At 44.0% G+C, this 72,089-nt stretch overlaps 2 protein-coding genes and 1 long non-coding RNA gene across 3 annotated transcripts; 1 reads left to right on the top strand and 2 right to left on the bottom strand.

Annotated features, from left to right (window-relative positions):
- The first annotated feature begins 18,567 nt into the window (after positions 1 to 18,567).
- Positions 18,568 to 20,509, top strand: LOC121556268. Its single transcript, XR_006657994.1, has 3 exons — positions 18,568 to 18,582; positions 18,715 to 18,774; positions 20,431 to 20,509. It is a non-coding gene; the product is annotated as an uncharacterized LOC121556268 (long non-coding RNA).
- A 21,333-nt stretch (positions 20,510 to 41,842) lies between these two features.
- On the bottom strand, positions 41,843 to 43,301 carry LOC121556252 (kelch-like protein 33). Its single transcript, XM_045211759.1, has 3 exons — positions 42,956 to 43,301; positions 42,661 to 42,831; positions 41,843 to 42,511 (listed from the first exon to the last, which is right to left on the bottom strand). Exons 1-3 carry the CDS (start codon positions 43,294 to 43,296, stop codon positions 41,989 to 41,991), a joined length of 1,035 nt encoding a protein of 344 aa, XP_045067694.1. The 5' UTR covers positions 43,297 to 43,301; the 3' UTR covers positions 41,843 to 41,988.
- Positions 43,302 to 43,330: 29 nt separating this feature from the next.
- On the bottom strand, positions 43,331 to 46,667 carry LOC121564541 (kelch-like protein 26). Its single transcript, XM_045211792.1, has 3 exons — positions 46,139 to 46,667; positions 43,407 to 43,895; positions 43,331 to 43,338 (listed from the first exon to the last, which is right to left on the bottom strand). The coding sequence occupies exons 1-3, from the start codon at positions 46,665 to 46,667 to the stop codon at positions 43,331 to 43,333; spliced, it is 1,026 nt and encodes a 341-aa protein (XP_045067727.1).
- Positions 46,668 to 72,089: the final 25,422 nt, after the last annotated feature.

Genomic DNA, 72,089 nt, shown 5'->3' with positions numbered 1-72,089 from the left:
CTAGTTGTTTTCTAGATTTCTCCTGGTTCTGTATGTTTATAGTGTTCTGTGTGTGTTTTCTTTCTTCCTGCTTCTCGGCTGTATTGCTCTCTTTGAGAGTATGGGTTCCTTATACTAACACTTCCTTTGATCATTTTTTACATGGCTTTTGTTCTATTAGAAATACATCTATATGTATTGTACTATCTAGTATTTGTATTCCTATCTGATTGTATGACATTTAGTGGCCTTTTTGGGTACTTGAGATAACTACACCAGGGGCCTCATTTATCAATATTGCGTAGAAACTATTCTAAAATACTACTTACGAACTGAATTTAGAATGTTTGTACACATAGAAAAAGTGTGATTTATCAAACAATCGTAAGAGCATCATACTCACACCTGTAAGAGATAACCATTGATACCACAGGAGGTTGGTGGCACCTTAATTGGGGAGGACAGGCTTGTGGTAATGACTGGAGCGGAATTAGTGGAAAGGTATCAAATACTCTGTTCCAGCCATTATAATGAGCCGTCCTCCCCTCAGCAGCCTCCACTGATGATAAATACCAATTGTTTTCAGCCTCAGTGCTCGTGCAAGACTTTGGCTATTTGCATTTCGAAACACCCCTAATTAACCATGTATGGTAAAAATCATCCCGTTAAAGCCCATGAGAATATACAACACCGTACCATGAAACACAGTGGCGCAACTCAAAAGATCTATGATTTTTTTGTGAGACTGAGAGGTGCTAGTGTCAGAGATTGAGTACAGCCAAAAGCTGTGCTGAGGAGTATTTCTGTCTGTAATAAAGCCATTTTGTGGGGGAAAGCTAATTCTGATTGGCTGGGCCTGGCTCCCCAGTGGGTGGGCCTGGCTGCCAAGTGGGTGGGCATATGTCCTCCAAGACCCACCCATGGCTTCACACCTGCCCAGTCATGTGAAATCCATAGATTAGGGTCTAAATATTTTATTTCAATTGACTGATTTCCTTATATGAACTTGTAGCTCAGTAAAATCTTTGAAATTGTTGCATGATGAGTTAATATTTTGGTTCAGTATAATTTGTTGTCATTATATCTAGAATAAAGATGCACCATGCAGAAATCTCTCCGCCATTTCCTGGTTGCAAAAATGCTAATAGTTTGCCTAATTTCAGTTTATGTGACAAAACAAGCAAGTATAGTGTAGAGAATAATTGTACCATCTAATCCGCTGTGAAATACATTTTCCATAACCCAAAATATTGTTTTTTCAGCTGTTTGAAGCTGGTGTACAAAACAAAGTAAAATATGCAAAAACGAAATAACACACATACAACAGATCTACCGCTTCTTACATTTACATTGACATTTTAGTAATTTAGAAGAGGCTCTTATACAGAGTGACTTACAGTAGTGAGTTCATAAATTTTCTCATACTTTTTTCTTAGACATGCATTCAATGAGAATGACAGATCTATAACTCCCATTTCTATGTGAATTTCATCGGGTCGCTCAAAAAGTTACATATTGCAGCTTTATTAGGAAGAGCTTTGGGTGTTTAGCAAAAGTCTATCCTATACAATTGCGCACAACAGACTAGGTGTCCAATCCGAGGCACAAAAACATATGAAAACATGAATTCATTAACTTGATGCTTTGTTTGTTAAATCTAATGAGACCTTGCTGTAAATCAATCAGACAACAACAGATGATCAACATCAATTCGCAAAGGGATATTTGATCCAACATGGATCCAGGCACAACTGTCTTCACCAGCATAACGAATGAGACACCAAAATATTCTCGACTTTTCTGGCAAACACCTTTTTTTCCAGTACTTGGGCTGTTGTTGTATCACATGCACTATCCCAACAGCTGTTGGTCACTTGACTGTCATTCGGAAAATTCCTTCCTGGATCAGATGATGATGTGTAAAAATATCACGGTGTAACTAATCAGCTGGACACTAAATGCCATCCAACAAGTATAATGCTTAATTATTGAAGAACCATGTAAATGACAGTATCGATTTAGGTTTTAAGTATCAAGGTAAGGTGACTCTTTTGGTTAGAAGCATTCTATTTTGCAATCGCCTACATCATTTTGGATTTGTGTGCCCATGAAAACTGTTTTCACCCTGTTACATAAGGAGACACGAAATGTTACATAGTTACCTTGCATTTCTGATATCTTTATACAAAAAACTGTCCAACAGCTAGATCCAGGATTCATACAGGGTTCAAGTTAAATGTCTTATTGATATATGATGTAATGACAACTTACACTGCCATAAATGCAAGGACAGAAAAGTCACAAGTTTTTGGAGAAATGTAGACAAATGTAGCTAGTTTGATCATATGTCAATGTTAAGCAAGCTAGCTAACTTTATTATTAGCAATGTTGATAAGCTAGCTAAAATCTTATTGGTTGAGTAATTTTTCAGACTTCAAAGGCAAGTGAACACATTCATGTTAGACTTATGACTTCCCACTTCCCAGTTGCTAATTTCCCAAGAGGACATGAAGCCACCCTGAAATTGTAATGCCCTTCCTGTTTTTTTATAATAATTCACTTATAGCCTGCACATGGAGAGAAATAAACATGTTTAAGTTGCTTAACTGGTGTCCTTGTGAATATAGTGATTAAAGTATGGCACATGCTACATAAAGTGTTAAAACAGTGTTAAAACAATATTAACATCCTCATCCATTGAAATAAATGCTTGTAAGATCAATGTTACATTACATAAGTTGGCTATGGCAATTGATTATACATTTGGAACTAGCTAATGATAGTTAATTTATTACCCAAGCCCTAGAATGTGACACTAAAGCAGATGCCAAAAGTAGCTAGCTGGCTAGCTAAATAGCTTGATTTTCACCATGAACTTGTACATCTACCTTGAATTTACCTATTGAAAATAAGCAATTCCGCCAGCTGGTTCAGTTAGCTGTTGAACAGTAGAGAACATGTATATATCATTTTATTATTGATTTGAAATGGTGTGAGCTAAATATATACAAAATAAATGATTTGCAAAACTGAAAATATAGCTTGGTGTTAGCTAGATGGATGGTATACTCAGTATTCATAATTTATAAGAGTTGGGTGGAGTAAGGTGTAGGTCATGTAGTGGCATAATATTTAGTGTGGTGTGTTATGGGATGTATAGTGATTTTTCATTGTCTCAAGTGTTTGGGCAGGTGGAGCAAACAGGCTCTTATGTCAGTGTTAGGTCCGGGTATCTCGCCGATATTCTCCCAAAGTTGGTTGGTGGGATCATACCGATGCACCAGTCTGGTCTCCCTGTAGTCCTCTTGGCAGTATCCTCCCAGCACATAGATCTTCCCCTCCAGAACCACAGAGGCTGCTCTAACATGGGAGACGGCCAGGGGCATGAGGGCACTCCAGGAGTCACTAACAGGGTCGTAGACCTCACAGGCCAGCTGGTCGATAGACGTCATGTTTTCATCAACAGTGACTCCTCCAGCCACATAAAGATGATTGTTTAAAGTCTCCATGCAGTGATGGGCTCGAGGTTGGCTCATCTCTGCCAGGTAGGTTGTTCCTCTCTCAGGATGGTACAGGAACATGGACACCAGACACCGAGTGCCTGCAGTCGAACCCCCTGAGATGAAGATCTCTCCATCCAACAATGTGGCAGCATGGCAACTCAAGGTCATGTCCAAGGGTTGGGCAAAGCTAACAGGGAATGCCACAGTTTGGTAAAGATAGCAACAAAGAAACAAAAGTTGTACTTAATAAGGTTACATACCATTTCCAATGGAACAATTAACTACCGCAAGCGATTCTGTGATACCATTCCTTTTTTGAGTTACCAAAGAAAAACCTTACCTCCAAGAATCTGTATTTGGACAGTGGCACTCCACACTATCCAGGTTAGTTTCTGGATCAATGTACCCTCAATGGCATATATAATCTCGTCCAGAACAACCACAGAAAAATTACACCTTTTCTCCTGCAAGTCGGCCAATCTCTCCCCAGCGGTCCTGAAGCGGATTATATCTGAAAGAACATAAAGAATGAGAGATGAAGGAAGAAAATAATGTAAAAACATAAATATATAAAAATATTAATACCTAAAGGACTCATTCGTTAGTAGATACAAACCCCAAAGTTCTTATCTCACCTGTAGACTGAGTTTAAAACGGCAAGCATTCCTTTATAATTCTGTCCCCCGAGCACGTACAACTTCCCTGCGAGCACAGCCACCTCGTGACTTAACCTTGGTGGCTTTGGCATCTCTCCCAGCAACCTCCACTCAACTGTCTTCACAATGCCTGTGTAATTCCTCAGAGAGTTTCGAACCACAGTTCTCGGCTGGGGGATCGGGATAAAGTCGGCAGAGATCTGGTCTCCACCCACCAAGACTAGACTGTCCTTGGGCTGGTAGACCCTGCACAGGCTCCAAGGTGTAACGTGATAGGAGCGAAAGTCCTCCAGTATAGTCAGGTAGAGATGTTTCATGTTGCATTCAGTCCACAGTTTTGCGGTTTTTAACTTCACTGAACTCCGTGAAGGTCATGAGGGGAAAGTGGATGTTCTTCACCAGCTCTTTGGTGAATTTAAGCCTTGACTGGGACAGGCCTCGATCCAGACCACTACTGCCTTGAAGACCACAAGCTCTGAGGGTACAAAGAGGGAGTTGCTTTTCAGGTATTTTCTAAGCTTCTAACTGGCAGGTCTTGGAATTTAGGGGTGGCTGCCACATTTTGGAAGTGTCTCAGGACAAAGTCGTTGGCCACTTCGAGGAGTTCCGTTATCCCATAAGCCTCAGCGAAAGATGCCACGTCCAGGCAGGAGTGGGCGTCCATTTCCTGTTCCAGGAAGTCAAGGCACAGCAAGAGGGCGGGCTGGGAACTGGAGCTGGAAGGCAATGCAGGTGATCTCAAAGACACGTCCCCAGCAGAGGGGAGGGACCCGCTGTAAGAGCAGTCAATCAGGGCCTCCAGCTCAGAGGCCTCCAGGAAGGGAAGGGCCACACAGGGCTGCTGGGATTCCTTCATCCCGCTGGTGAACATTCCCCGGAAGTAGTCACTACTGGCAGACAGGAGCACTCTGTGGACTTGAGTCAGGAGAGAGAAGAGGAAATTGATTATTGTTGTTATCTCATAAATAGACTACTTCCACATCTGGTTTATCATGACTCTTATGAATTCAGATGTAAGACAAAAGGCATAATATTACAATTTGTTTTGATCCCAGATGAGTCCCCAACAATTAACAAAAAAATATACAATTCATATTTAATATTATTATTTTGTTATTATATATTAATATACTAATAATATTAATATATATCATCCTATTATTCTTTTTACAGTGTTTTCTGTAAGGATACATGGAGTAGCCAGCCAAAGAAAAGCCAGCCAATGAGTTCCAGGCTGGGGGGGGGGGGTTGTGGTCCTGGTGTGATTTTATTTTGCAGCACAAGCTCTATTTTGGTGGCCTCTGGTACATTCTAATGCATTGATTCCATTCAAACTACACAGCTAAATGATTGAATGACTTTACAATGATGGCTTTAAAATGACTTTGCAATAAAATTTTACTGAAAATATATGACTTCAGTGTGTTGTTAATTGTTTTGGATAACGTCAAAGCCTAGACCTATATGATCAGACCTACTTTCTAAGTAAGATAACCTTTTTTACATTAAACCTTTCTTCTATTGAGATTTAAGTCATATTTACTGCAAGATATGAATTGCCACAATTATTTTTGTTCTTCAAATTATGTATTTTATTGGCTCTGCTGCTGTGGATACTTAGGGTAAGACAACCATTGTGTAATTTTGTAATTTGAGTGAACTATCCCTTTAACAGTTCGGCCTGTCAATCAATCACTGTGGGTGGGACTGAGGGAAGGCGGTAGATTAGTAATCTAGTCAGAAAAACAAGTGTAGTCTGCCCTTTAAATTACATTTATTGGGGCAAAAACTAAATCTAGTCTACTCTTTCAATGTAGTTTATTTTGGCAAAAGCCTAAGAAAAAAACAATTTCCCTGTTTGACTGTTAGGTTGTATGGGTATTATGACTCATACTGTGGTACTCTATATACAGACTTTTCTGACTAGCGAATTGAAACTTTAAATGAAACGAAGCCTTGTTAATGAAGTGGAAAATGAAACCGGCTGACAATGAATCTGTTATTGGCTGATTAGTCGACAGCCGGTGCTTAGGGAAAACACTGCATTTAAAGGCCCAGTGCAGTAAAAACGTGATTTTCTAGTGTTTTATACACACTGAGTGTATAAAACATTAGGAACACCTTCCTAATATTGAGTTGTCCTCAGAACAGCCTCTACAAGGTGTCGAAAGCGTTCCACAGGGATGTTGGCCCATGTTGACTCCAATGCTTCCCACAGTTGTGTCAAGTTGGCTGGATGTCCTTTGGGTGGTGGACCATTCTTGATACACACGGGAAACTGTTGTGCATGAAAAACCCAGTAGTGTGGCAATTCTTGACACAATCTAACCGGTGCGCCTTGCACCTACTTACTACCATACCCCTTTTAAAGGCACTTAAATCTTTTGTCTTGCCCATTCACCCTCTGATTGGCACAATCCATGTCTCAATTGTGCCAAAATCCTTCTTTAACCTGTCTCCTCCCCTTCATCTACACTATTTGAAGGGGATTTAACAAGTGCCATCAATAAGGGATCATAGCTTTCATCTGGATTCACCTGGTCAGTCTATGTCATGGAAAGAGTTACTAACATTTTGTACACTCAGTGTGTAATTCTACACTATGAGGTTCGATTAATACTGTGAAATTGTGAAAATTATGATAATGCCATTTTTAGTGTAAGAGCTGTTTGAAAAGACCACCTGAAATTTCTGTCTGTTTTGGTGTGATGGGGTTTTGTCCTGCCTGGTGACATCACCGGGTGGTAAATTAGTTAATAAATCCAATGAAAGTGAATTCAAAGCTCTCTGTCAATAACAGCTAATTTTCTTTTTTCCCCTCCCCACTCAGACCACTCCAAATAGTCCAGCTAAATTCTTGCTTGAGAAATTTTTCTTTGCTAAGATAATATATTTTTGTTTCTTGTTGACCATTTTAATTTAAACCAAATACAGTTAGGTTCTTAATTGTTACCCAGAAATGATTTGATATTAAGATAAAAGAAAACATGCTGCATTGGACCTTTAACATCACATTTAACATCACATGCTCAAAATCAATATTATTACCATCATAAGCATGCATGGGTTATTTAGCTTGATCCTGGACGAGCCCCCATGAATAAATTGTCTCCACTATCATTCAACAGTACATAGTTGTGATGTATTTTTACTTCAGTCTACTCACCATGAAATGATGTCCCACCAACCTCCAGCTCCACATCACAGCCCACTCTCTCTGCCCACAACTGTCTGATGGACTGAAGACTGACCTTCATCTGTTCTTCAGCAGATCTCTTCTTTTCGTCTGCCCTCTTCTTCTCTCCCCTCTTCATCTTCTCCTCCTCTTCACTGCAGAGTTCTAGAACTCTGGGGACCCCTAGTGTTGTAGCTGCAGTCTGTATCTGGGCCAGTGTTTCTCTGTTCAGAGCTGCTATGGTCCCAGTGTAGGCAAACTCCAGCACCCCTGCCAGCCCCACACACCCCACTTCAGGACCCAGACTGATGGATATCACTGTCTTTATATACATGTCAATATCTCTCCTCTCCCTCCTCTTCTCCATCTCCTCATCCCTCTCCTGCAGTCTCTGGTGTATGAGGGAGCTGACAGCAGCCAGGACAGGGGAGTGCACGTGGTGACGCTGCCCATCCTCAGTGCTCAGAGTCAGGTCAGTGAGGAGAGAGGAGTCCCTGAGCTGCTGCAGGGTTTGGAACATTTCTCTTGTATAGGAATCTCTGCCGTATACCCTTATTGAATCCACATCCTCTATTCCACCTTTCTGCCCTCTAACAACTGTCCACTCTTCTTTTAGTTCTTTCACTTCTTGAACGTCATCCTCCTCTTCTTCAGTTGTCTCTCTCTCTAGATCTATCTTGCTGTTTTCCTCCCTTCTAAATGCTTCATCATCTTTCTCTTCTTCTTCTGTGTTCACCTTACCCCCACAATCCTTTTCTTTCACATCCCCTGCACGCTCTTCTCCCTCTCCATCTATATTGTGTTTATCCCCTCTAAATGCTTCATCTTGTCTCAGTAGAGATTCCAAACCCCTCTGGAAGCATGGTCCAGATAAAGCCATCGCTTCCAACAACAACAGTCTTTATCTCTACAAATGTCCAACAGTGTCTCCCTACAAACACAGCTTACTATTAAATCAAACAAATAAAATAAAAAAACACTACACAAATGTGTTGCCACACTAAAAAAGCCTCAAGTCACTTACCTGACACAGGTTTTTGTGGATAAATACAACAGAAAATCATACAGTGGTATCCGTGTCCCAGCATATGTTGTGGCTCTCAGCTGTAGCTGTCCTATTGACTGTGTGTGATCTTAGTGCAGTTTTCTCTTCCCCACTCTCTACAGGGTCAGGTATCTCCTTCCTTTCCCTTCTGACTCCTGTTTGACAGACCCTTTTATAAATCCACTCAACCAACCAAGCTGCTATGTATAGATATACTCCTGAAGTCAGACAGGTCAGACCTCACAGTAAACTATGAATAATAGTTTCTATTTCTGGTCCAGGTTCTCATCCCTCAAAGTTTTTCCATGGTAGGGACTAATAATAACAATTTTAAAAGAGTTTTGGTTTCCCCAATTGTACCATGCGATACCTAGATGGTTGTGTTAGTGATGGAGATATGTCCTACAGTGACCTCCACTGACTGCATCTTGACATTCTCCCATATTCTCTTTATTGTATGCCCATAACATTTTCTCATCATTCATTATTTCCTGACTTGTTTTCTCAAATAATTCCTCTATGTTTATATTCATTTCTCTGTAGTTTGTACTGTGTATTACACTTGAAGCAGAGAAGGTCAGGAACCTGGAACCGTAAAAAAGGGGAATGTTCTAGGCTTGGAGCCTGTTCGAACACCTCCAATCCCAAGGCTTCTTTCTCCAAGACCTTGGCTGCCACCTCCCAGGGCATGTGACCAGGGGATCAGTTGGGTTATGTTATGCTTAGAGGGTCAGAGGGGTTGTGTTGCTCCTCCACAGCCAAACACTGGGGAATCTGGGAAAGGAAAGGGGATACCTAGTCAGCTGCACAACTGAATGCATTCACCCAAAATGTGTTTTCCACATTTAACCCAACCCCTCTGAATCAGAGAGGTGCAGGGGGCTGCCTTAATTGACGTCCATGTCATCGGTGCCCGGGGAGCAGGTTTTTTGTTGGGGGGTATACTGCTGAAGGGCAGAATGGCAATACCACTGTATTATGACATTACCACTATATATTATGACATTACCTTTATATATTATTACATTACCACTATATATTATTACATTACTACTATAAATTATTACATTGCCACTATGTGTTATTTCATTACCACTATGTATTATTACATTACCACTATATAATATTACATTACTACTATATATTATTACATTACCACTATATATTATTACATTACCACTATGTGTTATTACATTACCACTATATATTATTACATTACCACTATATACTATTACAATACCACTATATACATTATTATTTCATTAGCACTATATATGTGGTTCATATTGCTTTGGTCTTATGATGGCTCTTGGTTTGATTCTGGGGATATAATTTCCATAACCTTATCTTGGTGTCATTATCTTGGTTACACTTTACATTAATGGGCCATCTCTCTTTTTAAATACTGTACCTATTTCCTTTATAAATCATGATTGAACATGAATTAATTAATGTCCGAAGTCATTGGAACATTGTTTGTCCAAAGTTGGTCAAACAGTGGGATTCTGTATATGGCTAATACTAAGTGCTTATAAGTTACACCCTAATATGCTATGATAAAGACATTTTTAGATGAGACTGTATGTCTGTCTCAGAGATAACAGCATCCATGTTGCAAAGAAAGTCTCCATTCATTTATCCTTGCATGTTTTAAGTACTGTATATAATAAAGTGTTGCGTCCTTAATGAACTGTAAAAGGGGACTGTTTGGGGCATTTTGGTGCCTCACTTGGAGCCTGTTTGAGCTGCTTCAATCCAAGGCCTCTCTCATGTCAAGACATCCCAAAGCCTTGGCACCTCTCCTCCATTATGCATTCTGGAGCAAGAGAAAGGGAGAACACATTCTTTAAGAGTCAGAAGGATCACACACACACAGCACAGAGTGCAAACACACACACATAACACACATATACACACAGAGAGCGCAAACACACACACGCACACACACATGGGCTTTTTGACCATAATGTAGGCCTACCAACAAAACCAATGAAGCAAATCCCATAACATTTTCACATGGAAATAGATGTTGATTTCTATGATATAGCCTAGTGTAACCTGTATGAGGTGTTCAATGCAGGCCTCCATTGCATTCAACTTTTTAAAACATTTTTACATTTTGAACGGCTTGACATGAATTTATGATTTTTTACGTGGGGCCAAATAGGTGGCTTTAAATTGCATTGCATTATGTTGTATGATGCAAGAAACCACTTTACAAAATGCAATTTATTATTATTACCATACAGAAAATTAGACAATGTAGGCTACCCCTCTGCATATTGGCTTTTTTGCGTATTCTAGCCTGTCTCAAAATACACTGCCCCTTTAATTAAGACATAAGCTTTTTACCTGACTGGCGTTTCAAAGACAACTTTAATTGTAGCCTACACGTTTTGTGCTCTTGTAGGGAGCAGTAACTCCCCATTGCTGACATATATTTATCTATAACTGATCTATAACTGGGCTAATAACTCGCTAACTAGCAAAGAATATCACCAAACGTGCAAACGGGCGCTTCTGCGCTCTGATCTGAACTGATCTGAAAAGCGCATTCACTCGCGGGTGATTGAAAGACCGCTGGTGGGCCACCCTCTCTCGGTTGCGCTCTGGCTCTCCCTACAACAAAATCATAGACTCAATCTTGAAAAGTTAGATTTGTTTTGTTTTGTTGCATTGAAAAGGGGCTGCAATAATTTTGATTCGATCACAGAAAAAGTATTGATCTTTATAGTGCAAACTAATGGGGCGAACTCAGTGAAGTTCAATCTCTTGTGTCTGTGCGGCATAGCATTTCTTCTGCGTGGCACTCCTGGAGGAGGTGCGCGGTCGCGGACACGCGCAGTTTAGACGGAACATTGCAACTCACTGGCATCAAGACAAAGAGCTGGGGAAATCCTGGGAATGTCTACAAAGGAAATATTCCGACATTTGCATATGCTACAGTCCCTTGTCGTGAACGTTTCCTGTTTTGAAGACTGCACGAGCAACGTACTAACAGATAAGGAAGGGTAAGGAACGCATTTGGATGGGCACGTGGAGGTTCAGTCTGCCTCTTCATGTCAAGGTACCATCAATTGTTGTTTTCAAGACAAAGAGGAAAGCACCATCATGGAACAAGTGTGGAGGTATCAAGGAACAAGGAAGACATTTTGGACAGTCCTTGCTCATCTTTGCTAGGTATCTCTACCCCTAGATGAACACCTGCCCCACCCTACAATGCAGTAGCATAGCCACTGGATTTAACATTCAAGAGAGCATAATAATCAATGAAATAAACATATTTTATTTAAACAATACATCCATTAAATAAGAGTCAAAGCCCTGTCTAAACTGGGGGAGGGGTTCTACTAAGCTATATGGAATTGTTTTTAGAAGGTAATACCAAGGATCATTTTGCAATTTGATTTTTAATTTTAAGACACCTTGAAGTATAATATATGCAAAATGATCCTTGGTATTACCTTCTAAAAACAATATATATAAATATATATATATAATTGATGAACAATTGTATTTGGCCTTACTGCTATTAGCCCATACAAACACATTGAATAACATATTCACTACATGGAACAACAGATGGTCCCCAAATCTAAAGGAAGTTTGTTCTGAAGTGTCTCTCCTATACCTGAGAGATTCACTATATATACAAAAGTATGTGGACACCCCTTCAAATTAGTGGATTTGGCTATTTCAGCCACACCCGTTGCTGACAGGTGTATAAAATTGAGAACACAGCCATGCAATTTCCATAGACAAACATTGGCAGCAGAATAGCATACTGAAGAGCTCAGTGACTTTCAACGTGGCACCGTCATAGGATGCTACCTTTCCAACAAGTCAGTTTGTCAAATTTCTGCCCTGCTAGAGCTGCCCTGGTCAACTGTAAGTGCTGTTATTGTGAAGTGAAGTGGAGCATCTGGCAGTCCGACGGACAAATCTGGGTTTGACGGATGCCAGCAGAACGCTACCTGCCCCAATGCATAGTGCCAACTGTAAAGTTTGGTGGAGGAGGGATATTGGTCTGGGGCTGTTTTCCATGGTTCTTGCTAGGACCCTCAGTTCCAGTGAAGGGAAATCTTAATGTTACAGCATACAATGACATTCTAGACGATTCTGTGCTTCCGACTTTGTGGCAACAGTTTGGGTAAGGCCCTTTCCTGTTTCAGCATGACAGTGCCTCCATGCACAAAGCGAGGTCCATACAGAAATGGTTTGTCGAGATCGGTGTGGAAGAACTTGTCTGGCCTGCACAGAGCCCTGACCTCAACCCCATCGAACACCTTTGGGATGAATTGGAACGCTCGACTGCGAGCCAGGCCTAACCGCCCAACATCAGTGCCTGACCTCACTAATGCTCTTGTGGCTGAATGGAAGTCCCGCAGCAATCTTCCAACATCTAGTGGAAAGCCTTCCCAGAAGAGTGGAGGCTGTTATAGCATCAAAGGGGGACAAACTCATTTTGGAATGAGATGTTCGACGAGCAGGTGTCCCCATACTTTTGGTCATGTATTGTAACAGGCTTCATTACACGGTACCTGTCCCGTTTATCTGTTTAGCCTCAGCCCAAACTTTATCGCCATTACCAGTTGTTGTCTTAGCTCTCTCTAATAACACCTGTGATTGCTTTATGCCTCTCTCCCATGTCAATATGCCTTGCCTATTGCTGTTCCAGTTAGCTCTTATTATACAATTTCACTGTAGAACCCCAAGTCCCTCTCAAACTGTCTCAAATAGTTCCTTTGTCCCACCCCACATACACGCCGAGACCGGCTCAATCTGTGCCTCCAGTGATGCTATCTCTTTCATTGTTACCCAACGCTTAGGTTTACCTCCACTGTACTCATATCCTTCCATATCCTTGTCTGTACATAATGCCCTGAATCTTTTCTACAACGCCCGGAAATCTGCCCCCTTTATTCTCTGTACCCAACGCACTAGAAGACCAGTTCTTAAAGCCTTTAGCCGTATCTTCATTCTAGTCCTCCTCTGTTCCTCTGGTGATGTAGAGGCTAACCCAGGCCCTGCAGGTGATATAGAGGCTAACCAAGGCCCCCCATCACTGTCTAACGCTCCCTAAAACACTTTAGCGAGCAGGCCTTCCTAATTGACCTGGCACAGGTATCCTGGATGGATATCGATCTCATTCCGTCAGTAGAGGATGCCTGGTTGTTCTTTAAAAGTAATTTCCTCTCAATCTTAAATAAACATGCCCCATTCAAAAAATACAGAACTAAGAACAGATATAGCCCCTGGTTCTCCCTCAGACTTGACTGCCCTTGACCAGCACAAAAACATCCTGTGGCGTACTGCATTAGCATCAAATAGCCCCGCGATATGCAACTTTTCAGGGAAGTTAGGAACCAATATACACAAGCAGTTAGGAAAGCAAAGGCTAGCTTTTTCAAACAGAAGTTGGCATCCTGTAGCACTAACTCCAAAAAGTTTTGGGACACTGTAAAGTCCATGGAGAATAACAGCACCTCCTCCCAGCTGCCCACTGCACTGAGGCTAGGAAACACTATCACCACCGATAAATCTACAATAATCGAGAATTTCAACAAGCATTTTGCTACGGCTGGCCATGCCTTCCACCTGGCTACTACTACCCCGGCCACCAGCTCTGCACCCTCCGCTGCAACTTGCCCATGCCCCCCCTCCCCGCTTCTCCTTCACACAAATTCAGACAGCTGATCTGGACCCCTACAAATCATCTGGGCTAGACAATCTGGACCCTTTCTTTCTAAAACTAGCCGCCGAAATTGTCGCAACCCCTATTACTAGCCTGTTCAACCTCTCTTTCGTAACAACTGAGATCCCCAGAGATTGGAAAGCTGATGCGGTCATCCCCCTCTTCAAAGGGGGTGACACTCTAGATCCAAACTGTTACAGAACTATATCCATCCTGCCCTGCCTTTCGAATGTTTTTGAAAGCCAGGTTAACAAACAGATCACCGACCATTTCGAATCCCACCGTACCTTCTCCGTTATGTAATCCGGTTTCCGAGCTGGTCATGGGTGCACCTCAGCCACGTTCAAGGTCCTAAACGATATCATAACCGCGATCGATAATAGACAGTACTGTGCAGCCGTCTTCATCGACCTGGCCAAGGCTTTCGACTCTGTCAACCACCGCATTCTTATTGGCAGACTAAATAGCCTTGGTTTCTCAAATGACTGCCTCGCCTGGTTCACCAACTACTTCTCAGATAGAGTTCAATGTGTCAAATCGGAGGGCCTGTTTTCTGGACCTATGGCAGTCTCTATGGGGGTGCCACAGGGTTCAAATCTTGGGCCAACTCTTTTCTCCGTGTATATCAATGATGTCGCTCTTGCTGCTGGTGACTCTCTGATCCACCTCTACGCAGACGACACCATTTTGTATACATCTGGCCCTTCATTGGACACTGTGTTAACAAACCTCCAAACGAGCTTCAATGCCATACAACACTCCCTTCAGTAGCCTCCAACTGCTCTTAAACACTAGTAAAACTAAATGCATGCTCTTCATTCGAACGCTGCTGGCAACCGCCACCCAACTAGAATTACTACTCTCGACGGGTCTGACCTAGAGTATGTGGACAACTACAAATACCTAGGTGTCTGGTTAGACTGTAAACTCTCCTTCCAGACTCACATTAAGAATATCCAATCCAAAGTTAAATCTAGAATCTGCTTCCTATTTCGCAACAAAGCCTCCTTCACTCATGCTGCGAAACATGCCCTCGTAAAACTGACTATCCTACCGATCCTTGACTTCGGCGATGTCATTTACAAAATAGCCTCCAACACTCTACTCAGCAAATTGGATGTAGTCTATCACAGTGCCATCCGTTTTGTCACCAAAGCCCCATATACTACCCACCACTGTGACCTGTACGCTCTTGTTGGCTGGTCCTCACTACATATTTGTCGCCAAACCCACTGGCTCCAGGCCATCTATAAATGGCTAGGCAAATCCCAGCCTTATCTTAGCTCATTGGTCACCATAGCAACACCCACCCGTAGTATGCGCTCCAGCAGGTATATCTCACAACACCTCCTTTGGCCGCCATTCCTTCTAGTTCTCTGCTGCCAATGACTGGAACGAATTGCAAAAATATCTGAAGCTGGAGACTCTTATCTCCCCCACTAACTTTAAGCATCAGTTGTCAGAGCACCTTACCGATCACTGCACCTGTACACAGCCCATCTGAAATTAGCCCACCCAACTACCTCATCCCCATATTGTTATTTATTTTGCTCATTTGCACCCCAGTATCTTTATTTGCACATCATCTCTTGCACATCTTATCTTTCCAGTGTTAATACTAATTGTAATTATTTTGCACTATAGCCTATTTATTGCCTTACCTCCATAACTTGCTACATTTGCACACACTGTATATATATTTTCTGTTGTATTTTTGACTTTATGTTTTGTTTTACCCCATATGTAACTCTGTGTTGTTGTTTTTATCGCACTGCTTTGCTTTATCTTGGCCAGGTCACAGTTGTAAATGAGATCTTGTTCTCAACTGGCTTACCTGGTTAAATAAAGGTGAAATTAAATTTTAAAAAAATAATAAAATAAAACCTTTATAATGTATTGGGCCCCTTGTTCTCTGGTAGCCGTCTGTCACTGCCTCTTTGGTGACCTTGGCGACGTCCGGTGAGCTCTACAAAGGACCATGCACAGACACCACCCTGGTCTTCAAACGGGTCTTCTCAAACACCAGAAGTGCTTACAACAAAAACACAGGTACGGTATTTGACATGTGTGGGTCGGATAGGGCTTACATTCATTTCTAGTGACAGACTGTTAGCTAGCTACGCAAGGTTTCTGGCCTTGCATGAACTTGCAGTGTCAATGTGGGTAGTGGATACATATTAGTAGTAGGCCTGCTAGTAGTATTACTACTAGTAGTAGTACAGTATATCTTACTGCTTCCCCTCTGTTACAGGTATCTTCACTGCACCCATGAATGGCCTCTATTTCTTCACCTTCAGCACATCCGGCTACAACTCCCACCACACAGGGGCCATCTTTGTGAAGGGCGGAGTTGACCAGGTGTCTGATTCCAGAGACAGTGACAGCACTAGCAACGCTGTCGTCCTACAATTGGACGTTAGTGATGGGGAAACAAAGCTTCTTGAAGCGTTGAGCATTTCCAGCAAATTGTGTCGAAAATAGGTTAATTACTCGAGGCTTTGATCAACAGTGTACACTAGTGGCAACTGCTTGTCAAAATAATTTAGAATAGCCAAGATGTCAATTCAATGTCCATTCCACGTTGGTTCAACGTAATTTCATTGAAATGACATGGAACTAATGTTGATTCAACCAGTGTGTGCCCAGTGTGCATCTAAATAGTGTCGTCAATACTGTAAAAAAATAAAATAAAGTGATTCCCACTACTTTAGAGAACATTTATGATCTCCCTTAATATTTTCTCTCTTTATACAATAGTTTACAGATATGATGAACATGTGGGTTAAATTACATTACATTATTGGAGAAGTTTGATAGTAGGTTTTACTTGATTTTCAAGCTCTTTTAACGTTATATTTTTGTAAACTGTACTTTAGATTCTCTTAATGGATGTATTGTTTTAATAAAATATGTTTGTTTAATTAATTATTTTGCTCTCTTGAATGTTAATTCTAGTGGCTACGCTACCGCAGTGTGGGGTGGGGCAGGTGTTCATCTAGGGGTAGAGATGTAGAGATATCCCCCCTACCTGGCAGAGGTGAACCATCACTGGGCCTAGCACAGCATATTAATAATGTCTTCCTTGTTCTTGGTTACCTTCTCATTTGTCCCGTGATGGTGCTGTCCACTCTGTCTTCAAAAAAACCAAATGATGGTTTCTTGACATTATGAGGCAGACTGAACGCCATCCAAATGTGTTCCTTGTCAAAACATATCCTCCCCACAGGTAAATCAACTATGTCTAGACGCTCAGTCACATGACAAGCAACTACACAGGAGCACCAATACTACACTGAGCCGCTCAGTGTAGGGACCTTACCTTTGAACATCCCTTGACGATGGGAAAGATGACTACTCTGCTACTACTGAGCTGCCTGTCCGTGGCCCTACCATACACCGTATGTGGTGATCCGGTAAATCTGTATAATCTTCTGAAAGATAGAGTGGACTATATGGAAAAGCAGCTGGGCAAGATTGCAACCCTGGAAGAGGACCTCAGTTCCACAAAGGCAAAACTGAAGTTGCAGGTAGCAAGAGTAGACTCATTAGGGCAAGAGAATGAAGGTATATCAGATAAGATAACAGCTCTGGAGGCCAAGCTCAATGCTACAGAGGTAGACCTGGAGGCGCAGAAAGTTGAAGTGGGCAGACAGAGGCTTGGAAGCTAGACTGAAGTCTTTAGATAAGTACCTGGAAAAATTAACTGATTTAGAGGACAAACTGAATACCACAGAGAAGGAGCTGGAGAAGAGTGCTAAATTGGACAGACTCAGAGGCTTGGAAGCTAAACTGAACTCTCTAGAGCAGCAGCAGCTGGATGGACAAAGAACGTTGGGGGCCAGGCTCAATGCCACAAAGACAGAGCTGAATGCTGAAGTGCAGGAGCTGAAGAGAGAGATTAGAGGTAAGACATCTTTTCAACCAGTTTTGCTCACTGGATTGAGATGTAAATAACAAGTGTAAACACTTGACACAACACTTCTCCAACATCCTCCCCTCTCCCCTTTCCTCCTCCTCCTACCACTTCTATCCCTCTATCTTCTCTCCCCTCTTCCCCAACATCCTCCCCTCTCCCCTCCACCTACCACCACTATCCCCCCATCTTCTCTCCCATCTTCCCCAACATCTACCCCTCTTCCTTCTACTCCTCCTCCTACCATTACAGTATTGGACAGCAATATTTATCATGTATGATATTATCAATACCAGAGGTGTGGACTCGAGTCACATGACTTGGACTCAAGTCACAAATTTTGTAACTTGAGACTTGACTTACACTTGGAGCCTCAAGACTCTGGACTCGACTTTGACTTGAGACTGATGACTTGAGAAATGATCTGGACAGGTTTTGTAATGTTTTGTTACTCATTTTGTGGCACAGAGTCTCCGTGGTTCACGCCTCGATCACACCGACAGCATTTGGTACACCAGAACTACCCTCATTTCCAATGGAACGCTGAGTTTACCTTGCAGTTAATTTACCTATGAAGTCATCGTCAACACCACAGACTTCCCAGCCAACCACTCAGGTAGCACTGGTTATCATTGTCCTCCAATGTGGTTTTGATTAGTCATCACTGTTGTGTGTGTTTGTTTGTTTGTTTGTTTGTTTGTTCTGTTCTGTTCTCTGTTTCCCCTCACGTCCCCTTATCCTCCTGTAGGTGTCTCCAAAGCTATTCTGACTGCTGCAGGTTCCACAGTCCAAGCAGAGTTAGCACAAGGTTTGTTTACGGTGTTTCCATACACAATCATATTAACACAATCACAAACTCTCCGAGCAATCCATTCACACAAGTCAGAAAGTAATCATTTGACGAAGTCAAATCTTTTTCACTAAGATGTAGAGACATTGAAAAATCACTTCACAGATCACTTTATCAGCTTATTCTTCACTTATCAATGGAGGCTGGTGCGAGGAGCTATAGAAGGACGGGCTCATTGTAATGGCTGGAATGGAATAAATGGAACGGTATCAAACACATAAAACATATGAAACCCTTGATTCAATTCCAGCCATTACAATGAACCCATCCTCCTATAGCTCCTCCAACCAGCCTCCACTGTCACTCATATGTCTATAATTGAACACTAAGTGCCAACCAGTGGAGGCTGCTGAGGGGAGGACGGCTCATAATAATGGCTGGAATGGAGTCAATGGAATGGTATCAAACACATCAAAGACGTGGTTTCCATGTGGTTGATACCATTCCATTGACTCCATTCCAGACGTTTTTATGAGCAGCCTCCCCTCAGCAGCCTCCCCTCAGCAGCCTCCCCTCTGCAGTCCTCCCATCAGCAGCCTCCCCTCAGCAGTCCTCGCCTCAGCAGTCCTCCCCTCAGCAGTCCTCCCCACAGCAGTCTCCCTTTCAAAAGTCTCCCCTCAGCTGTCCTCCCCATCAGCAATCTCCCCTCAGCAGTCTCCGCTCAGCAGTCTCCCCTCAGCTGTCCTCCCCTCAGCAGCCTTTCCACAGCAGTCCTCCCCTCAGCTGTCCTCCCCTCAGCAGTCTCCCCTCAGCAGGCTCCCCTCAGCTGTCCTCCCCTCAGCAGTCTCCCCTCAGCAGTCTCCCCTTCAGCTGTCCTCCCCTCAGCAGTCTCCCCTCAGCAGTCTCCCCTCAGCTGTCCTCCCCTCAGCAGTCTCCCCTCAGCAGTCTCCCGTCAGCTGTCCTCCCCTCAGCAGTCTCCCCTTAGCAGTCTCCCCTCAGCTGTCCTCCCCTCAGCTGTCCTCCCCTCAGCAGTCACCTCTCAGCAGACTTTCCTCAGCTGTCCTCCCCTCAGCTGTCCTCCCCTCAGCAGTCTCCCCTCAGCGGTCCTCCCCTCAGCAGCCTCCCCTCAGCTGTCCTCCCCTCAGAAGTCTCCCATCAGCTGTCCTCCCTTCACTGTCCTCCCCTCAGCTTTCCTCCCCTCAGCAGTCTCCCCTCAGCAGTCTCCCTTCAACTGTCCTCCCCTCAGCTGTCCTCCCCTCAGCAGTCTCCCCTCAGCAGGCTCCCCTCAGCAGTCTCCCCTCAGCTGTCCTCCCCTCAGCAGTCGCCCCTCAGCTGTCCTCCCCTCAGCAGCCTTCCCTCATCTGTCCTCCCCTCAGCAGTCTGCCTTCAGCTGTCCTCCCCTAAGCTGTCCTCCCCTCAGCAGTCTCCCCTCAGCAGTCTCCCCTCAGCTGTCCTCCCCTCAGCAGTCGCCCCTCAGCTGTCCTCCCCTCAGCAATCTCCCCTCAGCAGTCTCCCCTCAGTTGTCCTCCCCTCAGCAGTCTGCCTTCAGCTGTCCTCCCCTAAGCTGTCCTCCCCTCAGCAGTCTCCCCTCAGCAGTCTCCCCTCAGCTGTCCTCCCCTCAGCTGTCCTCCCATCAGCAGCCTCCACTTCTTTTTTTATTCTCCTCTCCATCAGTGGGTGTGCCAGCAGACTGGATGTGCACCACAGGGCCCGGTGCACTGGGCTGCAAGGAGATCGTTCACGTCTGCTTTAATTGCAACACACAGCGGATCAACAAGGTCTGCGGGAAGATATTGAATCAGTGTGAGAGAAAGGGCCTCCGATCTGCAGCCTTCCCTGCAGTCAACACTGGTATGTACAGTATGTCCCATTTTTTTGTGAAATGCAATATGGACTCCCTTAATTTGCTCTTGTATCAACCCTCTGCCATACCAATTTATGTTCGATATTTTTATTGTGCGCATTTATTAGTCTACAATGCCGTAGGTCACAATTTTGTTCATATCAAAACAAATACTGAGGAACAAGTTTTCATTAGTTACACCAGCATCTATATTCTGTAATTTACTGGTTAGATGATATTATAGACATTAAAAAACTCGTATTTGCTGTACAGGTGCTGCTCGAGCAGATGTATAAAATACAATGAAATTTATTATTTTTATTAGCCTTCTTAATTAAAAATCTCAATTATTATATCTAATGAGAACAAATACAGGATGCCCCTCTTGCATTCCTACAAGCATACGCTAACATCTTACAGTTTTGACATAGAATATGGTATGTAATTGACCAGAAAAACATATTGAACATTTCTAGCATATTTCTAACACATTCATCATCATCTTTTCCTCACATGGGAAAGAGCAGGAAACCGTTAAATGAGGAGTAGTGATTGCCATTGTCAGATATCCGACGTCCATCACTCCAGAGAGCAACGTACACCTGCTCTCCCACTTGTAGCAGGAAGGTGGCGCTATTGGATGAGGACTCAGAGGAACCTCCTTCCTTCTCATCATACACAGAGACCATTTTCTGTCCGTTATGACATAAGCTTGCCCCTGTCACTGTACTCCTTCCCCAATCAAAAGCTGTGAAGGTGAAATGGTAGAGTCCTCTCACTGGTGCTGTAAAGATGCCTACAATCGGAGGAAAAATAGAAAGTATTAAGAATTATTGTTAATTTAGTGTATAAGAAGTAAGGAAATGTAACATACAGTAATAGCTACACACAGCATACTAACTAATGTAAGCATGAGCATTGTGTGTGACATTGAGGTAAATACCTGTGGTTGGATTGTAGGCATTTCCAATGTTTGATAGAACACGCCGGAAGACCAGAGTGATTTCATTGCTGACAGGTCCAATGGTTCCAGAAATTCCTAAAGTAGCTGAGAACGCCACCTGGGGCCTGTCTAGGATTTAAGATGACATGACAACATTAGCTTTACAGTTAAATTTTGATAATTTACAATAATTACTGTTTAGTTTAAGTTAACACAACTTGATTGGCACAACAACATGACCCAAAAAAATTGTAATGGGTAAATTACAGTTTGATCAAAATTACTTTAAGTACACTTATAATACAGTAAAACAATTGACAATTGGAACACTTTTAACATACTCAGTGATTATGCACTAATGCTTACCAGTGAACATCATACATCACACACTTTACCTTAATTGAATCTCTTCAGTTCATTCACTGTGGCATTTAACGACCTAACTTGGCTCTCACTGGCTTCCAGCCTGTTTCTCATGCCTTCCAATGACCTAACAGTTGCTCCCAGTCTCTCCTCCATTTCCCCCGGTTCTCTCATCACAGTGTGAATGGTAGGCTCACATCCTGAATGGGTTGTTGTTGTAGTGGTTGCGGTCTCCACCTGCTGGTTGTGAGTCTTGTATTCATAGACCCTCATGTTTGCCCACAGACGCATTGCCAACATTGGTGAATATCTTTCGGTAGACTGAAGTAGTGCCAGTGTTATACGGCCCTATATGTCCACCATGAATTCCTAGCGCAGCTGAGAAGGCCACCTTTGGTGTCTTTCTAGACAAACAAAGGTTGTTGCTCAGCAAACTTGTGAGGATAGCAACAAAAGCAACAAAGTCATTGGTTTCCAGAGAAAATAGTGACTATTACCTTGTCTCTGTCTCTTCAGCTCCTCTACCATAGCCCTCAGTTGTCTGAGCTCAGTGTGGATGATGGACTGGCATCTCTCCTGGGTACTGGTGGTTGCTGCAGTCTCTATCTGCTTGTTGTGAATCTTGTATTCAGAGTCCCAGACAGACACAGCAGCAGCAGGGTCAGAGTCAGTCCCCCCATTCTACAGATGGATACACTTTAGGAGTAGGCCTATATACTTGAAAGTTCATTCTGTATTGACTTGCTGAACATGTCCACTGTATATACTGTGCACAACCCAGAGTTGATGTCACGATCGTCATTAGATGAAACGGGCCAAGGCGCAGTGTGATAAGCGTACATGATTTATTAGATGTACAACACACGAACAAAAACAACAAACGATACGTGAAGTCCACAGGTTCACAAACACAAACCTACACGGAACAAGATACCACACCACACAAATGCCAAACGACTACCTAAGTATGGTTCCCAATCAGAGACAACAAGCAACAGCTGATTCACGTTGCCTCTGATTGAGAACCACCCCGGCCAACATAGAAACACAAAACATAGAAACTAACACCCTGGCTCAACATTAAAGAGTCCCCAGAGCCAGGGCGTGACAGTACCCCCAAAGGCGCGGACTGCGACCGCGCCAACCAAACACCACAGGGGAGGGACCGGGTGGGCATTCCACCTCGGCGGCGGATCCGGCTCCGGGCGTGACCCCCACCCTCTAACAACCCCCCCGTAGTGCCCCTGGTCTGGTCCCGCTGGCTGGAGCTGGACTGGACATCGGTGGAGCGGATTGCTTAGGCTCCGGTGTGGCACCTGTGAAACGGGCACGGGCTGTGCCGGACTGACGACGCGCACCACAGGCTTGGTGCGGGAAGCAGGGACGGGCCGGACCGGGCTGACGACGCGCACCATTGACTTGGTGCGGGGAGCAGGAACAGGCCGGACCGGACTGGCGATGCGAACCATTGGCTTGGTGCGAGGGGCAGGAACAGGCCGGGCCGGGCTGGCGACACGCACCATTGGCTTGGTGCGAGGGGCAGGAACAGGCCGGGCCGGGCTGGCGACGTGCATCACAGGCTTGGTGCGAGGGACAGGAACAGGCCGGACCGCACTGGGAACACACACCACTGGCCTTATACGGGGATCAGGAACAGGCCGGACCGGACTGGCAACACACTTCAGTACCTCTCGCCGTGCCTCTACACTTTCCTCCCCTCTAATCACCAATGGCTCCCGTAACCCGGTGGCCTTCTCTCCTTGTCCACAAACTCGCCCTTTATCTGCCTCCAGCAGCCCCGTCGCCCATGCCATGTGCCCCCCCCTAAAAATGTCTTGTGGGTGCCTCTCCCCCGTGGATATGGCCTCCATGGCTCTCGCCAGACTCTCCATCCTCTGCTCCCAAGTCCAACCTCTCTCCTCTTCACGCTGCTTGACCCAGTCGAGGTGGTATCTTCTGTCACGATCGTCATTAGATGAAACGGGCCAAGGCGCAGCATGATAAGCGTACATGATTTATTAGATGTACAACACACGAACAAAAACAACAAACGATACGTGAAGTCCACAGGTTCACAAACACAAACCTACACGGAACAAGATACCACACCACACAAATGCCAAACGACTACCTAAGTATGGTTCCCAATCAGAGACAACAAGCAACAGCTGATTCACGTTGCCTCTGATTGAGAACCACCCCGGCCAACATAGAAACACAAAACATAGAAACTAACACCCTGGCTCAACATTAAAGAGTCCCCAGAGCCAGGGCGTGACAGTTGAATATTAGATGGTACCTGCAATGAGCATAGATAGGGTCTAGGGACTTTTGCCCTCATATGAGAAAAGTATCCTCGCAATATAAAATATATATATATATATATATATATATATATACAGTACCAGTCAGAAGTTTGGACAACCTACTCATTCAAGGGTTTTTCTTTATTTTTACTATTTTCTACATCGTAGAATGATAGTGAAGACATCAAAACTATGAAATAACTCATATGGAATCATGTAGTAACCAGAAAAGTGTTAAACAAATGAAAATATATTTGAGATTCTTCAAAGTAGCCACCCTTCGCCTTGATGACAGCTTTGCACGCTCTTGGCATTTAGAATGATAGTTGTTTCGTGTGACGTGTTTTTCTTTCTCCCCATTTTCCTGTGTAGTGTGTTTGTGTGTTCTGGGCATTCCAGGTGTGCTGAGTTGCGGCTGACGATGGTGGGCGTGGCTTCGGTCCGGAGTCCTGGCAGCTGTAGCTGATTGTCGAGAGTATAGACTGATTGCCGTGTGAGCTCGAGAGAGGGAGGAGGGTGCACTTTTTGTTTGGCTGTTTGAGGATTTGGTTATTGGTTGTTTTAATTTATCTTTGTTTGTGTTCCAGCCTGTCCTCCTGATGTATTCCACCCTACCTGGGTCCTGGAGAAGGGAAAGGTAGTTCTGCCCATGGGTGTACATTCACACGTAGATAACCCATTGTTTTACACGCTAGGTTAGCCGGGCGGGTGTCACCCCTGTATTTTTGGTAAACAGGTAGGAAAGTGGGTTAGGGTTTAGAGTGTGATAGGAAGGATTAGGTGTGTAGAAGAGGAGGGACCTTTGTTTATTTTCATTACTTGGACCCCCGTTCCCAAATATTCCCTTCTCTAAACTGTCACGCGACGTGTATGCGGTCAGCGAAGTCAAACGCAGGACACAGAGCGGCTGGCAACGTACTTTACTGAACACAGTAATAAACGTTCAAAACAACAAACCTCCAAACAGGGAGGAAAACACAAATACCCGTAATACAAAGCAACTGCCGAAATGACAAAGAACAATCACACACAAAATAACCAATGAGAGACAGGGGGTAATATAGGGAATACAATCCAACATAATGGGAAACAGGTGTAAACAATAAAGACCAAACAAGACAATCACCGAAACATCGATCGGCAGTAGCTAGTACTCCGGGGACGACGAACGGCGAAGCCTGCCCGAGCAAGGAGGAGGAGCAGCCTCGGCTGAATCCGTGACACCCCCCCCTTGAAGTGCGGCTCCAGCCGTGCGCCTACCCCGGCCTCGGGGACGGCCAGGAGGACGCGGAGCAGGGCGAGTCGGATGACTCCGGTGGAAATTCCTCAACAGGGAGGGATCTAGGATGTCCCTCCTAGGGACCCAGCACTGTTCCTCCGGACCGTACCCCTCCCACTCCACGAAATACTGCAGACCCCCCATCCGACGCCTCGAATCCACGATGGAATGGACTGAGTACGCCGGAGCCCCCTCGATGTCTACTGGGGGCAGAGGAGCCTCTCGTACCTCATTCTCCTGGAGTGGACCAGCTACCACCGGCCTGAGGAGAGACACATGGAACGAGGGGTTAATGCGGTAATTAATGGGCAGTTGTAACCTATAACATACCTAGTTCAATCTCCTCAGGACTTTAAATGGCCCCACAAACCGCCAACCCAGCTTCCGGAAGGGCAGGCGAAGGGGCAGGTTTCAGGTCGAGAGCCAGACCCGATCTCCCGGTGCATACACCGGAGCCTCACTGCGGTGGCGATCGGCGCTCGCCTTTTTGCCGCCTGATAGCCCGCTGCAGATGGACATGCGCAGCGTTCCATGTTTCCTCCGAGCGCCGAAACCACTCATCCACCGCAGGAGCTTCGATCTGGCTCTGATGCCAGGGTGCCAGGACCGGCTGATAACCCAGCACACACTGAAAAGGCGCAAGATTAGTGGAGGAGTGGCCCCGACCACTCTGCCCCGACCACTCTTCCTGCCGGTCCTGGCAATAGGACCTCAGAAACCTACCCACATCCTGGTTTACTCTCTCCACCTGCCCATTACTCTCAGGGTGAAAACCCGAGGTAAGGCTAATCGAGACCCCCAGACGTTCCATAAACACCCTCCAGACTCTAGAGGTGAACTGGGGACCCCGATCAGACACTATATACTCAGGCACCCCGTAGTGCCAGAAGACGTGAGTAAACAGGGCGTCGGCCGTATGTAGGGCTGTAGGGAGACCTGGCATAGGAATGAGATGGCAGGCCTTAGAAAACCGATCCACAACGACCAAGATCGTGGTGTTCCCCTGGGAGGGGGGAAGGTCCGTGACAAAATCCACCGATAGGTGAGACCACGGCCGTTGTGGAACGGGTAGGGGTTGTAACTTCCCTCTGGGCAGGTGTCTAGGCGCCTTACACTGGGCGCACACTGAGCAGGAAGAAACGTAAACCCTCACGTCCCTAGCTAAGGTGGGCCACCAGTACCTTTCACTAAGGCAGTGCACTGTCCGACCAATACCAGGATGACCAGAGGAGGGTGACGTGTGAGCCCAATATATCAGTTGATCACGGACCTCAAGCGGCACGTACTTCCGTACCTCTGGACACTGTAGGGGAGTAGGGTCGGCACGTAACACCCGCTCGATGTCCGCATCGACCTCCCACACCACCGGTGCCACCAGACAAGACTCCGGAAGTATGGGAGTGGGCTCAATGGACCTCTCCTCTGTGTCATATCGTCGGGACAGGGCGTCTGCCTTAGCGTTCTGTGACCCTGGTCTATAGGTGAGCTTAAATACAAATCGGGTAAGAAACATGGCCCACCTAGCCTGGCAAGGGTTCAGTCTCCTCGCTGCCCGGATGTACTCCAGGTTACGATGGTCAGTCAGAATGAGAAAAGGGTGTTTAGCCCCCTCAAGCCAATGCCTCCACACCTTCAGGGCTTGAACCACCGCTAGCAGCTCCCCGTCCCCCACGTCATAATTGCGCTCCGCCGGACTGAGCTTCTTAGAATAGAAAGCACAGGGGCGGAGTTTTGGTGGCGTACCCGAGCGCTGAGACAGTATAGCACCGATCCCCGCCTCGGACGCATCTACCTCAACTTGGAACGCCAAAGAGGGATCCGGATGTGCCAGCACCGGAGCCGAGGTGAACAGGTCCTTCAGATGTCTAAACGCCCTGTCCGCCTCAGCCAACCACTGCAGACGCACCGGGCCCCCCTTTAGCAGGGAGGTGATGGGAGCTGCTACCTGTCCAAATCCCCGGATAAACCTCCGGTAGTAATTGGCAAAACCCAAAAACCGCTGCATGAAAAGGTACTCATAGAGACCCGAGGTGGTACTGATTGCTGTCTTCCACTCATCTCCCTCCCCAATGCGCACCAGGTTATACGCGCTCCTGAGATCCAATTTTGTGAAGAATCGTGCCCCGTGTAATGACTCCCTCATACTAGCAATCAGAGGGAGAGGATAGCTGTATTTGATTGTAATCTGATTGAGACCACGGTAATCAATACACGGGCGTAAACCCCCATCCTTCTTCTTCACAAAAAAGAAACTCGAGGACGCAGGGGAAGTGGACGATCGTATGTATCCCTGTCTCAGAGATTCGGTGACGTATGTCTCCATAGCCGCCGTCTCCTCCTGAGACAGAGGATACACATGACTACGAGGAAGCGCAGCGCCTACCTGGAGGTCTATCGCACAATCCCCCCTGTCGATGAGATGGTAATTGAGTCGCCTTCTTTGGCGAGTGCCAAATCAGCATACTCAGGAGGAATGTGCATGGTGGGAATTTGGTTCGGACTTTCCACCGTCATTGCCCCTACGGAAAGACCTACACACTGCCCGACACACTGATCAGACCATCCCTTGAGAGCCCTCTGTTGCCATGAAATGTTGGGGTCATGAGATGTTAACCAGGGAAGCCCCAACACCACGGGAAACGCAGGAGAGTCAATCAAATATAACCGTATAATCTCCTCATGGCCCTCCTGCGTCTTCATCTTAAGTGGCGCTGTGACCTCCCTAATCAATCCCGACCCCAAAGGGCGGCTATCTAGGGCATGGATGGGGAAGGGCACATCAACTGGTACAATGGGAATCCATAACTTATACTTGAACTGGCGATCGATACAATTCCCAGCTGCGCCTGAATCTACTAGCGCCTTATGCTGGGAGTGAGGAGAAACCTCGGGAAACACAACTTTAATACACATATGTACAACAGTGAGCTCTGGGTGAGTTGGGTGCTTACTCACCTGGAATTACTCATCAGTGCGCTGCCTACTGCCTCGATTCCTAGGAGACCCTCCCCAGAACCGACCCGCAGTGTGTCCTCTGCGGCAACAGTTGGTGCAGGGGACGGCCTCTCTCCTGGTCTCTCTCCTAGTCTCCCTAGCACCAGCACCCCCGAGCTCCATAGGGCTCGGCTCGGAAGTGCTGGGGGATGGAATGGACGGCCCCGACTCTGGACGTCCGCGGGTAGCCAACAGGGTATCTAGGCGAATCGACATGTCCACCAGCTGAATTCAATTCAACCATAGTGCTCTCAATTTGAACCATTCGTGAATGTTCTGAATCAGTACCATTGACAACCTCTTACCAACCATTGCCAACCTCTTACCAACCATTGCCAATCTCCAGCTTTGCCAAGCCTCTGGACCAGGCCCTGAGTGGCCACGCTGCCACATTGTTGGATGGAGAGATCTTCATCTCAGGGGGGTTCGACTGCAGGTACCAGTGTCTGACGTCCATGTTCCTGTACCACCCTGAGAGAGGAACCACCTATATGGCAGAGATGAGCCAGGATCGGGCCCAGCACTGTATGGAGGTCCTGCATGGTGGTGGTGGTCTCTGCGTGGTTGGAGGGGTGTGTAACCTACGTACGTTCTACACCGACCAGCTGGCCTGTGAGGTCTACGACCCTGTTAGTGACTCCTGGAGCGCCCTCACACCCCTGGCCATCCCCCATGTTGGAGCAGCCTCTGTGGTTCTGGAGGGGAAGCTCTATGTGCTGGGAGGATACTGCCAAGAGGACTACAGGGAGACCAGACTGGTGCATCGTTATGATCCCATTACCCAATGTTGGGAGAACATGGGCAAGATGCCCGGACCCAACACTGACATAAGAGCCTGTTTGCTCCGCCTACCCGCCCACTTGAGACAATAAAACAATGAGAGCGGGAGCGTGACAGAGTGAGAAAGAGGGCTGGGGATGCCATATATAAAATTAAATATACAGTACCAGATAAAAGTTTGGACACACCTACTCATTCAAGGGTTTTTCTTTATTTTTACTATTTTCTACATTGTAGAATAATAGTGAAGACATCAAAACTATGAAATAACATACTGTATATGGAATCATGTAGTAACTAAAAACGAATGAAAATATATTTTATATTTGAGATTCTTCAAATAGCCACCCTTTGCCTTGATGACAGCTTTGCACAATCTTGGCATTCTCTCAACCAGCTTCACCTGGAATGCTTTTCCAACAGTCTTGAAGGAGTTCCCACATATGCTGAGCACTTGTTGGCTACTTTTCCTTCACTCTGCCGTCCGACTCATCCCAAACCATCTCAATTGGGTTGAGGTCGGGGGATTGTGGCGGCCAGGTCATCTGATGCAGCACTCCATCACTCTCCTTCTTGGTAAAATAGCACTTACACAGCCTGGAGGTGTGTTGGGTCATTGTCCTGTTGAAAAACAAATGATAGTCCCACTAAGCCCAAACCAGATGGGATGGTGTATTGCTGCAGAATGCTGTGGTAGCCATGCTGGTTAAGTGTGCCTTGAATTCTAAATAAATCACAGACAGTGTCACCAGCAAAGCACCCCCACACCATAACACCTCCTCCTCCATGCTTATGGTGGGAACTACACATGCAGAGATCTTCCGATCACCCGCACCGTGTCTCACAAAGACACGGTGGTTGGAACCAAAAATCTCCAGACCAAACTACACATTTCCACCTGTCTAATGTCCATTGCTTGTGTTTCTTGGCTCAAGCAGATCTCTTCTTCTTCTTGGTGTCCTTTAGTAGTGGTTTCTTTGCAACAATTTGACCATGAAGGCCTGATTCACACAGTCCCCTCTGAACAGTTGATGTTGAGATGTGTCTGTGACTTGAACTCTGTGAAGTGTTTATTTGGGCTGCAATTTCTGAGGCTGGTAACTCTAATGAACTTATCCTCTGCAGCAGAGGTAGCTGTGGGTCTTCCATTCCTGTGGCGGTCCTCATGAGAGCCAGTTTCATCATAGCGCTTGATGGCTTTTGCGACTGCACTTGAAGAAACTTTAAAAATTCTTGAAATGTTCCATATTGTCTGACCTTCATGTCTTAAAGTAATGATGGACTGTCATTTCTCTTTTTTTTATTTGAGCAGTTCTTGCCATAATATGGACTTGGTCATTTACCAAATAGGGCTATCTTCTGTAGACCCCCCCTACCTTCTCACAACACAACTGATTGGCTCAAACTCATTAAGAAGGAAATAATAACCACAAATTAACTTTTAAGAAGGCACACCTGTTAATTGAAATGCATTCCAGGTGACTACCTCATGAAGCTGGTTAAGAGAATGCCAAAAGTGTGCAAAGCTGTCATCAAGGCAAAGTGTGGCTATTTGAAGAATCTCAAATATGAAAAATAGTTTGATTTGTTTAAAAAAAATTTGGTTACTACTTTATTCCATATGTGTAATTGAATAGTTTTGATGTCTTCACTATTATTCTACAATGTAGAAAAACCCTTGAATGAGTAGGTGTGTCCAAACTTTTGACTGTTAGTGTATATGACTGTTAAACACAGAGAAAGAGCTAGGCTGGCATTCGTGAATCTACAGGTGGGAAAAAAACGTATTGTAAGCCAGAATTGATAGCCTAATGTCATTGATATATTGGTTTGATTGAAAAACAACCAATTCCATTCGTATTTGGTAAAATGTACATACATTCATGAGGTGGAAAGATCCAATATCACCAGCCACCCCTATTTGGAATAACCCCACCTTACCTCGGGTGTTTAATGACAACACCTTTAAGTCTTGGTTCCAAAGTGGCATCATGAATTTTTAACATACTATGATGGATATCTACTGTAATTCAGTCAATTACAAGAAAGATTTGGATTATCCTAAGGTTTTACAACTCAGAAATCTAATTTAATGACTTCACGCCTCTGAGCTCAGCTGGTGCACGCGGAGGTTCACGGGACCACCCAACACAAAAATATATGCACGCATGACTGTAAGTCGCTTTGGATAAAAGCGTCTGCTAAATGGCATATTATTATTATTAACAGAATCTGGATGAACCTAAGGCATCTAGCATAGAAAAAATACTGAAAGAAGCTGCTATGCCAAATAAGTTGATTGCCAAGTTATACCAAGGGTTGATTGAAACTCTAACGGATGGTTCAGGACCTATAAGGGAAAAATGGGAAACAGATCTAAAGGAAGAAATTAAGAAAACCAGCACAGATATGTAAAAATGTTCATACCTGCTCCTACAACCTAAGACATAAACTACTGAAATGTAAGATAATTCATAGGACTTATTGCACTCCTGCCATAATGCATACAGTATAATGCACCAAGAAATGTCACATCTCTGTTGGAGATGCACAAAGGAACAAAGGAACTATTACATATGCCGTGGTCCTGTGATAAACTGAAACCATTTTGGGATAATGTATGTCCTATCATTTCCTTGTCACTAGGAATTTATATCCATCCATCTCCATGATTATGTCTGTTGGGATATGTAAATATTAGCGATTAATATCAGAGAAAGTTTTGTTTTCAAGGTCTAATTGCTGCAAAAAAAAAATGTATAGCCATCAATTGAAAAGCCTCATATTCACCCTTAATAACAAATTGGAGGACTGAACTATCTAGCTACATACTGTACCATTGGATTCGGTATATTATAAAATTAAACAAAAACTGGAAGTGTTTGACGAAATTTGGAAACCATATGTTGATCACTTTGGGGAATGTGTTGTATAGTGGCCGTTTTGTTTTGCATTGTGTTGTTTGTGGGGTGCTGTGGAAAAACAATAAAAAAACAATTAGTAAAAAACGAAAGAAAAATGAATGTATGTGTGTTGATAGTATTACATAACTTATGACCTCTTTCCAAAGAGTGTTATTTGCTTCATGAAATTATATACATTTTAATATTATTCTGCTTATGTAATCGTAGGGATTTCTTAGTTCTTAAACTCTCTCTTACAGTAATCAAACTTTAAACAGTTGTGAAAAGCCTGAATTGGGAAGGAAATGGAACTCCAGCAATGAACTGAGAGAGAGAGAGAGAGAGAGAGAGAGAGAGAGAGAGAGAGAGAGAGAGAGAGAGAGAGAGAGAGATAGAGAGTGAGATAGAGAGAAGAGAGAGTGCGTGAGCCAGCCAGCCAATGAGCACCAATATCTGTGTGTCTTGCGTTAATGATCAACGGTAGCCATTTTCAACCAGTATTCACAAGGCTTCGTAGGTGGATTACTAAGGGAACGTTGTGAGATACTCCACTCTGTCCCTCCTGAGAGGATGATGAAGATGACGATGAAGATGACGGCCACTGTCTAGCTGGTCCTGCTGAAGCACCTCCCTGTAAGCAAAAAGCAGCAAGGGTAACCCCTTATCCCAGTCTTTACCAGTGTCAGCCACAAACTTCCTCAGCATGTTCTTGAGCGTTTGATTGAACCTCACAACGAGCCCATCCATTTGGGGATGGTAGTGAGTGGTCCTTCAGCCTTTGATGCCCAGCTGTTGGTGGAGTTGAACCATCAGTCGCGAGGTGAAGTTTTTCCCTTGGTCCGTCAGGATTTCATCTGGGATTCCTACACAAAAGAAGAGCTGAACAAGACAATTGATTATTTTGGAAGTGTTTATGGAACAGAGAGGGAAGGCTTCAGGGAATTGGGTGGAATAGTCACAGATCACCAGTATGTACTCGTAATCTGCGCTACTCTTCTCCAAGGTCCCATTGTACCTCTAATTCAGACACATCAGCAACAGCTATGTCTTCCAATGGTGCGACTGCTGTCGGCATCCAAAGATTATCTGACAACAGCAGTGGTGTAGCCTATGGGGCGATATTGATATCACTGATTGTTGATACCTAGGCTACATAGCACACTGCTGCTCTCTCATTTATTTGCACTTCACGGATTGTGGTTGTTGTGGATGGCTGTTCACAAATGTATACATGTATTTTAACCCGGTAACAATTGAACTGAAGAAGTTTAAACAGACACATTTTGATGGGGATGTTATTATGTTGTTCATTTGATTTCCGCGGGGGCGCGGAAATTGTAGGCTAAGGGTTAAGCTGCCTATCAATCATTGATTTTGCGACCTGGGTTATATTCATTACAGAAACTTTTTTACGAACCAAATGGATTCAAACAGAGAAAAAATTCAGGTAGGTCCCTCCCCGTTTTGCAACAGAATCTGAGTTATGAATATGCCCCAGTGGACAGCCAGTGAAAATGCGCTTTTGCAACAACTACACAGCTAAATTTGATCGATAAAGTGAACACTGTGGGTGTTCAATGTCTCCCCTTTTAAGCATTTACATGAGAACCACCAGAAAGTGTTGAATTTACACTTTCTAAAGTGCTGCTCTTTTAACGCTGATACTTTCCAACACCAGTGCATTACAATGTTGCACTAACTCAGTGTTAATTGTGGTGGTGTTCACTGGTGGTGTTCACTGATACCTTATCAAAGGGGAACCATCACACTCGCCCAGAAGCTTGGCTGGTGCGTAAATCCTGTGAATTCAGCAAATTCACCAGTGTTAAATCAACACTGAGAGTGTTAATGGTCCAGTGTCTACATGGGTTCACACTTTTCAGTGTTAAATTAACACACTGCTTAGTGTAAAGCCTTATTTGCATATTTCCCAGTGTGCCTTGCCTTTCGAGTGAATGACTGCGACTGTATTTGTTAGTGACAGGGAAATGGTTGTTGTATTCATCCAGTTTCAGTCCTAAGCGAATATGTTATCATTAAAATCTAATTATTTATCACTATACTAGTGATGGGAAACCAAGGCTTTCTGAAGGCTTCAGGGCTTTCACCAAACTGTGTTGAAAAACTGTTCATTACTCAGAGCTTCATGATCTGTTATTACTATTTTCATTATCTGTTGACAATGCACATTTTAGGCCGTCATTGTAAATAAGAATTTGTTCTTAACTGACTTGCCTAGTTACAGTGGCTTGCGAAAGTATTCACCCCCCTTGGCATTTTTCCTATTTTGTTGCCTTAGAACCTGGAATTAAAATGTATTTTGGGGGGGGGTTGTATCATTTGATTTACACAACATGCCTACCACTTTGAAGATGCAAAATACTTTTTTTTGTGAAACAAACAAGAAATAAGACAAAAAAACAGAAAACTTCTACTCTTCTACGCAACTACCATGCTTCACTGTGGGAATGGTGTTCTCGGGGTGATGAGAGGTGTTGGGTTTGCGCCAGACATAGCGTTTTCCTTGATGGCCAAAAAGCTCAATTTTAGTCTCATCTGACCAGAGTACCTTCTTCCATATGTCTGGGGAGTCTCCCACATGCTTTTTGTTGAACTCCAAACGTGTTTGCTTATTTTTTCTTTAAGCAATGGCTTTTTTCTGGCCACTCTTCCGTAAAGCCCAGCTTTGTGGCGTGTATGGCTTAAAGTGGTCCTATGGACAGATACTCCAAGCTTTGCAGCTCCTTCAGGGTTATCTTTGGTCTCTTTGTTGCCTCTCTGATTAATGCCCTCCTTGCCTGGTCCGTGAGTTTTGGTGTGCGGCCCTCTCTTGGCAGGTTTGTTGTGGTGCCATATTAGTTCCTTTTTTAAAATAATGGATTTAATGGTGCTCTGTGGGATGTTCAAAGTTTCTGATATGTTTTATAACCCAACCCTGATATGTACTCCTCCACAACTTTGTCCCTGACCTGTTTGGAGAGCTCCTTGGTCTTCATGGTGCTACTTGCTTGGTGGTGCACCTTCCTTAGTGGTGTTGCAGACTCTGGGACCTTTCAGAACAGGTGTATATATACTGAGATCATGTGACACCTAGATTGCACACAGGTGGACTTTATTTAACTAATTATGTGACTTCTGAAGGTAATTGGTTGCACCCAATCTTATTTATGGGCTTCATAGCAAAGGGGGTGAGTACATATGCATGCACCACTTTTCCGTTATTTATTCTTTCGAATTTTTTGAAACAACTTATTTTTTTCATTTTACTTCACCAATTTGGACTATTTTGTCTATGTCCATTACATGACATTTAAATAAAAATCAATTTAAATTATACGTTGTAATGCAACAAAATAGGAAAAACGCCAAGGGGGATGAATACTTTTGCAAGGCACTGTAAATAAAGGTTAAATGGAAAATAAATAGTATTTTTTTCTTTTTTTTACCCACCTCAAACTTGTATTTAAGCAGAAAAAAAATAATGCTATTTCCTCACAGAGGATGAGCTGGTCAATCAGTGGTCTACTTGCATGACAATTTTTTTGTTGTTGGGGTACAACGCAATCATTCCAACACAGAAAAGCAGTTTTTTAACATATTGTACTTAATAAATAAAACACTTGGAATGAAAACCTTTTCACTCATATTGTAATTAATTATAGATCATATTAAATATAAATCTGGAAACACTGGACAGTTACTTTAAACATGGCATCCATACAGTAGACATATTTTTCAATCTAGATGTATTTTTTATGCACTATACTACAATGGTGGAAATATTTCGGGGAAACATTTACTAAGGGCCATCATCCTTGTTTGGTAGAGATTCGTTTTTTGAGATGAAAGATTTCCAGCACTGTGTAGACACTGTATGAGTGACTGTTTGGCATCATCAACAGGGCGTCGTCATCTGTTAATAAATATGTTATACTTAACAGTTTGCCTGACTGTTCATCATAATTTCCCTTATAATGGACTGGTTAAGGTTTTATTTCATTCTTACATTGTAACATGCCACATGTATATAGGAACAAATAAAAAGTATTATAAACTTATTATAAAATGCATGTGTTTTCTAACCGTGGAAACTCATACCTGAAAATGAAAATGTATATATACATTACATACAATATAAAATGATATACAAAACTCATAACTGGGGTACAACTCAACATTAGGAAGGTGTTCTTCATATTTTATACACTCAGTGTATGTTGACTTATAAAAACAATATGAAACCTATTAGGAAATGTTTTATTTTGTAGAGGTTACATTGTCAGAACATATGCTTTTCTTATAATATTCATAGAGGACTCATATAATTAATTTATTTTGTCTCACATACTTCATATCATATCTATGTAGGACAATCACCACAATTATGTATTCAGTTGTATTTTCCACATAAGGCATATACGTTAACACATAGAGTATATCAATACACAAATGACATACAGTACAGTAAGGCAAAACATACACAATCTTACCAGATACTTATTCGATTTTTGTACAAATAATCTTCTTCTGCCATTAAAGATTTTTATTTGATTATGATTATTTTCCATATGGGGATAAACTAGTAGGTTAATTACCCAGCCAAGCAGATACAAGTAGTCAAGTCATTTTGGTTGTGAAGTGCATTATCAACAATCTTTGTCCTTTTTTTATAACAAAATGCAATTCAGCTCTTGGCTGTCTATTGTATCAGCCTGTCACAGGTCCTCCCAGTAAACACCACCTCAGAAGATGAGGAAGTACATTGTTTATGAGGATTACCTGCTGCAGTTATTTGAGAGATGTCCAGTTTGCAGCCAAACATGCAACATAGAGAAGACCAGCAAGGGGACCCTCAGCATCTCGCAGACATGCCCTCGCTGTGAGCATTCCTACAAATGGAACAGGGAGGACACCTGAATCAGGTTGGTCACGTTTTACCTGGTCAAAGGTCAAAACAGTTTAGAGTTTTGTCCCAATTCACTTTCATTGCCTAGCCTGGTGGAACCAGCCTGATTGCTGCATTTACCATTCCATTTCCCTTCACATACTGTATAATGATATCTGAAGTGAAATCGAAAGGTGAATGCATCAATCAGGTTGGTTCCACCATGCTAATCATAACCACCATTGATAATGTAATCAGTGCACTGTTTGTGTGTGACCGACCACTATCTTTGATGAGGGGCCAGGAGCTGATCTACGCTGCCATGCCCATCAATGGGGCGCTGGCAAAGACCTTACCTCTTGCCTGTTCACCAATGGTAGGTTTAGTCTGACCTGTTCAAATTTCAATATAGTATATGTTTGTTTGTCAGATATTACCTATCCTAACTGCCATTGGTAATAGAACAGTGACTGGTGAATGTGTTCACAGATGCATCTATGGAGCCAGCACTGGGAGACTTGCATGATGATGTGATGTCCTGACTGACAGACAGGCTTGATACTGACGTCTCTGAATGGAGAGAGACCTGGCACTCAACACATCCACAATGTGGGGCTGAAGGTGATTACTAATAATACAGTACAGCAGGAATGTCCAGTATTTGCAACACACTTTTCATTCCATGTGTCACTGATGAACTCTGCCTCAGCTCTGCCTATTTCTACATTTACATTTTAGTCATTTAGCAGACGCTCTTATCCAGAGCGACTTACAGTTACTGAGTGCATACATTATTTTTAATTTTTTCATACTGGCCCCCCGTGGGAATCGAACCCACAACCCTGGCGTTGCAAACACCATGCTCTACCAACTGAGCTACATCCCTGCCAGCCATTCCCTCTCCTACCCTGGACGACGCTGGGCCAATTGTGCGCCGCCTCATGGGTCTCCCGGTCGCGGCCGGCTACGACAGAGCCTGGATTCGAAACAGGATCTCTAGTGGCAGTTAGAGATAGACCATTGCGCCACTCGGGAAACCTGTTCTACAGATGGAGAGGACTGTAGATGCTTTTGCCAGACGCCAGCCTCGGTCGTTTGATGGGGATACAATAATTTGGTAGGTTTTATCTGACCTGTTTAAACTTCAGCATAGTACCTGTTTGTGTGTCAGATATTACCTATCCTAACTGTCATTGGTAATAGAACAGTGACTATGTGTGTATGTGTTCACAGAAACATGTATGGAGCCAGCACATGGAGACATGTAAGATGATGTGATGAAGTCCAGACTGACAGACGGGCTTGATACTGATGTCTCTAATCTGATCTGTATCGGCTGGAAATTACAATGAAAGGTGCACAGTGTTATATTAGCAGAACACTGCTTCTATGGTATTATGTAAAGGGTTGATTATTCTACATTGACCTGTTACTACATTTGAAAGTTATTAAAACAATTAGTTTAGAATATCTACATAAATTCAGCAATTGCATTCAGCTCATATTACTCTGTGGGCTGCTGACCTACTCAAAGCTTCCTCCAGCATCTCACCACACATCTGCCTGTTGTTATTGAACTCAACCTGCAGGAGGTTTGTTTGTTGTCATTGAGTGGGAGGAAACTGCTGCGGGCAAGATTATGACATACGGCTGTGTCTTTGTGGTGGCCAGGACACACACAAGAAACACCCACATCAAACCACACCCCCAAGCCAACTCACATTTGGCACCTGTCATGGCCGTCAGCATTTCTTAAGGAGCAAGACAAAAAACAAGGCCAAATCAGATGTTGCAGTTCCCCTTGAACCTTTATCTAGTTGTTTTCTAGATTTCTCCTGGTTCTGTATGTTTATAGTGTTCTGTGTGTGTTTTCTTTCTTTCCTGCTTCTCGGCTGTATTGCTCTCTTTGAGAGTATGGGTTCCTTATACTAACACTTCCTTTGATAATTTTTTACATGGCTTTTGTTCTATTAGAAATACATCTATATGTATTGTACTATCTAGTATTTGTATTCCTATCTGATTGTATGACATTTAGTGGCCTTTTTGGGTACTTGAGATAACTACACCAGGGGCCTCATTTATAAATATTGCGTAGAAACTATTTTAAAATACTACTTACGAACTGAATTTAGAATGTTTGTACACATAGAAAAAGTGTGATTTATCAAACAATCGTAAGAGCATCATACTCACACCTGTAAGAGATAACCATTGATAACACAAGAGGTTGGTGGCACCTTAATTGGGGAGGACGGGCTTGTGGTAATGACTGGAGCGGAATTAGTGGAAAGGTATCAAATACTCTGTTCCAGCCATTATAATGAGCCGTCCTCCCCTCAGCAGCCTCCACTGATGATAAATACCAATTGTTTTCAGCCTCAGTGCTCGTGCAATACTTTGGCTATTTGCATTTCGAAACACCCCTAATTAACCATGTATGGTAAAAATCATCCCGTTAAAGCCCATGAGAATATACAACACCGTACCATGAAACACAGTGGCGCAACTCAAAAGATCTATGATTTTTTTGTGAGACTGAGAGGTGCTAGTGTCAGAGATTGAGTACAGCCAAAAGCTGCGCTGAGGAGTATTTCTGTCTGTAATAAAGCCATTTTGTGGGGGAAAGCTAATTCTGATTGGCTGGGCCTGGCTCCCCAGTGGGTGGGCCTGGCTGCCAAGTGGGTGGGCATATGCCCTCCAAGACCCACCCATGGCTGCACACCTGCCCAGTCATGTGAAATCCATAGATTAGGGTCTAAATATTTTATTTCAATTGACTGATTTCCTTATATGAACTGTAGCTCAGTAAAATCTTTGAAATTGTTGCATGTTGAGTTAATATTTTGGTTCAGTATAATTTGTTGTCATTATATCTAGAATAAAGATGCACCATGCAGAAATCTCTCCACCATTTCCTGGTTGCAAAAATGCTAATAGTTTGCCTAATTTCAGTTTATGTGACAAAACAAGCAAGTATAGTGTAGAGAATAATTGTACCATCTAATCCGCTGTGAAATACATTTTCCATAACCCTGTTTGAAGCTGGTGTACAAAACAAAGTAAAATATGCAAAAACGAAATAACACACATACAACAGATCTACCGCTTCTTACATTTACATTGACATTTTAGTCATTTAGAAGAGGCTCTTATACAGAGTGACTTACAGTAGTGAGTTCATAAATGTTCTCATACTTTTTTCTTAGACTTGCTTTCAATGAGAATGACAGATCTATAACTCCCATTTCTATGTGAATTTCATCGGGTCGCTCAAAAAGGTACATATTGCAGCTTTATTAGGAAGAGCTTTGGGTGTTTAGCAAAAGTCTATCCTATACAATTGCGCACAATAGACTAGGTGTCCAATCCGAGGCACAAAAACATATGAAAACATGAATTCATGAACTTGATGCTTTGTTTGTTAAATCTAATGAGACCTTGCTGTAAATCAATCAGACAACAACAGATGATCAACATCAATTCGCAAAGGGATATTTGATCCAACGTGGATCCAGGCACAACTGTCTTCACCAGCATAACGAATGAGACACCAAAATATTCTCGACTTTTCTGGCAAACACCTTTTTTTCCAGTACTTGGGCTGTTGTTGCACATGCACTATCCCAACAGCTGTTGGTCACTTGACTGTCATTCGGAAAATTCCTTCCTGGATCAGATGATGATGTGTAAAAATATCACGGTGTAACTAATCAGCTGGACACTAAATGCCATCCAACAAGTATAATGCTTAATTATTGAAGAACCATGTAAATGACAGTATCGATTTAGGTTTTAAGTATCAAGGTAAGGTGACTCTTTTGGTTAGAAGCATTCTATTTTGCAATCGCCTACATCATTTTGGATTTGTGTGCCCATGAAAACTGTTTTCACCCTGTTACATAAGGAGACACGAAATGTTACATAGTTACCTTGCATTTCTGATATCTTTATACAAAAAACTGTCCAACAGCTAGATCCAGGATTCATACAGGGTTCAAGTTAAATGTCTTATTGATATATGATGTAATGACAACTTACACAGCCATAAATGCAAGGACAGAAAAGTCACACGTTTTTGGAGAAATGTAGACAAATGTAGCTAGTTTGATCATATGTCAATGTTAAGCAAGCTAGCTAACTTTATTATTAGCAATGTTGATAAGCTAGCTAAAATCTTATTGGTTGAGTAATTTTTCAGACTTCAAAGGCAAGTGAACACATTCATGTTAGACTTATGACTTCCCACTTCCCAGTTTCTAATTTCCCAAGAGGACATGAAGCCACCCTGAAATTGTAATGCCCTTCCTGTTTTTTAATAATAATTCACTTATAGCCTGCACATGGAGAGAAATAAACATGTTTAAGTTGCTTAACTGGTGTCCTTGTGAATATAGTGATTAAAGTATGGCACATGCTACATAAAGTGTTAAAACAGTGTTAAAACAATATTAACATCCTCATCCATTGAAATAAATGCTTGTAAGATCAATGTTACATTACATAAGTTGGCTATGGCAATTGATTATACATTTGGAACTAGCTAATGATAGTTAATTTATTACCCAAGCCCTAGAATGTGACACTAAAGCAGATGCCAAAAAGTAGCTAGCTGGCTAGCTAAATAGCTTGATTTTCACCATGAACTTGTACATCTACCTTGAATTTACCTATTGAAAATAAGCAATTCCGCCAGCTGGTTCAGTTAGCTGTTAGACAGTAGAGAACATTTATATATCATTTTATTATTGATTTGAAATGATGTGAGCTAAATATATACAAAATAAATGATTTGCAAAACTGAAAATATAGCTTGGTGTTAGCTAGATGGATGGTATACTCAGTATTCATAATTTATAAGAGTTGGGTGGAGTAAGGTGTAGGTCATGTAGTGGCATAATATTTAGTGTGGTGTTATGGGATGTATAGTGATTTTTCATTGTCTCAAGTGTTTGGGCAGGTGGAGCAAACAGGCTCTTATGTCAGTGTTAGGTCCGGGTATCTCGCCGATATTCTCCCAAAGTTGGTTGGTGGGATCATAACGATGCACCAGTCTGGTCTCCCTGTAGTCCTCTTGGCAGTATCCTCCCAGCACATAGATCTTCCCCTCCAGAACCACAGAGGCTGCTCTAACATGGGAGACGGCCAGGGGTGTGAGGGCACTCCAGGAGTCACTAACAGGGTCGTAGACCTCACAGGCCAGCTGGTCGATAGACGTCATGTTTTCATCAACAGTGACTCCTCCAGCCACATAAAGATGATTGTTTAAAGTCTCCATGCAGTGATGGGCTCGAGGTTGGCTCATCTCTGCCAGGTAGGTTGTTCCTCTCTCAGGATGGTACAGGAACATGGACACCAGACACTGGTACCTGCAGTCGAACCCCCCTGAGATGAAGATCTCTCCATCCAACAATGTGGCAGCATGGCAACTCAAGGTCATGTCCAAGGGTTGGGCAAAGCTAACAGGGAATGCCACATTTGGTAAAGATAGCAACAAAGAAACAAAGTTGTACTTAATAAGTTACATACCATTTCCAATGGAACAATTAACTACCGCAAGCGATTCTGTGATACCATTCCTTTTTGAGTTACCAAAGAAAAACCTTACCTCCAAGAATCTGTATTTGGACAGTAGCGCTCCACACTATCCAGGTTAGTTTCTGGATCAATGTACCCTCCAATGGCATATATAATCTCGTCCAGAACAACCACAGAAAAATTACACCTTTTCTCCTGCAAGTCGGCCAATCTCTCCCAGCGGTCCTGAAGCGGATTATATCTGAAAGAACATAAAGAATGAGAGATGAAGGAAGAAAATAATGTAAAAACATAAATATGTAAAAATATTAATACCTAAAGGACTCATTCGTTAGTAGATACAAAACCCAAAGTTCTTATCTCACCTGTAGACTGAGTTTAAAACGGCAAGCATTCCTTTATAATTCTGTCCCCCGAGCACGTACAACTTCCCTGCGAGCACAGCCACCTCGTGACTTAACCTTGGTGGCTTTGGCATCTCTCCCAGCAACCTCCACTCAACTGTCTTCACAATGCCTGTGTAGTTCCTCAGAGAGTTTCCGAACCACAGTTCTCGGCTGGGGGATCGCCGGATAAAGTCGGCAGAGATCTGGTCTCCACCCACCAAGACTAGACTGTCCTTGGGCTGGTAGACCCTGCACAGGCTCCAAGGTGTAACGTGATAGGAGCGAAAGTCCTCCAGTATAGTCAGGTAGAGATGTTTCATGTTGCATTCAGTCCACAGTTTTGCGGTTTTAACTTCACTGAACTCCGTGAAAGTCATGAGGGGAAAGTGGATGTTCTTCACCAGCTCTTTCGTGAATTTAAGCCTTTGACTGGGACAGGCCTCGATCCAGACCACTACTGCCTTGAAGACCACAAGCTCTGAGGGTACAAAGAGGGAGTTGCTTTTCAGGTATTTTCTAAGCTTCTTAACTGGCAGGTCTTGGAATTTAGGGGTGGCTGCCACATTTTGGAAGTGTCTCAGGACAAAGTCGTTGGCCACTTCGAGGAGTTCCGTTATCCCATAAGCCTCAGCGAAAGATGCCACGTCCAGGCAGGAGTGGGCGTCCATTTCCTGTTCCAGGAAGTCAAGGCACAGCAAGAGGGCGGGCTGGAACTGGAGCTGGAAGGCAATGCAGGTGATCTCAAAGACACGTCCCCAGCAGAGGGGGAGGGACCCGCTGTAAGAGCAGTCAATCAGGGCCTCCAGCTCAGAGGCCTCCAGGAAGGGAAGGGCCACACGGGGCTGCTGGGATTCCTTCATCCCGCTGGTGAACATTCCCCGGAAGTAGTCACTACTGGCAGACAGGAGCACTCTGTGGACTTGAGTCAGGAGAGAGAAGAGGAAATTGATTATTGTAGTTATCTCATAAATAGACTACTTCCACATCTGGTTTATCATGACTCTTATGAATTCAGATGTAAGACAAAAGGCATAATATTACAATTTGTTTTGATCCCAGATGAGTCCCCAACAATTAACAAAGAAATATACAATTCATATTTAATATTATTATTTTGTTATTATATATTAATATACTAATAATATTAATATATATCATCCTATTATTCTTTTTTACAGTGTTTTCTGTAAGTACATGGAGTAGCCAGCCAAAAAGAAAAGCCAGCCAATGAGTTCCAGGCTGGGGGGGTGGTCCTGGGGTGATTTTATTTTGCAGCACAAGCTCTATTTTGGTGGCCTCTGGTACATTCTAATGCATTGATTCCATTCAAACTACACAGCTAAATGATTGAATGACTTTACAATGATGGCTTTAAAATGACTTTGCAATAAAATTTTACTGAAAATATATGACTTCAGTGTGTTGTTAATTGTTTTGGATAACGTCAAAGCCTAGACCTATATGATCAGACCTACTTTCTAAGTAAGATAACCTTTTTTACATTAAACCTTTCTTCTATTGAGATTTAAGTCATATTTACTGCAAGATATGAATTGCCACAATTATTTTTGTTCTTCAAATTATGTATTTTATTGGCTCTGCTGCTGTGGATACTTAGGGTAAGACAACCATTGTGTAATTTTGTAATTTGAGTGAACTATCCCTTTAACAGTTCGGCCTGTCAATCAATCACTGTGGGTGGGACTGAGGGAAGGCGGTAGATTAGTAATCTAGTCAGAAAAACAAGTTTAGTCTGCCCTTAAAATTACTTTTATTGGGGCAACAACTAAATCTAGTCTACTCTTTCAATGTAGTTTATTTTGGCAAAAGCCTAAGAAAAAAACAATTTCCCTGTTTGACTGTTAGGTTGTATGGGTATTATGACTCATACTGTGGTACTCTATATACAGACTTTTCTGACTAGCGAATTGAAACTTTAAATGAAACGAAGCCTTAATAATGAAGTGGAAAATGAAACCGGCTGACAATGAATCTGTTATTGGCTGATTAGTCGACAACCGGTGCTTAGGGAAAACACTGCATTTAAAGGCCCAGTGCAGTCAAAAACGTGATTTTCTAGTGTTTTATACACACTGAGTGTATAAAACATCAGAAACACCTTCCTAATATTGAGTTGTCCTCAGAACAGCCTCTACAAGGTGTCGAAAGCGTTCCACAGGGATGTTGGCCCATGTTGACTCCAATGCTTCCCACAGTTGTGTCAAGTTGGCTGGATGTCCTTTGGGTGGTGGACCATTTTTGATACACACGGGAAACTGTTGTGCATGAAAAACCCAGTAGTGTGGCAATTCTTGACACAATCTAACCGGTGCGCCTTGCACCTACTTACTACCATACCCCGTTTAAAGGCACTTAAATCTTTTGTCTTGCCCATTCACCCTCTGATTGGCACAATCCATGTCTCAATTGTGCCAAAATCCTTCTTTAACCTGTCTCCTCCCCTTCATCTACACTATTTGAAGGGGATTTAACAAGTGCCATCAATAAGGGATCATAGCTTTCATCTGGATTCACCTGGTCAGTCTATGTCATGGAAAGAGTTACTAACATTTTGTACACTCAGTGTGTAATTCTACACTATGAGGTTCGATTAATACTGTGAAATTGTGAAAATTATGATAATGCCATTTTAGTGTAAGAGCTGTTTGAAAAGACCACCTGAAATTTCTGTCTGTTTTGGTGTGATGGGGTTTTGTCCTGCCTGGTGACATCACCGGGTGGTAAATTAGTTAATAAACCAATACGAAAGTGAATTCAAAGCTCTCTGTCAATAACAGCTAATTTTCTGTTTTCCCCTCCCCACTCAGACCACTCCAAATAGTCCAGCTAAATTCTTGCTTGAGAAATTGATCTTTGCTAAGAATATATTTTTGTTTCTTGTTGACCATTTTAATTTAAACCAAATACAGTTAGGTTCTTAATTGTTACCCAGAAATGATTTGATATTAATATAAAAGAAAACATGCTGCATTGGACCTTTAACATCACATTTAACATCACATGCTCAAAATCAATATTATTACCATCATAAGCATGCATGGGTTATTTAGCTTGATCCTGGACGAACCCCCATGAATAAATTGTCTCCTCTATCATTCAACAGTACATAGTTGTGATGTATTTTTACTTCAGTCTACTCACCATGAAATGATGTCCCACCAACCTCCAGCTCCACATCACAGCCCACTCTCTCTGCCCACAACTGTCTGATGGACTGAAGACTGACCTTCATCTGTTCTTCAGCAGATCTCTTCTTTTCTTCTGCCCTCTTCTTCTCTCCCCTCTTCATCTTCTCCTCCTCTTCACTGCAGAGTTCTAGAACTCTGGGGACCCCTAGTGTTGTAGCTGCAGTCTGTATCTGGGCCAGTGTTTCTCTGTTCAGAGCTGCTATGGTCCCAGTGTAGGCAAACTCCAGCACCCCTGCCAGCCCCACACACCCCACTTCAGGACCCAGACTGATGGATATCGCTGTCTTTATATACATGTCAATATCTCTCCTCTCCCTCCTCTTCTCCATCTCCTCATCCCTCTCCTGCAGTCTCTGGTGTACGAGGGAGCTGACAGCAGCCAGGACAGGGGAGTGCGCGTTGTGACGCTGCCCATCCTCAGTGCTCAGAGTCAGGTCAGTGAGGAGAGAGGAGTCCCTGAGCTGCTGCAGTGTTTGGAACATTTCTCTTGTATAGGAATCTCTGCCGTATACCCTTATTGAATCCACATCCTCTATTCCACCTTTCTGCCCTCTAACAACTGTCCACTCTTCTTTTAGTTCTTTCACTTCTTGAACGTCATCCTCCTCTTCTTCAGTTGTCTCTCTCTCTAGATCTTTCTTGCTGTTTCCCTCCCTTCTAAATGCTTCATCATCTTTCTCTTCTTCTTTTGTGTTCACCTTACCCCCACAATCCTTTTCTTTCACATCCCCTGCACGCTCTTCTCCCTCTCCATCTATATTGTGTTTATCCCCTCTAAATGCTTCATCTTGTCTCCGTAGAGCTTCCAAACCCCTCTGGAAGCATGGTCCAGATAAAGCCATCGCTTCCAACAACAACAGTCTTTATCTCTACAAATGTCCAACAGTGTCTCCCTACAAACACAGCTTACTATTAAATCAAACAAATAAAATAAAAAAACACTACACAAATGTGTTGCCACACTAAAAAAGCCTCAAGTCACTTACCTGACACAGGTTTTTGTGGATAAATACAACAGAAAATCATACAGTGGTATCCGTGTCCCAGCATATGTTGTGGCTCTCAGCTGTAGCTGTCCTATTGACTGTGTGTGATCTTAGTGCAGTTTTCTCTTCCCCACTCTCTACAGGGTCAGGTATCTCCTTCCTTTCCCTTCTGACTCCTGTTTGACAGACCCTTTTATAAATCCACTCAACCAACCAAGCTGCTATGTATAGATATACTCCTGAAGTCAGACAGGTCAGACCTCACAGTAAACTATGAATAATAGTTTCTATTTCTGGTCCAGGTTCTCATCCCTCAAAGTTTTTCCATGGTAGGGACTAATAATAACAATTTTAAAAGAGTTTTGGTTTCCCCAATTGTACCATGCGATACCTAGATGGTTGTGTTAGTGATGGAGATATGTCCTACAGTGACCTCCACTGACTGCATCTTGACATTCTCCCATATTCTCTTTATTGTATGCCCATAACATTTTCTCATCATTCATTATTTCCTGACTTGTTTTCTCAAATAATTCCTCTATGTTTATATTCATTTCTCTGTAGTTTGTACTGTGTATTACACTTGAAGCAGAGAAGGTCAGGAACCTGGAACCGTAAAAAGGGGAATGTTCTAGGCTTGGAGCCTGTTCGAACACCTCCAATCCCAAGGCTTCTTTCTCCAAGACCTTGGCTGCCACCTCCCAGGGCATGTGACCAGGGGATCAGTTGGGTTATGTTATGCTTAGAGGGTCAGAGGGATTGTGTTGCTCCTCCACAGCCAAACACTGGGGAATCTGGGAAAGGAAAGGGGATACCTAGTCAGCTGCACAACTGAATGCATTCACCCAAAATGTGTTTTCCACATTTAACCCAACCCCTCTGAATCAGAGAGGTGCAGGGGGCTGCCTTAATTGACGTCCATGTCATCGGTGCCCGGGGAGCAGGTTTTTTGTTGGGGAATATACTGCTGAAGGGCATAATGGCAATACCACTATATTATGACATTACCACTATATATTATGACATTACCACTATATATTATTACATTACCACTATATATTATTACATTACTACTATAAATTATTACATTGCCACTATGTGTTATTTCATTACCACTATGTATTATTACATTACCACTATATAATATTACATTACTACTATATATTATTACATTACCACTATATATTATTACATTACTACTATATATTATTACATTACCACTATGTGTTATTACATTACCACTATATATTATTACATTACCACTATATACTATTACAATAGCACTATATACATTATTATTGCATTACCACTATATATGTGGTTCATATTGCTTTGGTCTTATGATGGCTCTTGGTGTGATTCTGGGGATATAATTTCCATAACCTTATCTTGGTGTCATTATCTTGGTTACACTTTACATTAATGGGCCATCTCTCTTTTTAAATACTGTACTTATTTCCTTTATAAATCATGAATGAACATGAATTAATTAATGTCCGAAGTCATTGGAACATTGTTTGTCCAAAGTTGGTCAAACAGTGGGATTCTGTATATGGCTAATACTAAGTGCTTATAAGTTGCACCCTAACATGCTATGATAAAGACATTTTTAGATTTGACTGTATGTCTGTCTCAGAGATAACAGCACCCATGTTGCAAAGAAAGTCTCCATTCATTTATCCTTGCATGTTTTAAGTACTGTATATAATAAAGTGTTGCGTCCTTAATGAACTGTAAAAGGGGACTGTTTGGGGCATTTTGGTGCCTGACTTGGAGCCTGTTTGAGCTGCTTCAATCCAAGGCCTCTCTCATGTCAAGACATTCCAAAGCCTTGGCACCTCTCCTCCATTATGCATTCTGGAGCAAGAGAAAGGGAGAACACATTATTTAAGAGTCAGAAGGATCACACACACACAGCACAGAGTGCAAACACACACACATAACACACATATACACACAGAGAGAACAAACACACACACGCACACACACATGGGCTTTTTGACCATAATGTAGGCCTACCAACAAAACCAATGAAGCAAATCCCATAACATTTTCACATGGAAATAGATGTTGATTTCTATGATATAGCCTAGTGTAACCTGTATGAGGTGTTCAATGCAGGCCTCCATTGCATTCAACTTTTTAAAACATTTTTACATTTTGAACGGCTTGACATGAATTTATGATTTTTTACGTGGGGCCAAATAGGTGGCTTTAAATTGCATTGTATTATGTTGTATGATGCAAGAAACCACTTTACAAAATGCAATTAATTATTATTACCATACAGAAAATTAGACAATGTAGGCTACTCCTCTGCATATTGGCTTTTTTGCGTATTCTAGCCTGTCTCAAAATACACTGCCCCTTTAATTAAGACATAAGCTTTTTACCTGACTGGCGTTTCAAAGACAACTTTAATTGTAGCCTACACGTTTTGTGCTCTTGTAGGGAGCAGTAACTCCCCATTGCTGACATATATTTATCTATAACTGATCTATAACTGGGCTAATAACTCGCTAACTAGCAAAGAATATCAACAAACGTGCAAACGCGCGCTTCTGCGCTCTGATCTGAACTGATCTGAAAAGCGCATTCACTCGCGGGTGATTGAAAGACCGCTGGTGGGCCACCCTCACTCGGTTGCGCTCTGGCTCTCCCTACAACAAAATCATAGACTCAATCTTGAAAAGTTAGATTTGTTTTGTTTTGTTGCATTGAAAAGGGGCTGCAATAATTTTGATTCGATCACAGAAAAAGCATTGATCTTTATAGTGCAAACTAATGGGGGCGAACTCAGTGAAGTTCAATCTCTTGTGTCTGTGCGGCATAGCATTTCTTCTGCGTGGCACTCCTGGAGGAGGTGCGCGGTCGCGGACACGCGCAGTTTAGACGGAACATTGCAACTCACTGGCATCAAGACAGAGAGCTGGGGAAATCCTGGGAATGTCTACAAAGGAAATATTCCGACTTTTGCATATGCTACAGTCCCTTGTCGTGAACGTTTCCTGTTTTGAAGACTGCACGAGCAACGTACTAACAGATAAGGAAGGGTAAGGAACGCATTTGGATGGGCACGTGGAGGTTCAGTCTGCCTCTTCATGTCAAGGTACCATCAATTGTTGTTTTCAAGACAAAGAGGAAAGCACCATCATGGAACAAGTGTGGAGGTAACCAGGAACAAGGAAGACATTTTGGACAGTCCTTGCTCATCTTTGCTAGGTATCTCTACCCCTAGATGAACACCTGCCCCACCCTACAATGCAGTAGCATAGCCACTGGATTTAACATTCAAGAGAGCATAATAATCAATGAAATAAACATATTTTATTAAAACAACACATCCATTAAATAAGAATCAAAGCCCTGTCTAAACTGGGGGAGGGGTTCTACTAAGCTATATGGAATTGTTTTTAGAAGGTAATACCAAGGATCATTTTGCTATTTGATTTTTAATTTTAAGACCCCTTGAAGTATAATATATATATTTGATTTTTAATTTTAAGACACCTTGAAGTATATATATATATATTATACTCCAAGGGGTCTTAAAATAAAAAATCAAATAGCAAAATGATCCTTGGTATTACCTTCTAAAAACAAATATATATATATATATATATATATATATATATATATATATATATATATATATATATATATATATATATATATAATTGATGAACAATTGTATTTGGCCTTACTGCTATTAGCCCATACAAACACATTGAATAACATATTCACTACATGGAACAATAGATGGTCCCCAAATCTAAAGGAAGTTTGTTCTGAAGTGTCTCTCCTATACCTGAGAGATTCACTATATATACAAAAGTATGTGGACACCCCTTCAAATTAGTGGATTTGGCTATTTCAGCCACACCCGTTGCTGACAGGTGTATAAAATTGAGAACACAGCCATGCAATTTCCATAGACAAACATTGGCAGCAGAATAGCATACTGAAGAGCTCAGTGACTTTCAACGTGGCACCTTCATAGGATGCCACCTTTCCAACAAGTCAGTTTGTCAAATTTCTGCCCTGCTAGAGCTGCCCTGGTCAACTGTAAGTGCTGTTATTGTGAAGTGAAGTGGAGCATCTGGCAGTCCGACGGACAAATCTGGGTTTGACGGATGCCAGGAGAACGCTACCTGCCTCAATGCATAGTGCCAACTGTAAAGTTTGGTGGAAGAGGGATATTGGTCTGGGGCTGTTTTCCATGGTTCTTGCTAGGCACCTCAGTTCCAGTGAAGGGAAATCTTAATGCTACAGCATACAATGACATTCTAGACGATTCTGTGCTTCCAACTTTGTGGCAACAGTTTGGGTAAGGCCCTTTCCTGTTTCAGCATGACAGTGCGAGGTCCATACAGAAATGGTTTGTCGAGATCGGTGTGGAAAAACTTGTCTGGCCTGCACAGAGAGAATTTCAAGAAGCATTTTGCTACGGCTGGCCATGCCTTCCACCTGGCTACTACTACCCCGGCCACCAGCTCTGCACCCTCCGCTGCAACTTGCCCATGCCCCCCCGCTTCTCCTTCACACAAATTCAGACAGCTGATCTGGACCCCTACAAATCATCTGTGCTAGACAATCTGGACCCTTTCTTTCTAAAACTAGCCGCCGAAATTGTCGCAACCCCTATTACTAGCCTGTTCAACCTCTCTTTTGTAACAACTGAGATCCCCAGAGATTGGAAAGCTGATGCGGTCATCCCCCTCTTCAAAGGGGGTGACACTCTAGATCCAAACTGTTACAGAACTATATCCATCCTGCCCTGCCTTTCGAACGTTTTTGAAAGCCAGGTTAACAAACAGATCACCGACCATTTCGAATCCCACCGTACCTTCTCCGCTATGCAATCCGGTTTCCGAGCTGGTCATGGGTGCACCTCAGCCACGTTCAAGGTCCTAAACGATATTATAACCGCGATCGATAATAGACAGTACTGTGCAGCCGTCTTCATCGACCTGGCCAAGGCTTTCGACTCTGTCAACCACTGCATTCTTATTGGCAGACTAAATAGCCTTGGTTTCTCAAATGACTGCCTCGCCTGGTTCACCAACTACTTCTCAGATAGAGTTCAATGTGTCAAATCGGAGGGCCTGTTGTCTGGACCTATGGCAGTCTCTATGGGGGTGCCACAGGGTTCAAATCTTGGGCCAACTCTTTTCTCCGTGTATATCAATGATGTCGCTCTTGCTGCTGGTGACTCTCTGATCCACCTCTACGCAGACGACACCATTTTGTATACATCTGGCCCTTCATTTGACACTGTGTTAACAAACCTCCAAACGAGCTTCAATGCCATACAACACTCCTTCAGTAGCATCCAACTGCTCTTAAACACTAGTAAAACTAAATGCATGCTCTTCATTCGAACGCTGCTGGCAACCGCCCACCCAACTAGAATTACTACTCTCGACGGGTTTGACCTAGAGTATGTGGACAACTACAAATACCTAGGTGTCTGGTTAGACTGTAAACTCTCCTTCCAGACTCACATTAAGAATCTCCAATCCAAAGTGAAATCTAGAATCTGCTTCCTATTTCGCAACAAAGCCTCCTTCACTCATGCTGCGAAACATGCCCTCGTAAAACTATCCTACCGATCCTTGACTTCGGCGATGTCATTTACAAAATAGCCTCCAACACTCTACTCAGCAAATTGGATGTAGTCTATCACAGTGCCATCCGTTTTGTCACCAAAGCCCCATATACTACCCACCACTGTGACCTGTACGCTCTTGTTGGCTGGTCCTCACTACATATTTGTCGCCAAACCCACTGGCTCCAGGCCATCTATAAATGGCTAGGCAAATCCCAGCCTTATCTTAGCTCATTGGTCACCATAGCAACACCCACCCGTAGTATGCGCTCCAGCAGGTATATCTCACTGGTCATCCCCAAAGCCAACACCTCCTTTGGCCGCCATTCCTTCCAGTTCTCTGCTGCCAATGACTGGAACGAATTGCAAAAATCTCTGAAGCTGGAGACTCTTATCTCCCCCACTAACTTTAAGCATCAGTTGTCAGAGCACTTTACCGATCACTGCACCTGTACACAGCCCATCTGAAATTAGCCCACCCAACTACCTCATCCCCGTATTGTTATTTATTTTGCTCATTTGCACCCCAGTATCTTTATTTGCACATCATCATCTTATCTTTCCAGTGTTAATACTAATTGTAATTATTTTGCACTATAGCCTATTTATTGCCTTACCTCCATAACTTGCTACATTTGCACACACTGTATATATATTTTCTGTTGTATTTTTGACTTTATGTTTTGTTTTACCCCATATGTAACTCTGTGTTGTTGTTTTTATCGCACTGCTTTGCTTTATCTTGGCCAGGTCGCAGTTGTAAATGAGATCTTGTTCTCAACTGGCTTACCTGGTTAAATAAAGGTGAAATTAAATTAAAAAAAATAAAAAAAATAAAACCTTTATAATGTATTGTGCCACTTGTTCTCTGGTAGCCGTCTGTCACTGCCTCTTTGGTGACCTTGGCGACGTCCGGTGAGCTCTACAAAGGACCATGCACAGGCACCACCCTGGTCTTCAAACGGGTCTTCTCAAACACCAGAAGTGCTTACAACAAAAACACAGGTACGGTATTTGACATGTTTGGGTCGGATAGGGCTTACATTCATTTCTAGTGACAGACTGTTAGCTAGCTACGCAAGGTTTCTGGCCTTGCATGAACTTGCAGTGTCAATGTGGGTAGTGGATACATATTAGTAGTAGGCCTGCTAGTAGTATTACTACTAGTAGTAGTACAGTATATCTTACTGCTTCCCCTCTGTTACAGGTATCTTCACTGCACCCATGAATGGCCTCTATTTCTTCACCTTCAGCACATTCGGCTACAACTCCCACCACACAGGGGCCATCTTTGTGAAGGGCGGAGTTGACCAGGTGTCTGATTCCAGAGACAGTGACAGCACTAGCAACGCTGTCGTCCTACAATTGGACGTTAGTGATGGGGAAACAAAGCTTCTTGAAGCGTTGAGCATTTCCAGCAAATTGTGTCGAAAATAGGTTAATTACTCGAGGCTTTGATCAACAGTGTACACTAGTGGCAACTGCTTGTCAAAATAATTTAGAATAGCCAAGATGTCAATTCAATGTCCATTCCACGTTGGTTCAACGTAATTTCATTGAAATGACATGGAACTAATGTTGATTCAACCAGTGTGTGCCCAGTGTGCATGTAAATAGTGTTGTCAATACTGTAAAAAAATAAAATAAAGTGATTCCCACTACTTTAGAGAACATTTATGATCTCCCTTAATATTTTCTCTCTTTATACAATAGTTTACAGATATGATGAACATGTGGGTTAAATTACATTACATTATTGGAGAAGTTTGATAGTAGGTTTTACTTGATTTTCAAGCTCTTTTAACGTTATATTTTTGTAAACTGTACTTTAGATTCTCTTAATGGATGTATTGTTTTAATAAAATATGTTTGTTTAATTAATTATTATGCTCTCTTGAATGTTAATTCCAGTGGGTACGCTACCGCAGTGTGGGGTGGGGCAGGTGTTCATCTAGGGGTAGAGATGTAGAGATATCCCCCCTACCTGGCAGAGGTGAACCATCACTGGGCCTAGCACAGCATATTAATAATGTCTTCCTTGTTCTTGGTTACCTTCTCATTTGTCCCGTGATGGTGCTGTCCACTCTGTCTTCAAAAAAACCAAATGATGGTTTCTTGACATTATGAGGCAGACTGAACGCCATCCAAATGTGTTCCTTGTCAAAACATATCCTCCCCTTGGGGAAAACAGGTAAATCAACTATGTCTAGACGCTCAGTCACATGACAACCAACTACACAGGAGCACCAATACTACACTGAGCCGCTCAGTGTAGGGACCTTACCTTTGAACATCCCTTGACGATGGGAAAGATGACTACTCTGCTACTACTGAGCTGCCTGTCCGTGGCCCTACCATACACCGTATGTGGTGATCCGGTAAATCTGTATAATCTTCTGAAAGATAGAGTGGACTATATGGAAAAGCAGCTCTCATGATAGTGCTTGACGAGCAATGCAGAAACATGACTGTCTCTAGGAAGTACTGCTGGATGCCTCACATGTGGATGTAGGGCAGCATTAGCTAAGCGGCCTCCTACTCTGATTACACCTTGATCATCCAGGAACGGACATAGTTTGTGCAACTGGTTGGCTTTGTCTTTGACCTTTGTCTCCTTATGATGTCTAAGGCGTTGAATTTCTTGAGAGAGAGTTGCTTCCTGGACCATCTTGATTATGGTCAGCTCCGCCTCTTTCCTTTCCTCCAAGTTCGAGGCCTCACAGGACTTTGGCTTGAGACCTTTGATTTCCTTAGCACGGCGCTTGAGTCTGGCAACAGCCTTCACCATTCTTGCCCAGTCTGAGAACTTGTGTAGACGATCTAAAATTGTTTTTGCTTCTTCTGCCTGAGTGTCATGAACCTGAGCTTTCTTGACCTCTGGGTCACTGCTCTCGATCTCTCCCACCATGACAACTCCAGTTGGTAGCTCTTTTTGCCAAAGAAGGTCTGGACCTGTGAACCAGTTAGAAGCTGTGAGTTGTTCTGCTGTGACACCCCTTGAGGCGTGGTCAGCTGGGTTGTCTTCTGAAGCTATTGTCTCATCCATAAAGGTCTTATAGTCTCTGCAGTACTGCTCATTTCCCTTTAACTTCTTCTCCAGACATCTGAGACGGTGGATGCCACATACCTTGTTATCTGGTAAGTTTGGTCTTCCTTTCTTGAAGGGAAGTGGCATTTCATAGTGCCCATCATCCTTGAGTCTGATGCCACTCTCCATAATTGACATGAACTGGAGATCCTCTTGAGAAAGGTGTTCATCTTCTGAAGCCCTTTCTACAAAATCAGATTCCAACACCTTGATGACGTCTGTTGGAAGGACTACTTCTTTGATCTGTGTTCTACAGACATAGTGCACTTCGTTTGGGAGATTTGGAAGAGCTGATGTCACTTGCTTCACAATGACTTGATGGCTTATTCCAAAGGCATCTCCAAAGTCAAGACATGGGTTGCCATAGCCGACTACACTCCAACCCAAGTCTGTTCTCTGAGCAAAGGGCTCATTTTCTTCTCCAGCAACCACTTGTCTTGGTACAAGAGCTTGAGGACAGTTGTAGCCAATTAGTAGGCCGATGTCACAGCTCTGCAGAGGAGCAATTTCATCTGCAATGTGCTCAAGATGAGACCATGCCTTGGCAGTCTCTGGTGTGGGAATATGATCTCTGTTTGCAGGGATGAATTCTCTTGAGTAAGTTACTGGCAGGTAGATTATCTTATCGGAGTAGAATCCTCTTATTTGTAGATCAGTCAGCCTTCTGCTAGGCACCACTGTATTTCTTGAAGCCATTGTGGAGAGCTTTAACTGGACTGGTTCATTTTTAGTGTGAAGCACCTTTGCTGTCTCTTCAAGGATGAAGGTCGTGTCACTCTGTGTATCGAGAAGAGCGTACACAAGAACTTCATGATTTGGCTTACTTGTAGTGGACAACCACACAGGAATGACTGAGGATGTATGGGTGCCTTTAACATTCTGGATAACTCTGTTAGATGTTACCTCGCGTGGTGGTTTTGTCACTCTCTCTTGTGAACGATCTGTCGTTCCTTCTCTTGACTTGTCACTCTCCATTTCTCCATCAGTCCTTGTTGACATTCCTCTTTCTTTGCTGCGATTATCGTGTAGGCAGGTTGGATGTCCTTTCTCACAAGTATCACAGATCCTTCTATTTTCACACTCCTTTGAGCGATGGCCAGGCTTCAGACAGCCAAAGCACAACTTCATCCCTTGAACAAACTTGACTCGCTCAGAGATGGTTTTATTTATACATTTCCAACACTTGTATAGACTGTGACCTGACTTCTCACAAAAAACACAGCTTGTGGAGGAAGCTTTTTCATCTGAGTTAGTTGCTAGTACCTTTGCTCCGAGAGCTCTGTTCTTTAAAACCTTGATCTGCTCACCTTCAGCAGGTTTCAGAGCATGGAGAGATGTTATTGGGTTATTTGCAATCTTAGCTTCACGTGTGAGAAACTTTACAAACTGCTGGAAGCTTGGGAATGTGTGACTTTCTTCCTCCACTTCTATGACCTTTCTGTTCCATCTCGAGGTCAGCCAGTCTGGAAGCTTTGCAAGTAACTTCTGGTTCTCATTGCAGTCATTAAGTACTTTGAGGCCTCTGATCTGAGTCATAGCAGCCTCACAGCTCCGAAGAAAATCAGCAAACTCTTGAAGTTCGATACTGCCTTTGGAGCTTATCTTGGGCCATGCCTCCAGCTTATCTCTGAATGCTTTGGCTATGAGGAATGGATTTCCATATCTTTCCTCGAGAATCCTCCATGCTGCGTGATAGGCTGACTCTGAACCAAGCAGGAAGTAGCTCTCTATAGCCTTTTTAGCAGGTCCACCCACATACTTTCGCAAGTAATATATCTTTTCTTCGGCTGGAATGTTTTTCCGATCAATGAGTGTCTGAAATGAAACCTTCCAGTCATTGAATCTGAGTGGGTCGCCATTGAATATTGTTGGTTCAGGTATAGGAAGACGACCTGCACTGATGGACTCTGCAAGTGCTCTAACAAGAGCTGCTGTGCTGTCATCCTGCTTTGAATGTGCCCGGTCTTGTGGTGAAGAATGGTGCTGCAACAGATTAATTTCATGTTTAACTTCTTCCTTTTCCTTCATACAGACACTTTGATGGGAGTAGACTGCTTATTTCTTTATCTGAGCACTCACTCTGATCATACACTCGCTGACGTGCCTTAGCAGCCTTTAACTTTTTAACTATCTCTAGTCGCTCCAGTTGTCTCCGCTTTGCATCTAGCACCTTTTGTCTCTCTGCAGCTTCAGCTTCAAGCCTTTCCAATTCCTCAATGCAACACTCTTGTTCTAGTAGTACTTCTAGAGTAGCTTCATTGGCAGCAACTTCAGCAGCGGCATCTTGTCTGCTAACAGAAATTCGACTTGAATGTCTGGAGCTGCTTTGAGCATGAGAGGACTTAGTGCATTGGGATTTGATACTTATCTTGTCTGAGGCTACAGACTTGAATATAGACGATGTCGCCCTGTTGCCTCGTTGTTCATCTCCTCCACCGTTATCTGCTGTCTCCAAACGATCTTTTGCAGTTTGGATGATCTTCCTGGTTACTGCATCACAGGTGTCAATTCTGCGACGTGTGTCATGGTCAGGGTTGTCTATGCGCCTTAACTCATCATAAGCAATGTTCAGATTCTCTGAGGCAGCACTTATTTTGCTTATGTGTTCATGTAGCAGGTTGTTTGAGCATTGTCCACTCAAAGCTTGCTTGGCGTCTTTAGCAATAGCCTTCCACTCCTCATAGCTCACAGTGAAACGGTGAGCAAATCTTCTTATTTGCTCATTGTACAGTTCTTGGCCCTTTTCTGTTAACTTTCGGTCTCTTTGGCTTCTTCGTGGTTCTTGTGAGGAAGTGTGGTCATTAGCTCTTGTGCCTTTAGTAGCCTGTGGTTGCATGTCTATGCACTGCTGCTCTATACTTTCACCTACATTAACCTGCTTTCTCCCAGAGGTAAGACTAGGCTCTGACATTGTTACTTGGTGTACTTAAATTTGGGTTAAATCTAATTTGGCCTGTAGCTAAGTGATTCAGCTCCCATTAGCTATTCACATTTATACTATTTTTACCACTAATATTATTTTTTAGAACATATTCACATCTACTTCACACAAATCAATATCACGTTGTTCTATGAAATGCAAAATTCAGTCTCTTGGTTGTAGCTTAGTTAACACTTAAACATACACACAACTATACCGTATGAATATGAAGGCAAAAATGTGTCAGTCTCTTGTGGGAAATAGTTTAAGCTTCTTTGCATCAGCTGGATTCATGGTAAGACGCCTGGATTCTTCTGTGGATGCTGCGGCTGTGTAAATGTCAGGAGCAGATGCACACTCTTGGATGTAGAGATGTCCCTTCTTGTCCATGGATCACGGCTCTTTGGTACTGTCTTCCTCGTCTACTCATGCAGAGCAGATGAGTTCTCACTGTAGCTCCTCCAGTGACAGGCATGAGGCAAGAGGTCTTGATTTGAATACAGGGCTTTAATGCTGGTCAACCCGTGAGAACTGGTTTAAAGAAAGAAAAAATACATTAACAAAATAATGCCATATGCATGTCTCACACATCTGGCGTTATAATCAAGCTCATACAGCTAGACACTTTATGTGTATTTTACACCAAAAAATGACGCACGTAAACACAAACACCCTCATAGCAAAATAAATAGTCAACAAACCTCATTGCTGCTTATCACACAGAGGTGCTAAACATCCTTTTAAATGTCCTTTATCTTCTTCTGTATACTTTCTTTGTAAGTATGCACTTAAACACGATAACAGTGGAAAAATAATTCGCTTTTGGCGGTAAAGTTTCCTCGGTGCGTCGCTAAAGGCGCTCGGGAGACAACACTCGGGCGGAACCAATAATTAGTTCCGTCTTGCTGTAAACGTACAATTCAGAAGAAATTAAATAATAAAAAGTGCAAATACATGAAATAAACTGGCGACAGAGGCAGTTACATATATATATACAGTGGGGAAAGAAAGTATTTAGTCAGCCACCAATTGTGCAAGTTCTCCCACTTAAAAAGATGAGAGAGGCCTGTAATTTTCATCATAGGTACACGTCAACTATGACAGACAAATTGAGAAAAAAAAATCCAGAAAATCACATTGTAGGATTTTTAATGAATTTATTTGCAAATTATGGTGGAAAATAAGTATTTGGTCACCTACAAACAAGCAAGATTTCTGGCTCTCACAAACCTGTAACTTCTTGTTTAAGAGGCTCCTCTGTCCCCCACACGTTACCTGTATTAATGGCACCTGTTTGAACTTGTTATCAGTATAAAAGACACCTGTCCACAACCTCAAACAGTCACACTCCAAACTCCACTATGGCCAAGACCAAAGAACTGTCAAAGGACACCATAAACAAAATTGTAGACCTGCACCAGGCTGGGAAGACTGAATCTGCAATAGGTAAGCAGCTTGGTTTGAAGAAATCAACTGTGGGAGCAATTATTAGGAAATGGAAGACATACAAGACCACTGATAATCTCCCTCGATCTGGGGCTCCACGAAAGATCTCACCCTGTGGGGTCAAAATGATCACAAGAACGGTGAGCAAAAATCCCAGAACAACACGGGGGGACCTAGTGAATGTCCTGCAGAGAGCTGGGACCAAAGTAACAAAGCCTACCATCAGTAACACACTATGCCGCCAGGGACTCAAATCCTGCAGTGCAAGACGTGTCCCCCTGCTTAAGCCAGTACATGTCCAGGCCCTTCTGAAGTTTGCTAGAGTGCATTTGGATTATCCAGAAGAGGATTGGGAGAATGTCATATGGTCAGATGAAACCAAAATAGAACTTTTGGTAAAAACTCAACTTGTCGTGTTTGGAGGACAAAGAATGCTGAGTTGCATCCAAAGAACACCATACCTACTGTGGAGCATGGGGGTGGAAACATCATGCTTTGGGGCTGTTTTTCTGCAAAGGGACCAGGACAACTGATCCGTGTAAAGGAAAGAATGAATGGGGCCATGTATCGTGAGATTTTGAGTGAAAACCTCCTTCCATCAGCAAGGGCATTGAAGATGAAACGTGGCTGGGTCTTTCAGCATGACAATGATCCCAAACACACCGCCCGGGCAACGAAGGAGTGGCTTCGTAAGAAGCATTTCAAGGTCCTGGAGTGGCCTAGCCAGTCTCCAGATCTCAACCCCATAGAAAATCTTTGGAGGGAGTTGAAAGTCTGTGTTGCCCAGCGACAGCCCCAAAACATCACTGCTCTAGAGGAGATCTGCATGGAGGAATGGGCCAAAACACCAGCAACAGTGTGTGAAAACCTTGTGAAGACTTACAGAAAACGTTTGACCTGTGTCATTGCCAACAAAGGGTATATAACAAAGTATTGAGAAACGTTTGTTATTGACCAAATACTTATTTTCCACCATAATTTGCAAATAAATTCATAAAAAATCCTACAATGTGATTTTCTGGAATTTTTTTCCTCATTTTGTCTGTTATAGTTGACGTGTACCTATGATGAAAATTACAGGCCTCTCTCATCTTTTTAAGTGGGAGAACTTGCACAATTGGTGGCTGACTAAATACTTTTTTTCCCCACTGTATATGCAGTACCAGTCAGAAGTTTGGACACACCTACTCATTCAAGGGTTTTTCTTTATTTTTACTATTTTCTACATCGTAGAATGATAGTGAAGACATCGAAACTATGAAATAACTCATATGGAATCATGTAGTAACCAGAAAACTGTTAAACAACTGAAAATATATTTGAGATTCTTCAAAGTAGCCACCCTTCGCCTTGATGACAGCTTTGCACGCTCTTGGCATTTAGAATGATAGTTGTTTCGTGTGACGTGTTTTTCTTTCTCCCCATTTTCCTGTGTAGTGTGTTTGTGTGTTCTGGGCATTACAGGTGTGCTGAGTTGCGGCTGACGATGGTGGGCGTGGCTTCGGTCCGGAGTCCTGGCAGCTGTAGCTGATTGAGAGAGTATAAACTGATTGCCGTGTGAGCTCGAGAGAGAGAGGGAGGAGGGTGCACTTTTTGTTTGGCTGTTTGAGGATTTGGTTATTGGTTGTTTTAATTTATCTTTGTTTGTGTTCCAGCCTGTCCTCCTGATGTATTCCACCCTACCTGGGTCCTGGAGAAGGGAAAGGTAGTTCTGCCCATGGGTGTACATTCACACGTAGATAACCCATTGTTTTACACGCTAGGTTAGCCGGGCGGGTGTCACCCCTGTATTTTTGGTAAACAGGTAGGAAAGTGGGTTAGGGTTTAGAGTGTGATAGGAAGGATTAGGTGTGTAGAAGAGGAGGGACCTTTTGTTTATTTTCATTACTTGGACCCCGTTCCCAAATATTCCCTTCTCTAAACTGTCACGCGACGTGTATGCGGTCAGCGAAGTCAAACGCAGGACACAGAGCGGCTGGCAACGTACTTTACTGAACACAGTAATAAACGTTCAAAACAACAAACCTCCAAACAGGGAGGAAAACACAAATACCCGTAATACAAAGCAACTGCCGAAATGACAAAGAACAATCACACACAAAATAACCAATGAGAGACAGGGGGTAATATAGGGAATACAATCCAACATAATGGGAAACAGGTGTAAACAATAAAGACCAAACAAGACAAACACCGAAACATCGATCGGCAGTAGCTAGTACTCCGGGGACGACGAACGGCGAAGCCTGCCCGAGCAAGGAGGAGGAGCAGCCTCGGCTGAATCCGTGACACCCCCCCCTTGACACGCGGCTCCAGCCGTGCGCCTACCCCGGCCTCGGGGACGGCCAGGAGGACGCGGATCAGGGCGAGTCGGATGACTCCGGTGGAAATCCCTCAACAGGGAGGGATCTAGGATGTCCCTCCTAGGGACCCAGCACCGTTCCTCCGGACCGTACCCCTCCCACTCCACGAAATACTGCAGACCCCCCATCCGACGCCTCGAATCCACGATGGAATGGACTGAGTACGCCGGAGCCCCCTCGATGTCTAGTGGGGGCGGAGGAGCCTCTCGTACCTCATTCTCCTGGAGTGGACCAGCTACCACCGGCCTGAGGAGAGACACATGGAACGAGGGGTTAATGCGGTAATTAATGGGCAGTTGTAACCTATAACATACCTAGTTCAATCTCCTCAGGACTTTAAATGGCCCCACAAACCGCGACCCAGCTTCCGGCAGGGCAGGCGAAGGGGCAGGTTTCGGTTCGAGAGCCAGACCCGATCTCCCGGTGCATACACCGGAGCCTCACTGCGATGGTGATTGGCGCTCGCCAACGACCAAGATCCTGGTGTTCCCCTGGGAGGTCCGTGACAAAATCCACCGATAGGTGAGACCACGGCCGTTGTGGAACGGGTAGGGGTTGTAACTTCCCTCTGGGCAGGTGTCTAGGCGCCTTACACTGGGCGCACACTGAGCAGGAAGAAACGTAAACCCTCACGTCCCTAGCTAAGGTGGGCCACCAGTACTTCCCACTAAGGCAGTGCACTGTCCGACCAATACCAGGATGACCAGAGGAGGGTGACGTGTGAGCCCAATATATCAGTTGATCACGGACCTCGAGCGGCACGTACTTCCGTCCCTCTGGACACTGTGGGGGAGTAGGGTCGGCACATAACACCCGCTCGATGTCCGCATCGACCTCCCACACCACCGGTGCCACCAGACAAGACTCCGGAAGTATGGGAGTGGGCTCAATGGACCTCTCCTCTGTGTCATATTGTCGGGACAGGGCGTCTGCCTTAGCGTTCTGTGACCCTGGTCTATAGGTGAGCTTAAATACAAATCGGGTAAGAAACATGGCCCACCTAGCCTGGCAAGGGTTCAGTCTCCTCGCTGCCCGGATGTACTCCAGGTTACGATGGTCAGTCAGAATGAGAAAAGGGTGTTTAGCCCCCTAAAGCCAATGCCTCCACACCTTCAGGGCTTGAACCCTAGCAGTGGGGGACGGGGAGCTAGCAGCTCCCCGTCCCCCACGTCATAATTGCGCTCCGCCGGACTGAGCTTCTTAGAATAGAAAGCACAGGGGCGGAGTTTTGGTGGCGTACCCGAGCGCTGAGACAGTATAGCACCGATCCCCGCCTCGGACGCATCTACCTCAACTTGGAACGCCAAAGAGGGATCCGGATGTGCCTGCACCGGAGACGAGGTGAACAGGTCCTTCAGATGTCTAAACGCCCTGTCCGCCTCAGCCAACCACTGCAGACGCACCGGGCCCCCCTTTAGCAGGGAGGTGATGGGAGCTGCTACCTGTCCAAAGCCCCGGATAAACCTCCGGTAGTAATTGGCAAAACCCAAAAACCGCTGCATGAAAAGGTACTCATAGTGACCCGAGGTGGTACTGATTGCTGTCTTCCACTCATCTCCCTCCCTAATGCGCACCAGGTTATACGCGCTCCTGAGATCCAATTTTGTGAAGAATCGCGCCCTGTGTAATGACTCCGTCATACTAGCAATCAGAGGGAGAGGATAGCTGTATTTGATTGTAATCTGATTGAGACCACGGTAATCAATACACGGGGCGTAAACCCCCATCCTTCTTCTTCACAAAAAAGAAACTCAAGGACGCAGGGGAAGTGGACGATCGTATGTATCCCTGTCTCAGAGATTCGGTGACGTATGTCTCCATAGCCGCCGTTTCCTCCTGAGACAGAGGATACACATGACTACGAGGAAGCGCAGCGCCTACCTGGAGGTCTATCGCACAATCCCCCTGTCGATGAGATGGTAATTGAGTCGCCTTCTTTTTAAAGAAGGCGAGTGCCAAATCGGCATACTCAGGAGGAATGTGCATGGTGGGAATTTGGTTCGGACTTTCCACCGTCGTTGCCCCTACGGAAACACCTACACACCGCCCGACACACTGATCAGACCATCCCTTGAGAGCCCTCTGTTGCCATGAAATGTTGGGGTCATGAGATGTTAACAAGGGAAGCCCCAACACCACGGGAAACGCAGGAGAGTCAATCAAATATAACCGTATAATCTCCTCATGGCCCTCCTTCGTCTTCATCTTAAGTGGCGCTGTGACCTCCCTAATCAATCCCGACCCCAAAGGGCGGCTATCTAGGGCATGGATGGGGAAGGGCACATCAACTGGTACAATGGGAATCCATAACTTATACGTGAACTGGCGATCGATACAATTCCCAGCTGCGCCTGAATCTACTAGCGCCTTATGCTGGGAGTGAGGAGAAACCTCGGGAAACACAACTTTAATACACATATGTACAACAGAGAGCTCTGGGTGAGTTGGGTGCTTACTCACCTGGAATTACTCATCAGTGCGCTGCCTACTGCCTCGATTCCTAGGAGACCCTCCCCAGCACCGACCCGCAGTGTGTCCTCTGCGGCCACAGTTGGTGCAGGGGACGGCCTCTCTCCTGGTCTCTCTCCTAGTCTCCCTAGCACCAGCACCCCCGAGCTCCATAGGGCTCGGCTCGGAAGTGCTGGGGGATGGAATGGACGGCCCCGACTCCGGACGTCCGCGGGTAGCCAACAGGGTATCTAGGCGAATCGACATGTCCACCAGCTGATCGAAGCTTAGGTTGATGTCCCTGCAGGCCAATTCCCGACGCACGTCCTCCCTAAGGCTGCACCTGTAGTGGTCGATGAGGGCCCTCTCATTCCATCCCGCATTGGCAGCCAGAGTCCGGAAGTCCAGTGCGAACTCCTGCGCGCTCCTCTTCCCCTGTCTGAGGTGGAACAGACGCTCCCCGCCGCCTTCCCCTCTGGGGGATGATCGAACATCGCCTTGAAGCGGCGGGTGAACTCCGCATAGTTGACTGTAGCGGCGTCTATTCCCCCCCACTCGGCGTTGGCCCACTCCAGCGCCTTGCCGGACAGACAGGAGATGAGGGCGGACACGAGCAAGGAGGAATAGCAGCCTCGGCTGAATCCGTGACAAAACCTTCCCTGGTTTGTTTGATTGATTTTTGTTTCATTACTGTTTCTTTATTGGTGTTGTATATTTTGTTTAAGTACCTTACTAAACGTCCCCTGAGGGCTAACATTGAGTTCTGGTTGTTGTCTGGTTATTTTAGTTCATTACACCCCACATTTCTTCCCCATCCATCTAGTTTACCTTGTGTGCGCAAGCACAGGCATTTACGTCTCCTCCTCAGACGAACTACACCCGAGGGGAGAACGTAACAATAGTGAAGACATCAAAACTATGAAATAACACATATGGAATCATGTAGTAACCAAAAAAGTGTTAAACAAATCAAAATATATTTGAGATTCTTCAAAGTACCCACCCTTGGCCTTGATTACAGCTTTGCACGCTCTTGGCATTCTCTGAACCAGCTTCATGAGGTGCATTTGGAATGCATTTTCAATTAACAGGTGTGTCTTGTTAAAAGTTAATTTTTGGAATGTCTTTCCTTCTTAATGTATTTGAGCCAATCAGTTGTGTTGTGACAAGGTAGGGTGGTGTACAGAAGATAGCCCTATTTGGTAGAAGACCAAGTCCATATTATGGCAAGAACAGCTCAAATAAGCAAAGAGAAACGACAGTCCATCATTACTTTAAGACATGGTCAGTCAATCCGGAAAATGTCAAGAACTTTGAAAGTTTCTTCAAGTGCAGTCACAAAAACCATAAAGCACTATGATGAAACTGGCTCTCATGAGGACCGCCACAGGAAAGGAAGACCCAGAGTTACCTCTGCTGCAGAGGATAAGTTCATTAGAGTTACCAACCTTAAATTGTAGCCCAAATAAATGCTTCACAGAGTTCAAGTAACACACACATCAACTGTTCAGAGGAGACTGCGTGAATCAGGCCTTCATGGTCGAATTGGTGCAAAGAAACCACTACTAAAGGACACCAATAAGAAGAAGACTTGCTTGGGGCAAGAAACACAAGCAATGGACATTAGACCGGTGGAAAGATGTCCTTTGGTCTGATGTCCAAATTGGAGATTTTTGGTTCCAACCACCGTGTCTTTGTGAGAAGCAGAGTAGGTGAACAGATGATCTCTGCATGTGTGGTTCCCACCGAGAAGCATGGAGGAGGAGATGTGAGGGTGTGGGGGTGCTTTGATGGTGACACTGTCAGTGATTTATTTAGAATTCATGGCACACTTAACCAGCATTGCTACCACAGCATTCTGCAGCGATACGCCATCCCATCTGGTTTGTGCTTAGTGGGACTATCATTTGTTTTTCAACAGGACAATGACCCAACACACCTCCAGGCAGTGTAAGGGCTATTTGACCAAGAAGGAGAGTGATGTAGTGCTGCATCAGATGACCTGGCCTCCACAATCACCCGACCTCAACCCAATTGAGATGCTTTGGGATGAGTTGGACCGCAGAGTGAAGGAAAAGCAGCCAACAAGTGCTCAGCATATGTGGGAACTCCTTCTAGACTGTTGGAAAAGCATTCCAGGTGAAGCTGGTTAAGAGAATGCCATTTCATATGGATTAATCTGAGACTGGTTCAGCCAGCAAGCAAACAGCAAGCAAACACATTTTCATGCACATTTCATACCCCCCAACAAATCATGCACATTTTCAATTTCATATATACTGATTCTAGAACCACAAAACACCTTAGCAACATGTAGAACTGTATAATGAAGACTTGCTCAAAAAAACAAAAAACTGACAATATTAGCAATAGGTTTATTGTTTTTGGTAAGATTAACTCAGACTCTTTTGAAGCTGAAAGGAGGTTCAGTGGACGATGTCACCTTGGTAACATTTTCTAAAGTTAGGACAGCATATTGTAGCGGAACTTATTTGTAGCTATCCCATGGGTGTTTGCGAGTTATCAGATTGATCAGTGCAGATGGCAGAGAAAATGGTGACCAGGGCATACTGCACCTTTTGTGACCCACTACATTTTCTTGCGACCTATCACACATTTCTGTGACTGAACGTTCTTGTGACCTACAATTATTTCCCCTGACCCACTGTCTGACTACACTTCATAAGAACGTTCAACATCATCCTAATGTTTTCGTCTCTGGTCTTAGATTGTAATGATACTGTATGCTGGTTCAGACCACGAGTCTATCGAAACAGAATCCCCTTGACCTAGTAACTAAGAATAGATTCTTGTTTACGTCTGAACCCTAGCATGTGAATGTGTAAGCCCAAAGTCAAATAGAAACAGTGTTTGGAGTCTGAGACACTGAGAGAGAGGGATGTGTGTTTGTGATTTTATCTTTAAATTCTGTTAACTGTATGGAAGTCTGAATACCTCACCTGTGTGTATTGTAAAAGGTTGCATTTCAGTGTCATCTCAAATGTCTTACATATTTAGAGAATTTGACTTGCATTTACTGACAATATATACAACCCTCACCAATATTTTGTTTGCATATAGGCCTAACAATGATTAACAATGAACAGTCTGTCCCATGAAGTACTGGTTGTGTAAGGAAGTTGTACAGAAAAATAAGTCATATCTACACAGTATCTCCTTGGCCAGGGCATTATCCTCCACGTACTTACCTGATAGCATATTTTATACTGCATTTACATGTAGGAGCCATTGACCAGGCCTGATAAATATCTTTATCTGTCATGGGATGCATTCGTACATTGATTGCTAAACGTTGTTGCATTGTGACCCAGCTAAGGCCTTACAAAAATATATTGTGACCAACAACACTTTCTTGTCACTTAGGCCTTCTACACCTTTTGTGACCAACTTGCTTTTATGTGACCTGCCACATATTTTGGTCACTTTTGGTGACTTTCTCTTGACCCACTAGACTTTCCAACAGCCTGACTACACTTCATATGATACTGTAAGCAGGCCCAGAGTTTATCAAAACATTATCCCCTTAACCTAGTAACTATGAATAGAATTGTTGTTTACGTCTGAAGCCAAGCTAGGACTCTGATACAGAGACAGAGACAGAGTGAGAGAGAGAGAAAGAGAGACAGAGAGAGAGAGAAAGCGAGACAGAGACAGAGAATGAGAGATAAATATAGAGAGAGACAGAGAGAGAGAAATAGAGTGAGAGAGCGAGAGAGTGAGAGAGAGACAAAGAGAGAGAGAGAGAAAGAGAGACAGAGAGAGAGAGAGAGAGAGAGAGAGAGAGAGAGACAGAGACAGAGACAGAGACAGAGACAGAGACAGAGACAGAGACACAGAGTGAGAGAGAGAGAGAGAAATATAGAGAGAGAGACATAGAGAGAGAGAAAAAGAGTGAGAGAGAGAAAGAGAGAGTGAGAGAGAGAAAGAGACAGAGAGAGAGAGAGAAACAAAGAGAGCGACAGAGAGTGAGAGAGAGAGAACAAGAGAGAGAGAAAAAAGAGAGAGAGACGCACAGAAAGTGTCTGAGTAGAGTAAGAAAGAGAGAGTGTGGTTGAGAGAGAAGGGGAGAAAGGTTCGATCTGTGCATAGCAGTAGATACTTAGCATAACATAAACATAGCCTACATAATCTGTGAGAGAGGTTGTCTAAAGAGCTGTTGTATCGATCTCTAACTGAGGCCATGGAGTTTACCAGACGTTACCTGCCCATGGAATGGGAGGAACGGTGGAGGAAAGAGAAGGAAAGGAGGAGAAGGGTGATTGAGGAAGGAGGAGAGGAGGTAGAAGCGGACGATCGAAAGCTGAGGTGGATTGTGGCCTACAACAACAACCGGATGGGCTTGACTGAGAGAAAGGAGAAAGAGGGAACAAGGGTCAAGAAGAGGAACGACAGCACGGCAAGCCAGGGAGAAGAGGGAGAAGAGGTGAGGAGTGAAGGACTGGGAGATGAAGAGAAGATCTGTACATTCTGCAGACACACCTATCCCAGAGAGGTCTTCCAGGGTCTGGTGCAGCTCAGGGACTCCTCTCTCCTGACTGACCTGACTCTGAGCACTGAGGATGGGCAGCGTCTCCATGCACACTCCCCTGTCCTGGCTGCTGTGAGCTCCCTTGTCCACCAGAGACTGTGGGATGAAGAGATGGAGAAAAGGAGGGAGAGGAGAGATGTTGAAATGGACATAAAGACAGAGATATCCATCAGTCTGGGTCCTGAAGTGGGGTGTGTGGGGCTGGCAGGGGTGCTGGAGTTTGCTTACACTGGGACCATAGCAGCTCTGAACAGAGAAACACTGGCCCAGATACAGACTGCAGCTAAAACACTAGGGGTCCCCAGAGTTCTAGAACTCTGCAGTGAAGAGGAGGAGAAGATGAAGAGGGGTGAGAAGAAGAGGGCAGAAGAAAAGAAGTTCTCTGCTGAAGAACAGATGAAGGTCAGTCTTCAGTCCATCAGACAGTTGTGGGCAGAGAGAGTGGGCTGTGATGTGGAGCTGGAGGTTGGTGGGACATCATTTCATGGTGAGTAGACTGAAATGAAAGCTATCATGACTATGTACTGTAGCAATGATAGAGGAGAGAATGTTTGGGGTTTGCCGGGGATCAAGCTGGTGTAGTCCCAGTATTCTGTTTAGGAGTAACTTGATGATAACGATGGTGATGATGATGATGATGATGGTCATAATAATTATTCTAAAGAAGCTTTAATTATACTGCTGATGCTGAAATCAGATGATGAATTTTCTTCTCTCTCCTGACTCAAGTCCACAGAGTGCTCCTGGCTGCCAGTAGTGACTACTTCCGGGCAATGTTTACCAGCGGGATGAGGGAATCACAGCAGCCCTGTGTGGCCCTTCCCTTCCTGGAGGCCTCTGAGCTGGAGGCCTTGATTGGCTGTTCCTACAGCGGGTCCCTCTCCCTCAGCTGGGGGTGTGTCTTTGAAATCACCTGCTCCGCCCTGCAGCTCCAGTTCCAGCCCACCCTCTCGCTGTGCCTCGATTTCCTGGAACAAGAAATGGATGCCAACTCATGTCTGGACGTGGCCTCCTTCGCCCTGGCTTATGGGATGCCGGAACTCCTTGAGGCGGCCGATGACTTTGTCCTGAGGAACTTCCAAGAAGTGTCTACAAGCCTGAAATTCCCGGACCTTCCGGCTGAGAAACTGCTGGATTTCCTCCGCTCTGACGGCCTCTGCGCGCCCTCAGAGCTGGCCGTGTTCAGGGCCGTGGTGGTCTGGGTAGAGGCCGACCCAGGGGAGAGGCTAGCCCAGGCCCAGGAGCTGATGACAGGAGTTCGCTTCCCGCTCATGACCTTTAAGGAGTTCAGAGAGGTCAGGGCAATCAACCTGCGCATGGAGTGCAGCAGCGACACAGAGGTACGATACAATACGATATGATACAACTGTATCTCAATACAATATAACACGATAAACGTTGATTGTATAGGTGTCACGGTTTCGGCCTAGGCTGCTCCTCCTCCTGGTTCGGGCAGGCTTCGGCGGTCGTCGTCCCCGGAGTACTAGCTGCCACCGATCTATGTTTCATGTTCGTTTGGTTTTGTCTTGATGTTGTACACCTGTGTCTTGTTAGTCCTCGTTAGTGTCCTATTTAGTTCTCTTTGTGTGTGTTTGTCTTTGTGTGTGATTGCTCTTCTGTTTCGTGTTGGAGCTACGTACTTTCCTCCAGTGTTTTGGAGAGGTTTTTCGCACATGTTAGTGCGCCGTTTGTTTGACGCCTGTGTGCGCCGTTATTTCGCCTTCGGGCTTATTGTGCTTATTTTCTACGTGAATATTGCACTAAAGTCTTTTGGACTGAGCTTCTGCGTCCTGCGCTTGATTCATGCACCACACCCACCTTCAGCACCCCTTGACAGAATCACACACCCAAAATGGAATCAGCAGGATCTGCAGTTACGCCTGAGTCGCTCGAGGAGCATGTTCGCGGCCAAGACGACCAGATACGACAACTGGGGACCGCTCTACAGGACGTCATCAACACCCTGCACCGATGGGAGGCCAGCGGGGTACCCACACCTCCACCTACCCTGCCAACCCCATCGGCCGGTCCACCAGTCCCAGGTCCGGAACCCAGGGGGATTCGGCTCTCGCTCCCGAGGGCGTATGACGGAACAGCTGCCGGGTGTCAGGGGTTCCTCCTGCAGGTGGAGCTCTACCTGGCCACTGTACACCCGGTGCCCTCGGGACACGAGAGCGTTTCCGCCCTCATCTCCTGTCTCACGGGCAAGGCGTTGGAGTCGGCTAACGCCGAGTGGAGGAAGATGGACGCCAACACCATCTCCTACGCCGGGGGAGCGTCTAGTCCACCTGAGACAGGGGAGGAGGAGCGCACAGGCGTTTGCTCTAGAGTTCCGGACTCTAGCTGCGGACGCAGGGTGGAATGAACGGGCCCTCATCGACCATTTTCGATGTAGCCTACGGGAGGACGTTCAACGTGAGTTGGCCTGCAGGGATACCCATCTCACCTTCGACCAGTTGGTCGATATGTCCATCCATCTGGACACCCTGCTGGCCA

The sequence above is a fragment of the Coregonus clupeaformis genome, chromosome 39 (genome assembly GCF_020615455.1).
Source record: "Coregonus clupeaformis isolate EN_2021a chromosome 39, ASM2061545v1, whole genome shotgun sequence".
NCBI classification, from domain to species: domain Eukaryota; kingdom Metazoa; phylum Chordata; class Actinopteri; order Salmoniformes; family Salmonidae; genus Coregonus; species Coregonus clupeaformis.
Note: the sequence above shows the minus strand (reverse complement) of the source record. Positions and strands in the feature narration are given on the sequence as shown.

Coding starts and splice junctions, on each gene's coding strand:
- LOC121556252 (XM_045211759.1), bottom strand. CDS start 43,296: ATGAAACATCTCTACCTGACTATACTGGAGGACTTTCGCTCCTATCAC. Junction 42,832..42,955: donor GTTTTAAACTCAGTCTACAG/GTGAGATAAGAA, acceptor ATGTTCTTTCAG/ATATAATCCGCTTCAGGACC. Junction 42,512..42,660: donor CCAAATACAGATTCTTGGAG/GTAAGGTTTTTC, acceptor ATTCCCTGTTAG/CTTTGCCCAACCCTTGGACA.
- LOC121564541 (XM_045211792.1), bottom strand. CDS start 46,667: ATGTTCCAAACACTGCAGCAGCTCAGGGACTCCTCTCTCCTCACTGAC. Junction 43,896..46,138: donor TGGTGGGACATCATTTCATG/GTGAGTAGACTG, acceptor TCCTGACTCAAG/TCCACAGAGTGCTCCTGTCT.